The 72,089-nt window shown below is 42.7% G+C and overlaps 1 protein-coding gene across 1 annotated transcript; it reads left to right on the top strand.

The window, feature by feature from the left end:
* Positions 1-16,557: 16,557 nt before the first annotated feature.
* GJA1 (gap junction protein alpha 1) lies at positions 16,558-34,883 on the top strand. Its single transcript, XM_068231384.1, has 2 exons — positions 16,558-16,683; positions 24,106-34,883. The coding sequence occupies exon 2, from the start codon at positions 24,122-24,124 to the stop codon at positions 25,259-25,261; it is 1,140 nt and encodes a 379-aa protein (XP_068087485.1). The 5' UTR covers positions 16,558-16,683; positions 24,106-24,121; the 3' UTR covers positions 25,262-34,883.
* Positions 34,884-72,089: the final 37,206 nt, after the last annotated feature.

Consider the following 72,089-nt stretch of genomic DNA (forward strand, 5'->3'; position numbering starts at 1 on the left):
TCATTTTCCTCTGACCCCCCTACAGTATCCCTTTAACAGCTCTTTTGAGAGATAAAGTTTTCCAGATGTGTTTTTTTTGTGTGTGTGTGTTGCTCACTGACATTATACAGCCCTATCTGTTGCAGCTGGACCTTTGTAGTTGTTATTACAGTGCCAGCCAGGCCCTGCCTAACTATCTATACTGGGACACCTACCTATGCCTACCTAACTACTGGGGCACCTACTTACCTATACGGGGACACCTACCTACCTACACTAGGGGACCTACCTATGCCTACCTACCTATACTGGGTCTCCTACCTATGCCTAGCTAACTACTGGGACACCTACCTATGCCTACCTACCTATACTGGGACTCCTACCTATGCCTAACTAACTACTGGGACACCTACCTATGCCTACCTACCTATACTGGGACTCCTACCTATGCCTAGCTAACTACTGGGACACCTACCTATGCCTACCTACCTATACTGGGACTCCTACCTATGCCTACCTTCCTATACTGGGACTCCTACCTATGCCTAGCTAACTACTGGGACACCTACCTATGCCTACCTACCTATACTGGGACTCCTACCTATGCCTAGCTAACTACTGGGACACCTACCTATGCCTACCTACCTATACTGGGTCTCCTACCTATGCCTAGCTAACTACTGGGACACCTACCTATGCCTACCTACCTATACTGGGTCTCCTACCTATGCCTAGCTAACTACTGGGACACCTACCTATGCCTACCTACCTATACTGGGACTCCTACCTATGCCTAGCTAACTACTGGGACACCTACCTATGCCTACCTACATATAAGAAGATAATAAGGTCGTTGCTTCATTGTGGACAGACCAAATTTGATCAGCTGGACAGTCACTGTTGTTCTATCATTGAGCTACCACAGCCCGGCGACCATATGGGCTTGAAAACCGCCACGGCCTACACTCTCGCCACGGTGCGCACCAGTCCAGCATGGCCGTCACTACGCAAACAGCTGTTTGCGGTGCGTTACACAGTGAGTTTGGTGCATCAGTGTGAAGCAGAACTCTAATTACACTCCCTGATTGATGTATACACATGCAAGATGTTTGAAAGCACCTCTCCTCCTCGCGTACCGGGCATCTCTCTTGCTTCCATCTACTTCCTGTGACGTCAAAGGAAGCGGAGAAGAGATAGAGATGCCCGGTACGCGAGGAGGAATGGTAAGACTGCCCGCTCCGCTGCGCTGTTATCTCTGCATACAGGGGGACACTGGGGGGCACATTCGGAGGGAGGGAGGGACAATATTATCCCCAGACCCGCATCCCACACACCAAAGCCGCCGGCTGGGGCCTCGATCATTTTTGTCACCTCCACACCCATGGGCACCCTCACCCATCTCTTTAATAAATAATTGCATATATATATATATATATATATATATATATATATATATATATTATGATTGACTAGGGGTGTGTCAGGGGGTGTGGTTGGGGGGGTGGCTTAAGTGTCCCGGTTTCTCATCTCAAAAAGTTGGGAGGTATGTGTCAGGGTAGCCAGGAGTGTAGCCGGATGTATAGGTAGTCAGATGTCAGGGTAGCCAGGAGTGTAGCCAGATGTAAGGGTAGCCAGGAGTGTAGCCAGTTATGGGTAGCCAAGTGTGTAGCCAGGTATATAGGGTGCCAGGTGTAGCCAGTTATAGGGTGCCAGGTGTAGCCAGGTATATAGGGGAGCCAGGTATATAGGGTGCCAGGTGTAGCCAGGAGTATAGGGTGCCAGATGTCCCCTCCCTCCCGATCTCCCCCTCCTCGATCCTCACTTTTGGGATGGGGGATCCCCCTCTGTGGGCGGGGGGATCCCCCTTCTGTGCGGCGGTATTTTGGGATGGGGATCCCCTCTGCAGTTGAGGGGATCCCCCTTCTGTGCGGCGGTATTTTTGGCTGGGGGATACCCCTCTGCGGGAGGGGGAATCCCCCTTCTGTGCGGCGGTATTTTTGGCTGAGGGATCCCCCTCTGCAGGCGGGGGAATCCCCCTTCTGTGCGGTGGTATTTTGGGATAGGGATCCTCCTCTGCGGGCGGGGAATCCCCCTTCTGTGCGGCGGTATTTTGGGATGGGGATCCCCCTCTGCGGGCGGGGGGATCCTCCTTCTGTGCGGCGGTATTTTGGGATGGGGATCCTCCTCTGCGGGCGGGGGAATCCCCCTTCTGTGCGGCGGTATTTTGGGATGGGGATCCTCCTCTGCGGTCGGGGGGATCCCCCTTCTGTGCGGCGGTATTTTGGGATGGGGATCCTCCTCTGCGGGTGGGGGGATCCCCCTTCTGTGCGGCAGTATTTTGGGCTGGGGGATCCCCCTCTGCGGGCGGGGGAATCCCCCTTCTGTGCGGCGGTATTTTGTGATGAGGGATCCCCCTCTGCGGGCGGGGGGATCCCCCTTCTGTGCGGCGTGCGGGTGGCCTCTACCCCCCCCCCCCCCCCCATCCTTGCTTCCCCCCTCCTTCCCTGTCTAAGACCTTTGAGCAAATAGAACTACTCACCCAGGGGCCCTCTCCAGCGCAGCACTTCTTCCTCCATCGCAAAGTCCCATCTCTTTACAGTTACATTACGAGACTTGGTGACTTGGTGTGTTGCTTTACTGATGAGGTCATTTAAAGGGAAGCTGAAGTAAGAAGGATATGTAGCCTGCCATATTGATTTCCTTGTAAACTATACTAGTTGCCTGCCTGTCTTGTTGATCCTCTGCCTATAATACTTTTAGCCACAGATCCTGAACAAGCATATAGATCAGATGTTTTTGACAAAAATATGACCGGATTACCTTAGCTAAATGCTTGTTTCAGATGTGTGATTCAGACACTACTGCAGCCAAAGAGATCAGCAAGACTACAAGCCAACTGGTATTGTTTAAAAGGAAATAAGGATGGCAGCCTCCATGTACCTCTCTCACTGCAGGTTTATTTAAGTTATTTTAAGGCACCCTTAAGTATTAGCTCTATATAAGTTTGGAATGCTCAATGCTGAGCCTTATTTTAGTCTTATTTCAGTACTTTGCTCCCTCACTAATAGAGTGTACAGTGTCAATTTTACCATATATTGCCGACAATCTACTTTTATATGTGACAGTTTTGTGTTCCTGTTATCGATATTGACTCCAAGCAGCTAATAAGACCTCTCAGCATGAGTCTGTCACTGCCGAGTGTCCTCTGAGGCTGGGTTCACAGTGGTCAGTTGCATAACTCAGCCGTTATAATGACTGAGAACTGCAATGGAGACTGGCCATAGACTTTAATACAAAGCCTGCATGCAGCGAGTTAGAGTAACGCAATCTGTTATTGTGAACAGCCCCATAGGACTGTATAGGCAGTGAGTTGACATGCAGATTTTTTCTGCAACACAACTGACCACTGTGAATAGGGCCTCACAGTGTCAATGACCCAATGTATTCAGCACTGCCTAATTAAAAAGTATTTACCTTTATACAGTGTACAACTGTGGCATATTATGACACTTAGTGGGATGTGGGTGTCGCAAGCACACTCTGGTGAAAAAAATACAGGAGACAAAAGCGGGAAGGCAATATTGTAGTATGTCAAAAACAAATTGGGATAGTAGAAAGTAAGACACTACTCACAAAGGTGGGTTGCAGGGGGGCAACTGACCACAGGAAGCAGGTGGAGACAACAAACCCGACTCCACTCGGGGAGATCACTGGGGACCTGGATTCGGTCGCTCTCCTTGGTAAAAGAAAGGGGACAAAAGTCCACCGTGGTCGAAACCACGTGTGTTCTGTCTCCACCCCTCAAACGGGTGAGGTAAGGGGGTATGTTAGCACAATAAGGGAGCCTTTGCTGAATTTTCTAGTTAGTCTGGCACTTATTGGCCTGAGGAAGCGGGCTCTGACCCGCGAAACGCGTTGCCTGTGCTGCTAATAAAAACCTTTGTCATTACAAAGATTTTTTTCATTATTGAGGTAAGCTACCTCAAATTTATTTTTCGTTTTAAACTGTTTTTAGATGCTTTTATACTACACCAGGGCGCCTCTTATACCCTTATTATATTATGACACTGCTTTTAGACTGTTTGGTATTAAATTATACAACTGTCTCTTCTTGTACGTGTTTTATTTACATTATTTTTCTCTTATTGTTCATATGCTTTAAAATAATAAAGATCAATAAATATAATAAAAATAAATAGATAAGTAATATAAGTAAGAAATAAATATTATATTAAAGAAACAGATAAGTAAGTAATAATAATAATAATAATTCCTTTTTTTGTATAGCGCCTTTCTCCTGTCGGACTCAAAGCGCTTGCAAGGCAGCCACTAGAGCGCACTCAGTAGGCAGTAGCAGTGTTAGGGAGACTTGCCCAATGAACTCCTTACTGAATAGGTGCTGGCTTACCGAGTCGGAAGAGCCAGGATTTGAACCCAGGACTCCTACATCAGAGGCAGAGCACTTAACCATTACACTATCCAGCCACATCAAGTAATAAGATACGTAAATAGACTTAATAGATAAATAGACGTAAAGATAAATACTGTAAAGTGCAGTAGCACAAGTTAGTACCTGATTGTCATGCTTCAGTTCATAGTGAAGTATATCCATGTATACACATGGCATGAACACTCCCTACTGACCCAATATAACCATTTTGTCAAAATAAACTAAACTGAGCATGTGTGGTGGTGCATGGAGTGAGCTTGAACTGTTGTTTGTTTAACCACTTTACCCCCCGCGGTACGAATTTCACCGTCCCTTTTTTCCCCCCTAAAAAACCAAGGGACGGAGAAATCCGTACCTTCCGCGCTACCGCCGATGTCCGCGCTCCCGCCACTCGTGCGCGCGCTCCTGCCGCCCGTGCACGCCGCCGCCCGCTCGCCCGGAGATCAATGAACGGGAAAATCCATTCCCGTTCGTTGATCTAAGCCCCCGCAATGATCTGCTGCTTCTTTGAGAAACACCGCGATCATTGTGATTTGCCCAGCCTCGTAGTGCTTCCTGTAAGCGTCCTTCTGGACGCTTACAGGTCGCATGTAAACAAACTCACTGTAGTAAAACTACACACTAAAGCATTTTACATATACAAATACATTAGTTGTACACAATAAATTAACTCATTACCTTCCACACTCCCCAATTTTTTTTTTTCTAATTAAAAAAAAAAATACAATAAAAAAAAAACCCATAAATAGTTACCTTAGGGACTGAACTTTTTAAATATTTATGTCAAGAGGGTATAACACTGTTACTTTATAAACTACGGGCTTGTAATTAGGGATGGATGCAAAACTGAAAAAAATGCACCTTTATTTCCAAATAAAATATTGGCGCCAAACATTGTGATAGGGACATAATTTAAACGGTTTTATAACCGGGACAAATTGGCAAATACATTTCATGGGGTTTAATTACAGTAGCATGCATTATTTAAAAACTATAATGGACGAAAACTGACAAATAATAATTTTTTCCCACTTTTTTTCCTATTTTCCCATTAAAACACATTTAGAATAAAATAATTCTTGGCATAATGTCCCACCTAGAGAAAGCCTAATTGGTGGCGAAAAAAACAAGATATAGTTCATTTCATTGTGATAAGTAATAATAAAGTTATAGACGATTGAATGGAAGGAGCGCTGAAAGGTGAAAATTGCTCTGGTGTTCAAGGGGTAAAACCCCTCAGTGGTGAAGTTGTTACGTTTCAGATGCTTGCTAAGCTGAATTCAATTGCACTTACTGGCTTGCAAAATATAGGACAGAGTAAGGAAAGCTTAAAACCTTTAGGCCTCCTTCACACTGGAAATCGCAAATGTGCCACAATCGCTGCAGTGAGAGTAATTCCATTGGACTACTCATGCAGCAAGGATCTATCTTGCAAGGGTCACAAAACAAGTGTGGACAGCGTGATCTTCACACCCATAACAAGTATAGCCACAAAAATACCTGACCTGAAAGTTGGACCCCTTTATAAGAGGGGGAAAAGTAGTACAGTAGTTTGGGTCCCCTCACAGCTCTGGGCCCTGCTGTGGTCACAGGGGCTGCTCCCAGATCAACAAAGCACGAATTGCCAGCAAAAAGCACTCCAGTGTGAAGGAGGCCTTACCCAGTTCTTACTGCTGTCAGGGCCAGTGGTGAGACTTTTCCTACCTGTCTGCCACTCTGATTTACAAAGCACTAATGTGGCTTTCAAGTCAATTCAAAAGTGAAAAAGAGCCAGATTGACACTTACTATGACTGTTCCCCCTCTGTATTTACCCAATGCAGTAACAGCTGATTTCTGTATTAAGCAACAGAGAAGCACTGAGGTAGTTCTGCTTGTCCTCATACTGTGGCTGGCATTGTACTACCGTACTTCTCCACCTCTCCTCTAAGAGATATGCTGGGTCAGTGGCACAGGCAGAAACAGAGTACCTCTGCCACACTATAAGACTCCTATCCACACATTCTATAATGCTGGGCATACGCGGCTCGATTTTGCCACTCGATTCTCCCGCTCGATCGATTCCCCGCTCGATTCCGCAGCCGATTCTCTTATCTACCACTCGTTTTTCTTATCTTTTTGCATTGTCTTCAATGCGGAATCGAGTGGCTAAACAATCGGGCCGGAGATCGGACATGTCAGAAATTAGCTATCAAGCCATCTAAATGGCTCAGAATCGAGCCGTGTATTCCCAGCATAAAGCAGGCCATACACTGGCTCGATTCGCGGCCGTTTCGACAGCAGATTCGATCCTGGGATCGAATCTGCTGCCAATCGTTCGCGGTAAACGCAGCCGCCGATCCGATTTCCTCCCGAAATCGGATCGGTCCGTCGATCGCGCCGTGCGGGAAATTACCCTTGATCGCCCGCGGGTAAAGTGCGCGTCGCTAGCGGCGGCCGATCCGATCAAGTATACATTACCTGAGGCTGGCTCCCGGGCGTCTTCTCCGCGCTGCACGGCTCTGTTCCGGCTCCATCCATCCCGGCGCTTCCTGTGTCACTGCAGTGACCAGGAAGTTCAAATAGAGGGCGCTCTATTTGAACTTCCTGGTCACGGAGTAACACAGGAAGCGCCGTAATGGAGCTGGAACAGAGCCGTGCAATGCGGAGAAGACGCCCGGGAGCCAGCTTCAGGTAATGTATACGGGGGGGGGGGGGGGGACAGGCGGCAGGAGCAGCTCAGCAGATGGTGAATCGGTTTCAGGCTGAAATCGATTCACAATCTGTTTGCAGTAAAGGCAGCCATACGATCCTTCTCTGATCAGATTCGATCAGATAGGGATCTGTCAGCTGGTCGATCTAATGGCACATCGACCAGTGTATGGCCACCTTGGACTCCTTCTATCCACAGATGGCACAATCTCTTAGCAATTTTTGCAAAGGTCAGGAGGCAATTAAATCATCTCTTGATCAATGTATGGAACTCGTGCATGGGAGCCACCAGCATTAATTACACCACATTAGGCTTAGGCAGCCATAATTGATTTAACTTGTGGAGGCCCTGAAAAGGTTAAAGATGGTCAGGTCCTTTACCACTCTATTTAAAGTTGAAATAGAAAAAAAAATGTTTTGCTAGAGTTCATCCTTGAAGCCCAAACTGAGGAAACTAATGAATTTCTAGTATTGTGAAGCAATGCGTATCAGAGCTTGTTTGTACTATCTATATAGTATACCAGCAGTGTAACGTTAAAGATTTATTTATTTTGTCATTGTTCTTGTTTTTTTTTGTTTTTTTATTTAACAGCCCTTTAGTATTATTCTATATTTAAATTGGATTCTAGTCTGGCAAGAAAAAAACATTAAAAGTGAACCTGAAAAATGTGTACATTCCAATTACTGACTTAAAGGACACCTGAAGTGAGAGGGATATAGAGGCTGCCATATTTATTTCCTTTTAAACAATACCAGTTGCCTGGCATCCTGCTGATCTTTCAAGCATCAGTAGTGTCTGAACCATACACCTGAAACAAGCATGCAGCTAATCCAGTCAGACTTCAGACAGAAACATGTGATCTGCATGCTTGTTCAGGGTCTATGGCTAAAATTATTAGAGGATCTCCGTGTCCCAACAGGTAGGAGTGGCAGGCCCAGGCATGTACATGGCGGCAGTAAGGGAGAGTGACACATTAAAACATACTGGAGCCGTTAGGAGGCTCCAGCAGGACGTTTTAATGCTGCAGTTGGCTGCTAAGTGGTTAAAATATTATGTGGGTGCATTTGGGCTCATCACTAAAGGTTCCATTGCTGGACCTAGTTTGGCACAGTGTCACCCTATATGGATCAAAGTTTTGGACTAAGTCAGACACTTTGCTGCACCACCTAATCCCGCTGGCATGGATGTAATGGGGCGGAGCTGCAGCATGGGAGCTGGTGTTGACGCCCTTCCAGCGCTGATGCCAGGTCACCTTCTTGCTCTAGTGTGAAGAGGTAGACGCGCTTCTGGCTCTTAAGTGCAGGGGGGGGGGTGGGGGCAGACGTGGATGATAGCTAAATTAGATTGGAATGGGTTGCTTAGACACTTATGATTATTGATGGACTTTTTTTCTTTTAATTTTTTTTTTTTTATGCAGAATATGGAGTTACGTTTTCCAGTTACTTCTCTTATACAAATGAATTGATGAACTTTAAAATGATAATGATGTGTCCAGAAACTTTAATAGTTTTTGAAGTTGTGGAAGTTCAGGAATGTGCATGAGGGTTTTTTTGTGGGGCCCAGAGTTCCGCTTTCATGTTTTAAAATAGAGCAAAGAAGGTTTAGACTCTCAGGCAGTATTCTGTTGCTTTTCTCTGTAATCTTGTTATGTGCTGGCATAATCTGATCAAAATATTATTGAATAGAGCAGCTGTGCACAATACAATCACCTCACTGTGCAGAATTGTGCCAGTGGAGAGGTGTGGGGAGAGTCCATCCAGTCCTGGTAGCACTATAATTTCAAGCAAGTCATTTAAACTGAACACAAAAATACAATTAAGCCTAATAAAGTGCTTATTCCCCATCGGTCATAGGTATGTGGGTGCTGTGTTGGACAGTCCAAGCAGGTGGTGGCTGGTGTCACCTACAAACAACAGGACTATTTTAGCATATGTATAGGTACACTGCCGGTGAGTTGGGTGTAGGGTGAGCCATCATTCGTTGCCACTCAAATTCCCTGTGGCATTAAATACTATTCCCCCTCCAAGTCAAAGCAACTTGTGATCCAGTGATCGCCGGAACCCTAAATTACCTTTTCACCCCGCACAAACTATAGCATTACTGCTATAGCGGCACACAGCTTTGGCGCTCAGGGAGGTGTGCCAAAACCACCTGCATTGCTATTTTATTATAATCTACACCAGTGGAGGCTTCAGCATCAAATTTTGGGAGGGCACGGTGGCTGACTGGTGGAGCCTATCTGGGTGATCAAAATCGATGTTTGTATGGCGAGCTTTAGATGTTTTTTGCCTAACTCAAGTAACAAAATTAACTAATAACTATTAACTCATATTATTGCTAACTACTTCTTCAATGATAGGAACCAAATGTTAACATCACAAACAGAACTCAGAGGCTTTTGACCAGAGCAGATTGTCCAAATGATGGTGCTAATAAAAAAAAAAAGTTACCTACAGATGTACTTGGCTAGTTTGCAGGCATGCTTTAATCCTTTCTTGCTAGCAAGATGCTCCAGTGTGTACAGAACAAAGACAAATCATTCCAGCCCCAGTCTGTGTCTCATGACTCTACTAGCAAGGGGAGAGTGAATAGGCAGGAGGGAGAGAAACACAGTAGTGTGTGCAATTCCTTATCTTAGTAGCTAAGCATTGCTGGAGATTAGAGTTTGTATTTTACAGACAGGAAGTTTTGAATCAGGATTATTATCCTGATTCAAATCTTCCTGTCTGTAAAATACAAGCTCTTTTATTGGCTAATTAAAAAAAAAAAAAAAACAACAACAAAAAACACAGTAAACTTTCAGCTTTGTAAGCCTTTTTCACACTATTCTTGTGGACTGTCAATATTCGAATATTCAAGCAGAAGGAGGTAGAGAGACTTTTTTGAAATGTGTGTCATCCAAATACATTAAAAGCAAGGGATCTTGCAAGGATTGTGAGGTATTTATGACAAATAAATAAGGCCTTTGGTTTACTTAATGCCTATATAGACTTAGGCTGACATGGAGAGTTTGTTTACAGACTGTACGCTGCTGGAGCCTGGAAACATTTAACTGTTTGTTAGTGAGCAGGGGGGAATGTCACAGGGATTACCGGGGGGGGGGGGGGGGGGGGGGGGCAGTGCCCCAATGTAGCGCCTCCCATGATCTACACACAATATTTTTGTATTTTCCAATCACAAAACACAAGGGCATCAGAAAATAAATGTAACTCACAGGAACCCTTTTATACAAGTGCAAGCTGGTTTTTGCCAGTTTGCAAAAGTTCTGCATGCTGCATTTCTTTTGCCTTTTTCCATTTCTTGTATGGCTAGCATCCAGTAAAAATTGCAGCCGCAGAATGCCAAAAAATCGCAATGAACTGACATTGTAAAAATCGCCAAGGAAATGCATGTGTTTGCAATTGCGTTTTGCTATTTGTATTATAAAAGAGCCCTTAGGGCAGCGGTGGCGAACCTATGGCACGCGTGCCGGGCCCGGCACGCGTAGCCTAATCTGCTGGCACGCCACCGCTGCTTATGAACTGGCCGCAGCGTCTGCTAGACGCCGCCGCACCAGTTGATAGCCCGCAGCCCCGCAGTCTCCCGGGAGGCAGACCAGGGCTACGGCAAGATGGCTGCCGAAGCTCTGTACTGGAGACTATTTGTGTCTCCAGTACAGGGCTTCGGGCGCCATATTCCCGTTGCCCTGCACTCTGCCTGTCAGTGGCAGCGCGGGAGACCGCAGGAGGAACGTCCGGGGGAGATGCGCGCCAGAGCCCAGCCGAGAGAGAAGACTTCTGTCAGGTGAGTACATTACTTTTTTTGCAGGTGAAATGCGGCCCACTGTGTTATTTTCTGGTAAAATGTTTTGTCACATTGTGTTTATGTCCTGTGACATGCTGCCCACTGTGTTTGTTTTCTGGTGAAATGTGGCCCACTGCGTTTGTTTTCTGGTGAAATGTGGCCCACTGCGTTTGTTTTCTGGTGAAATGCTGCCTGCTGCGTTTGTTTTCTGGTGAAATGTGGCCCACTGCGTTTGTTTTTTTGGTGAAATGTGGCCCACTGCGTTTATTTTCTGGTGAAATGCTGCCCACTGCGTTTGTTTTCTGATGAAATGTGGCCCACTGTTTGTTTTCTGGTGAAATGCTGCCCGCTGCGTTTGTTTTCTGGTGAAATGTGGCCCACTGCGTTTATTTTCTGGTGAAATGCTGCCCACTGCGTTTGTTTTCTAGGTTAAATGTGGCCCACTGCATTTGTTTTTTGTGTGAAATGTGGCCCACTGCGCTTATTTTCTGGTGCAATGTGGCCCACTGCGTTTGTTTTCTGGTGAAATGTGGCCCACATAGCATGATTTTCTGCTGAAATGTTACCAACATTGCATTATTTTCTGCTGAAATGTTGCAAACATTGCGTTTATTTTCTGGTGTCTGGGGTAACTGTTGCTGCATTTATTATTAAGGGCTCATTCACACTACAGAACGTATGCACGAATGCGATTTCATGCATGCGCTGCCAACGCACAGTGATCGCACGGAATGCACGTTGTGGTGCGCTAAAGCGTGGACGTCGGCAGCTGTACCCGTCGGGGAAACGTATGCATTGTGCGTTAAAATGTTCCCAGATGCGTTACAATGTAACGCATGGGAACGCACATCTGTAGTGTGAATGGTAACATGAAAGTCTATTGACTTTCATGTTACCATATGAATCTTACATTATGTGCGTTGCGTCAAAACTGACAGCGCAGCACATAGTGTGAATGAGCCCTTAATGGTCATATTTGCTGCTTTGGGGTTACAGAGGGTTTAAATAGCATCATACAGTTTCTGCACACCCATGATGCGAATCCTCGTTTCACCACATCATGGCGGAAACACTGCTTTCTTATGCCTCGCTGTTACATCATTACGTTAGCTCGGCCCATACAATATCATGGCCACGCCCATTCCCCCCCACCCCCACCCCCCCATTGGCACTTGGAGATAAATAAGTCGATGTTAGGTCGCAGTTTGGGCTCTCGGCCTCTGAAAGGTTAGCCATCACTGCCTTAGGGTTTACTGAACCCTACAAGGCAGTCATTAGATTGTATTTGTAAGTGCAGGGGAAAGCAAGTGAAGAAGTCATGATATTACTCAACTGCTTTTCACTACAGTTGGAATCACTGGCCTTATGGCAGTCTTCTTGCAGGAATGCTTTTCTGTACCAGCCCAGAACCCTTGTCAGTGTCAAATGCAGCCCAAAGAAGAACCTTATCCACATCCTTAGAATGGTCATTGGTCTTCAGGTTAAGGGGTCTTAATTCAGCCTATGGTACTGGATAGGTAACAGATTATCTCAGTTCCCTACGTGATTATTTCCACTTCAAAGTGATGATTCCTAATTCCATCTGAGAAGAACAGGGGTGTAGCAATAGGGTTTGCAGAGGTTGCGACCGCATCGGGGCCCTTGGGCCAGAGGGGCCCCAAAGGGCCCTCCCTCAACTGCAGTGTTAGCTCTCTATTGGTCCTGTGCTCATAATAATCACTTGTATAGATGCTTTGAATAGCAGTAATCATTAACAAACTGTTCCCCACCCCTTCTTGCACCTCTGACACTGTAGTTGCCATTGGAAGGTTTTGGTGCGCCGTATCAATTGTTATGTATAGAGTGCTTGGGGGGCCCTATTGTAAAACTTGCATCGGGGCCCACAGCTCCTTAGCTACGCCCCTGGAGAAGAATGTTAACACAGTTTATCTGTCATACCATCAAGATCTGTATATTTTATAAGAGATACTTTGGTAGAATGCAGTGTAAATGAGCATGAGGCTTGTATGTCAGATTGTCCAATTTTACCGCATGCATATCTTATGGAGGGAACACACTTGCAGGGCTGTTTGTTGGCTTTTGCGATCGTGTTTTCCGCGAACGTTTACGGCAGCCTATACTGTAATTGTGAACAGGTGTGTCATTGCGTATATGGCGGCATATACTGTAACTGCAAACAGGTGCACAGGTGTGGTAAAAGTGGAAAGCTGTGCAATTTAAAAACGCGCAGAAAATCAAGCACGCGAAACGTGAATGAACAACAAGCATTTCTTGAGTGACGCTAACCCCAACCTGTGGGATCGTGCACACAGACGACACAATGCACACAATTGCAGCTATAGTGTTCCCTGTCTTCAGGGGACTCAGAGCTGAACATTTCAAAAGATTTTATACATACCTGTGGCTTCCTCCAGCCCCATCCACTCCGATCGCTCCCACGCTGCCGTCCTCCGCTGGCTGCAGCTTCGGGAACCAGGTCCCGTCACTGACGTCAGTCGCGGCCAGATACGCAGGAGAAGTGCGCCCTCTACGTATCATTCCAGCGACTGCTGGAGAGATACGCAAATAGCGCACTTCTCTTACGCCAGACTGGCTCCGACTGACGGAAGTGACCGGGTTCCCAAAGCTGCGGCAGCAGAGGACGGCGGCATGGGAGCGATCGGAGCGGATGGGGCTGGAGGAAGCCCCAGGTATGTATAAAATCTTTTTAAATATTCAGCTCTGGTACACTTTAAAGAGGTATGCCCACTCGCCGAATGGGTACCAGGGAAATATGGAATCAGGCACTGAAGGTCCAAAGACCAGCCCTATAGGTACAGTATTGAAAGAAGAATACTCTTTATTGTAGAAAAATCCAATGACTAAAAACAGAGGGGTGTTGCGTCAACACCAGCCTCTTAAGGTTATCAGTGCATGCCTGAGTGAGTATAAACTCAGAGAGTGCTGTGAAAGGACTGCTCGGGTGTCTTTGCTGATCCCCCTCCACTCTCACGAGTGGGGTGTAGCTAGCCCAAGAAAATCCAGTGGTACTGTATTTGGACTCAGAAACGTAAATACGTGGGAGGGCTGGTAATGTTTGCCAGCATATCCCGCAATTGCTATAGCAGTAACGCTCTGAGTTCAATCAGTCACCTCTCAGACATGCACATACAACATGAAGGGTAAGGGGAGAGCTCTATATACAACAGATGGTGCTATACATATATATACAGTGCTACTAAAGTATTGACCGGTTTCACCCAGATGGCTTCTTCAGAACGTGACATAGTGCACAGTGCTATTTACAACATAAATACATCCCACCACCCACTGTACATTTGGACAGAGTGTCCCCCTGCAGCCCTCAGATTAGCCCAAGTCAGAGCTAGCACACACTGAGAAAGCGTGGTTTAAATGAGGCAGTCAATTTCCATATGCCTATCCCTCAGGGAGGGGGTCACACCACACTACCTTTATCGTATACATGTTTCAGGTGCCCCATCTGGCTCAAGAGTACTGTCATGTGGGAACACGCACACCCGTTGCTATGTATAGATAGAGCGGCGTTCCTTGAGTCTGGTGGATAGACTTTTCCCCATAAGTAATGTTGCTCGCTAGCATATGGGGTCTAGACATATATGGCAGGCGGGCACATTGATGCGAGCGCTAATCGACTCAGCACTCCGCACACGGAGGCTGATTTGCATAGCATAGCAGGAGTTGCTATGTCAACCTAACAACAGTATTGGCTTTACTTTATGCGCCGATAATGACGCACGTTGCTATGGTGACGTTTCCCCTAATAGGAAGTGAGATCACAGGAAGTGATGTCACTCTGATGGGGAAATGTCTATCCACTGTAAAAACACAGTGCAACGCAGCTTCTTCTGCATCCCATAGACTAACATTGCTGCATAAAACGCAGCGTTTTACGCTACGCTAGCGTTTCTGCTATATGTGCACCCAGCCTTACTGATAACACAAAGCATGCATGAAGCAGTTTAGGCTCTGTCTATGAAAACACGGTGAAAGATTTTGTGTAACTAGATACCTACAGTACTACTTGGATGGATTCTGCCATTAATGGTGACCCACTTATCGTGCACTTTTGATTGTACAATCTTATCACTTCTATTTAATAAGGACTACCTAAATTATTGATTCAAAGTATATTTAGTCAGTTTACTACTACTACTACTACTACATAGATTTGGTAAGATTGAACAATCAAGATTGTATCAGTAATGGACACCTTAAAAATTGTACTCTCAATAAGCACTTTTAGTTGCAAGTGTCAGTGCGTGTCGGTGACAAGATTTATGCCTGGTACACACCATGCAATATCCCATCAGATTGGCAGGTCGAATTAATAACTTCCGACAGATCCGATCTGATTTCTGATCAATTTTCTGATTTATTTTCCATCCACTTCTATACAAAATTGATTGTAAAATCGATCCGAAACCTGATTGGACCAGTCGGAAATTATCGCTTCGACCCATCGATCTGACGGGAAATTGCATGTTGTGTACCAGGCTTAAAGAGACACTGAAGCAAAAAAATATTATGATATAAGGAATTGGTTGTGTAGTACGGATAATTACTAGAACATTAGTAGCAAAGAAAATATTCTCATATTTTTATTTTCAGTTATATAGTTTTTTTACAACATTGCATCATTCTCTAATATTTGCAGTTAACACACTACTCCGCATTCTAAATGATTTTACAGAGCAGGCTAGTGAACCTTTGAACCCTTCTCTGCAGAGAAAAAGAAAATACATTGACAGACACTTGAGACAATAAGCTTCAAAAGACAAAGCTCTCTGCGACTTCGAAAGTCATGGAGCTCAATGGCTCTTTTGCATAGATAACAACTGGAGTTTCTTAACTCTTCCTGTACTGGAAACAATATTAGACTTAGGTCTCTGCTCCTAATGTTTTATTTCTTAGCTGTACTAAACATGCAAATCATTATATCATAATTTTTTTTTCACTTTAGTGTCTCTTCAATGTACCAATGTACAGTTCATACTAGGTGAATCAATATTGTCCTCTATGTGCCAAAACCATACCGTAGCCCTGAAACACTTAAATGAGCATAATTTTTGTAAAAGATTGAAATGGTGTGATTTGTTGATTTTCCACTGCTGATACCTCAGGTCCTCAACGTTGGTAGTACTGATTTAAAAGCATAAGAACTATGTGCAACATTTTAAATTGTTTCTAAACATGACCTTGCCTAACGTGATGGATGCCAGACTCACTTTAAATGATCCACTGAATCCTATACACAGGAAGGATTGCTGTATATATGCACCTTTTATAACAACACAGGGCAATATTATTGTTTATTTTGTCTTAAAAACAAAAGAGAGAGAGAGAATGCATTGAGAATGTATTTTATTTTATTGTTGATCATTCCTTAACACTAGACTAATCCTCTACAAAAAGATGTTCCCTTTATGTCAACTGCTGCTTTTTCTAATGCCACTTGTCTTATTACACATCTAAAACTTTTATGTTTCTTGCTGAACTTTCATGCTTTCTTGATCATTTCTTTGCCTAGTCTCTCTCCTCCCTCTCCTATCCTGACTGTCCACCCTGTAGGTGGAGCTGAGGATTGCCAAATTTTTAAAAGCGCCTTGATAGAGTGTCTCAGCTGGGAAAAAAAGTTCAGTAACTTCTGTGTGAGAAGGAAGTCTGGAGTCAGCAACAGGCTTTTAAACTTTAAAAAGACACACTGTCACCCCTTCAACTAGGACTCCCTGGAGTTTGTTTTCAGCAGGTTGGATACAGAAGGTATTGTTTATTATCTTCTCTCTCCTATATTTATTTACTCCTTTTCTCTTACACAGAAAAATGAGGCTTTTACCTAACAAGAAACAAATTCTGCTGCTAAGGTGTTTGCTCAAGCTTGCTTTGCTGTGCTGTGGTTGATACTAATCATTTGCAGTTTGTTGTAGCACTGGGAACTGTGTAATTCATTGAAAATGGCTAAATAATTTCTCTGTATACTTGGATTAAAGGGATTTGTCAGTTCCCCTTACTGTAACTACTGACAGAATACTTTTCACTGATCAAGCTTATTCAATGTGATGTTCTGGTGAGAAAAAAAGAACAGCACATAACTATTTAATCAGTTCAAAACTATACAATAGCACCCTCTTGTTGACAAATAGATGATAATTAGGGACTGATGTTTGTGCCAGCAGGATTTTATTCCTGATGGCTTTGTATCTTGGCAGGGACCAACCACATCAGACACCGTGATGTGCCAACAACTGCAGATTCTGCAATCAGCTTGGACTAGTATAAAACTAGTATATGACATAGTTCTACCAGTTAACAACACATTTAAAAGCAAGAAGAAAACCAACATTTTAGTTGGCTGCCTTTTAAAAGACATTTACACATTCCCAAACATCTTCATAGTGATTCAACACCCTTGTATTGAATAGAACAATGTAACCTGTAGTAACCAGTTGCAAGTGAACTGTCATAGCATGGCTACTCTGTTCCCTTCTAAGCTGGCAACCCTCTTGGTTGTTATTAGTTACAGTACTAAAATCTGGCATCTGATTGGTTACTATTAGTTACAACACATCTTTGCTTTTCTGCAGCTTGTTGTGTATAAGTCTGTGTGAGTTCTATAATCTGCCTGTGTCTGTCAACTGTCACACAATCCATTGTTTTATATTACAAATCAATGCTACAGCGTGTTTTATCTTAGACAAATGTTGTATGCTTTGCCTACTCTGTGCAGTATTACCGGGTTGAATGAAAACTAGAACAAATTAAAAACAGAAGTATTCTTTTTTCCTCCCCTACTGAACAGCAGCTTTTTGACAAATCTGATCCAGGTTTATAGATGCCTGAAGTGAGAATTTGCATGACTTGGAATTTTTAGACTACTTGTTCAGGGACTAATTGTCAGTAATCCTGCTGAGTAAGGTTTAGCCATTATTAACTCTATTGTGCAGTGGCTGTCATGCCCACTTTCCCCGGCTCTCCTGTGTTGGGTAACGTGAGCGACTGTTCGGTATCCATTCCCCCTGCTTTTCATTTACACATCAGAACTTTTCTGTGTGCTTTGCCATTGCAACATCTGTTACGCATACTTGGAGTTGCAACTACCAAAAGCCTCCCAACTTCACTGTGTTTACTAAAGTTGTTTTTTTTATCCTTAAACAATTCAGAAATCTAAATATTGGCTTTCTTCCCACTGAACCCCTGAGTCTTAGTAACAGGCTGGTAGGGCTGATGCAGTATGAGAAATGTAACGTTTCTTGAGGAGATTGTGCTTACAATCTCATCTCTAGTGAATACGCTATTTCCGGATATAGGTGAAGATGTGTTTATCATTAGCTTGGTAAATTGTGTATTGTGTAACACTAGTGTCACTAGTGGGAAGATTATTTCTATGTACATTAACCTGTTCTGTGCATTTTCTTCCATTCGTCATCTTCACCATTTTCCTAATCATGCATACCGGTATCTTGAATTGATGAGCCTGGGTATGTGCATCCATCTATCTATCTATCTATCTATCTATCTATCTATCTATCTATCTATCAAGTTTATCTATCCTGCAATGTTGTACGTGGCAGTCTGGATATCAGCAGTGGAGTAATTAGTTCAGTGTGATTCTGCAAAGTGTTCCCCTGTGGAGGAACTTCATCATAGTACATACAATGTCATCTATATTTATCACATACAAAAAATAGTGCACACATTAAAGTATTTTAGTGGTAAACATAAAAGTGGATCTTCAGTGTCTTAATCATACTATTAATCATGTTAACGAGATACTCGTTTTGGCATACTAATGTCATGTTTGTGACTCATTTTGTACTATTTTTGTGGTTTCATCAATTTAGGAAGACAATGTTTCAGCTGTGAAATATGAGAAAAGAAAATGTTTATTCATATGTCATAAGCACAATAAACATGACATTATGCAAAAATTTACATAAACATGTCATGTAGTGGTGTGAATCCTGTCGCGTGAATAATAATATTGTGAGGGTTAATAATGCGATCCTGAAAATCTTGGGGCCTCTGTATTGGACCCACTTTTGTTCTTAACCGCTTTAAAACCCCGATGGTCCCTTTACGATTGCTCTATTTATGAAGGAACTGAATTCACTTTGCCTACTGTGGTAATCAGTTCTTTAATCAACTACCATTGTTACTCTAAAGTTCCGATCTGAAGCTTCATCATTCACTTGAACAGAGCCTCAGAATGGAAGTGGCGAATGGCCCTCCGCAAAGAAAAAGAGGCGCACACAACTTCAGTTGTGGCACTGGATCACCAAATTTTAAAGGGATCAGTGAGAAACAGGTGTTTGAAAAATATGCTTTGCCCCCCCCCACTGCTGTTTTTATGCTTGAAAGGTGTCTTAAAATTATCCATAATATAGTACACCGGATTCCCTTTTTTGTTATCTTAATACCTACTATGCTTTATGTCCTCCTCTTTCCACCTCTTTTATTTTATTTCACCCCGACTGCTTTTTGTTCTCTCTGATCCCTCTTCTTTCTTTCACCCATTTCCTGCTCTGTCGTACTCTTGACCATTTACTCTACCCCCCCCCCCCCCCTTCTATCTCTCTTCCCTCTTCCATTCCCTCTCTTTCCTAACCCCTCAGGCTCTCTCGCCCCTTCCACTCCCTCTCTTCCCTAACCCCTCAGGCTCGCTCTCTCTCGCCCCCTTCCACTCCCTCTCTTCCCTAACCACTCAGGCTCCCTCTCTTCCCCGTCCACTCCCTCTCTTCCCTAACCCCTCAGGCTCTCTCTCTCTCCTTTCCACTATCCTCTCTCCCCTAACCCCTCAGGCTCTCTCTCCTCCTTCCACTCCCTCTCTTCCCTAACCCCTCAGGCTCCCGCTCTCCCCCTTTGAGAGGGCTCTTCCCTAATGCCTCAGTTCCCCCCCCCCTCTCACTCTCTCTCCTCCTTCCACTCCCTCTCTTCCTTAACACCTCAGGCTCTCCCCCCACCCCTTCCACTCCCTCCCTTCTCTAACCCCTCAGGCTCTTGCTCTCTCTCACCTTCCATTCTCTCTCTTCCCTAACCCCACAGGCTCTCTCTTTCTCTCTCTTGCCTTCCATTCTATCTCTTCCCTAACCCCTCAGGCTCTCTTTCTCTCTCCACCCTTCCATTCCCTCTCTTCCCTAATCCACCAGGTTCTCTCTCTCTCACCTTCCATTCATGCTCTCTCTTACTCTCTCCATCCTATCTTTCCTTCTCTTTCCTTAACCCTCAGGTGTGCTCTCTCTCTTCCTCCACCACTTTCACTCCCTCTCTTCCCAAACCCCTCAGGCTCTCTCTCTCTCTCTCTCTCTCTCTCTCTCTCTCCCCCCCCCTTCCACTCCCTCTCTTCCCAAACTCCTCAGTCTCTCTCTCTCTTCCCCCCCCCCTTCCACTTCCTCTCTTCCCTAACCCATAGGGTGCTCTCTCTCCCCTTCCACAACTTATTTTCCCTAATCTCTCAGACTTGCTCTCCCCCCCCATCCACTCCCTCTCTTCCGTAAACCCTCAGTCCTCCCCCTTCCCCCCTTCCACTCCCTTTCTTCCCTAACCCCTAGTGCTCTCTCCTCCCCCACTCCTTTTCTTCCCTAGTCCCTAGTGCTCTCTCTCCCCTTTCACTCCCTCTCTTCCCTAACCCCTAGTGCTCTCTCTCCCCCCTTCTACTCCCTCTCTTCCCTAACCCCTCAGGCTCTCTCTCTCTTCCCCCTTCCACTCCCTCTCTTCCATAACCCTCAGGCTCTCTCTCGTCCCCCTTTCCACTCCTTCTCTTCCCTAGCCCCTCTCTCTCACCTTCCATTCCCTCTCTTCCCTAACCCCTCAGGCTCTCTCTTTCTCTCTCCACCCTTCCATTCCCTCTCTTTCCAAACCCCTCGGGTGTGCTCTCCCTTTCTTCCTCCACCACTTCCATTCCCTCTCTTCCCTAACCCCTCAGGCTCTCTCTCTCTCTTTCTCCCCCCTTCCACTCCTTCTCTTCCCTAACCCGTAGGGCTCTCTCTCTCTCTCTCTCTCCCTCCACTACTTCTCTTTCCTATCCCTTCAGACTCACTCTCTCTCTCTCCCCATCCACTCCCTCTCTTCCCTAACACCTAGGGCTCTCTCGCTTCCCTTCCACTTCCTCTCTTCCCTTAGCCCCTCAGTCCCTCTCTCCCCCCTGCTCCCTCTTTTCCCTAACCCCTGGGGCTCTCTCTCTCTCCCCCTTCCACTCCCTCCCTTCCCTAACCCCTCAGGCTCTATCTCTCTCTCTCTCTCCGTTTCCACTTCCTCTTCTCCTTAACCTTTTATGCGTTATAATGTATAATGTTGTCATCTGTTGCCCCCCCCCCACACACACTTTTATTTTCTTAGTCCTTTTACTGATATCTGTCTGTCTGTCTGTCTGTCACAGTATGGCTTACATGAGGTGAAGTGCAGTGAGATGCACCTGTGCTGACATGAGATATTCTACCGAATGTAGAGGAATCTTAAAGACACAAACCTCTTTGCCCAAAACTAATCTTTGGAAGTAAATGTGTTTGCCTCATTGCACTCCCCTTAAGCATATCTTTTTTTTATCCCCATGTCTTACTTCTCCACTTTTCATATTCCATTTCTTTTTTGCAAACTTAAAATTAGAAAGGATAGTTTTAGTATTAGTTTCATGTATGGGTTTGATTGTCAATTTACAAATATTGTAAAGTCATCAACTTTTTTTTTATTGTTTTACACTCTCTCTCTTCCCCCTTTCCACTTCCTCTCTTCCCTAAACCCTAGGCTCTCTCTCTCTCTCTTCCCTACTTCCACTACCTCTCTTCCATAACCCCTTAGTGTCTCTCTTTCTCTCTCTCCCTTTCCACTTCCTCTTCTCCCTAACCCATCATGCTCTATAATGTATAATGTTATTATCTGTTGCACCCCCCCCCCCCCCCCCTGCACTTTTCTTTCCCTGCACTTTTCTTAGTCCCTTTATTTATGTATGTCTGTCACAGTATGGCTTACATGAGGTAAAGTGCAGTAAGATGCACCTGTGCTGACATGAGATATCCCACTGAATGTAAAGGACACAAACGTCTTTGCACACAATTAATCCTTGGAAGTAAATGTGTTTGCTTCATTGCACTCCCCTTCAGCATATCTTTCTTTGTGATCTCCATGTCTTCCTTCCCCACTCTTCATATTCCATTTCTCTATTACAAACTGTGTTTCTTTCTGTTAATTTATTTGTTTCTGATGTGTCTCTTTCTCACCATCCTTTCATCCATGTCACTCCTTCCCAAAATGTATTTGATAACACATAGAACATTTTTTTTTCGAATTCTCTCTTTCCAAAGTCTCTATTTGCGTCTTTCTTTCTTACAGGTTTTTTTCTAGTGAGGTCCACCCCTATTTAACTTACTCAGATTACATTGCAGAATCAGTATCTTTCTCTCTCTCTCTCTCCCCCTTCCACTTCCCTAACCCCTCAGGCTCTCTCTCCCCCTTTGACTCCCTCTTTTCCCTAACTCCTCATTCTCTCTCTCTCTCTCCCCCTCTCTCTCTCTCTCTCTTCTCCTTCCACTCCCTCTCTTCTCTAACTCCTCAGACTCCCTCTCTACCCCCACCTATTCCATTCCCTCTCTTCCCTGACCCCTCAGGCTCTCTCTCTCCCCCCCCCACCCCTTCCACTCCATATATCCCCTAACCCCTCAGGCTCTCTCTCCCACCTTCCATTCCCTCTCTTCCTTAACCCCTTAGGCTCTCTCCCCCCCTTCCACTCCCTCTCTTCTCTAACCCCTCAGGCTCTCTCTCCTACCTTCCATTCCCTCTCTTCCTTAACCCCTTAGGCTCTCTCCCCCCCTTCCACTCCCTCTCTTCTGTAACCCTTCAGGCTCTCTCTCCCACCTTCCATTCCCTCTCTTCCCTAACCCCGCAGGCTCTCTCTTTCTCTCTCCACCCTTCCATTCCCTCTCTTCCCTAACCCCTCGGGCTCTCTCCCAACTTCCATTCCCTCTCTTCCCTAACCCCTCAGGCTCTCTCTCTCTCTCTCTCTCTCTCTCCACCCTTCCATTCCCTCTCTTTCCTAACCCCTCAGGCTCTCTCTCTCTCTCTCACCTTACATTCCCTCTCTTTCCTAACCCCTCAGGTGTGCTCTCCCTCTCTTCCTCCACTACTTCCACTCGCTCTCTTCCCTAACACCTCAGGCTCTCTCTCTCTCTCCCCCCTTCCACTCCCTCTCTTCCCTAACCCGTAGGGCTCTCTCCCCCTCCACTCCTTCTCTTCCCTAACCCTTCAGACTCACTCTCTCCCCATCCACTCCCTCTCTTCCCTACCCCTCAGTCTCTCCCTCCCTCCACTCCCTCTTCTCCCTAACGCCTAGGGCTTTCTTTCCCCTTCCACTCCCTCTCTTCCCTAACCCCTCAGTCTCTCTCTCTTCCCTTCCACTCCCTCTCTTCCCTTAGCCCCTCATTTCCTCTCTCCCCCGCACTCCCTCTCTTCCCTAACCCCTAGGGCTCTCTCTCCCCCCCCCTTCCACTCCCTCCCTTTCCTAACCCCTCAGGCTCTTTCTCCTTCTCCCCGTTTCCACGTCCTCTTCTCCCTAAACCTTTATGCGCTATGATGTATAATGGTATCATCTGTTGCACCCCCCACTTTTATTTTCTTAGTCCCTTTATTGATATCTGTCTGTCTGTCTGTCTGTCACAGTATGGCTTACATGAGGTGAAGTGCAGTGAGATGCACCTGTGCTGACATGAGATATCCTACTGAATGTAGAGGAATCTTAAACACACAAACCTCTTTGCATACAAATAATCTTTGGAAGTAAATGTGTTTGATTCATTGCAATCCCCTTAAAGAGGAACTCCAGTGAAAATAATGTAATAAAAAAAAGTGCTTCATTTTTACAATAATTTATAAATGATTTAGTCAGTGTTTGCCCATTGTAAAATATTTTAAATCCCTGATTTACATTCTGGCATTTATCACATGGTGACATTTTTACTGCTGGCAAGTGATGTAGATCAGCTACTGATTGGGATAAAGTTCAATTCTTGGTCGGAGTTCCCTTTTAAGCATATCTTTTTTATCTCCATGTCTTCCTTCCCCACTCTTCATATTACATTTCTCTGTTGCAAACTCTAAATTAGAAAGGATAGTTTTAGTATTAGTTTCATGTATGGTTTTGATTGTCAATTTACAATTATTGTAAATTCATTAACTTTTTTTATTGTTTTACATTAGGTAAAAACTTCTAAGGATGGGTGACTGGAGTGCCTTAGGAAGGCTCCTTGATAAGGTGCAGGCCTATTCCACTGCTGGGGGAAAAGTGTGGCTGTCAGTTCTGTTCATTTTCCGGATCCTTTTATTAGGTACAGCAGTGGAGTCTGCATGGAGTGATGAACAGTCAGCATTCCGCTGCAACACACAACAACCTGGTTGTGAGAATGTCTGCTATGACAAGTCATTTCCAATCTCTCATGTACGATTCTGGGTTCTCCAGATTATATTTGTCTCGACGCCCACGCTCCTATATTTAGCCCATGTGTTTTACTTGATGCGCAAAGAGGAGAAGCTAAATCGAAAAGAAGAAGAGCTTAAAATTGTGCAGAATGATGGAGGTAATGTGGACATGCATCTCAAGCAAATAGAAATAAAGAAATTCAAGTATGGTCTTGAAGAGCATGGAAAAGTCAAGATGCGTGGTGGTTTACTCCGTACATATGTGATTAGCATTCTGTTCAAATCATTTTTTGAAGTTGGGTTCATTGCTATTCAATGGTACATCTATGGGTTCACTTTGAGTGCTATATATACCTGCAAAAGAGATCCTTGTCCACACCAAGTTGACTGCTTCCTTTCCCGTCCTACTGAGAAAACCATTTTTATCTGGTTTATGCTGGTGGTGTCTTTAGTTTCCCTAGCTCTAAACATTATTGAGTTGTTCTACGTTACTTTTAAAAGCATCAAGGATGGCATCAAAGGAAAGAGAGATCCATATTCCGCCACAGCTGATACAGTGAATCCTGCTAAGGAATGTGGCTCCCCAAAATATGCTTATTTCAATGGCTGTTCTTCTCCAACCGCACCTATGTCACCACCAGGTTACAAGCTGGTTACTGCAGACAGAAACCCTTCTTCTTGCCGTAATTACAACAAACAAGCAAGTGAACAGAACTGGGCTAATTACAGCGCAGAGCAAAACAGGATGGGCCAGGCTGGAAGCACTATTTCAAACACTCATGCTCAGCCATTTGACTTTGCAGACGAGCACCAGAATGGCAAAAAAATGCCACCAGGACATGAAATGCAGCCTCTCAGTATAATGGACCACAGGCCATCAAGCAGAGCAAGCAGCCATGCAAGCAGCAGGCCTAGACCGGATGACTTGGAAATTTAGTTTATCTGAACAGATTATTAGAAGACAAACTCTGTTTAATGGTGGAGGTACTGCACAGTCTTGAAAAAGAGATTTCACAGACTGAAAGACTTTTGTCAAGGACTTTTTCATAATATGGGTGGTACATATTGATGTTTAAGTAGGTAGGTTGCATTCTTCATAGTACTAAAAGACTGCACAAAGAAGGGTAGAAAACATTTCTGTAGAATGCGAACATGGCTGTATTGCATCACTCTACCCGGGAGGAAAACCTGTTCCTGTGATCATTGGCGTTACATTCCTGTGTGGTGGTTACTGAACTAATTAGAACAAGAAGAGGGATTTCTTTTGAACTAGATAAATAATATTTTGTCTGCCTGGAACAGATGTACCCTGATTCTGGTTAATCTGGAGCTAAGGTCCACTATGAGAATTTTTAGTACTGAATTTTCAAAGGTGTTCTTTGCGAGTGATTCCTCTTTTACAAAGAAATTAACCAAAGCAACAGATTAACACATCAATTAGTTGGTTCTCAAAGGCATGCTCTGGGAGAAGCACCTTACTGAAATGCAGACATGTAAACCTGTAGATATTGCACAAATTGCCTTGATGACCACTATCTGGAATAATTATTAAAACATTTTTTTTATGGTTTTCAAAGAATTAACAATATGATTGCTTGAATTTAACTATCACATAGTCTCTCTGTTTTTTTATCTGCAACAGACACTTTAGATTTAGCCATCACTGTGAACATGTTATTCAGAACAGTTAGAACACCTATGTGTATGTGGCTATTATCGTGATCCTTATTTCCTTGAATGTGAACCCACTCCTTTTATGACATCAAAAAAAGTTATTTCCTTTTAAATTAAATCTGACTTTACCATAAGAATCATTTAAACTGCTTGTAGGATTACATCTCTGGTAATACTTACCTTATTGTTGGTGAGAGCAAACACCAGGGGGAGGATTTCAAAGTTGATAAACACGTTACTTTTATTGTATGTTTAAACCTTATGTAGGTATGAACCTCAAAGGAATACCAAAGGAGGGGGGGGGGGGGTGATCAGATTTACTTACCTGCAGCTTTTCCTGCCCCCAGAAGTCTATCAGTTCCCCCACTGTAGTTCTGATTTCTTCTGTTGTCCCCTCCAAAAACTTTTGGCTACTGTGCAAGTGCAGGCTAGTCCACACGCCTCCTCAACTGTGGGCCCGTGGCCAGGAGCTTTCTGTGCATGCGTAGTTTAATACTTTTGGAAACTATGCAAGTAAAGAATGCTCTCAGCCACAGGAGAACAATTGAGGTGCGTGCACAGGCCTATGGGTGACCAGCGGATCTTATGGAAAGGCCATCGGCACCCTTAAGTGGATCAATACTACAGCGAGGGCCATAATAAACTGGGAGGGGGCTGGATGAAGCCTTAAGTATGTAAATCTGAATCTCAGTAAACTACCTGTCACAGAAGTCCAGCCATGTCTCAAGCCCACATCATAGACTGGTGATATGGTGGTATCAGGTCAGAGGCCAAAGATGATAACATGGGAAGAGGAGGCTAACAAACAAAGCCAGTTGCATCTCTACTATTTGTAAGACTATTTCTCCATTATTGATAACAGAAATAATTATTGATCTGAAGAATCAAAAATACATTTGTTAAAAGCCAGAACAGACTCATTTTCATGCTCTCTGGGAAGCACTGGTAATGTCAAATGCATTGAGGCACTTCCTAGGTGTATGCATACTGGTCCCTCCATTACGTGATGAACAATACGCAAACAAATAGCTTAGCTTGAGTGTGGTTGCCTATGCAAATTCTGAAATCCAGGGGTTTCAAGATTTGCATCAAAAAGTCTCTGTACATGCTAGTGGTGTACAAGGATGGTTGGTTTTACACATTTTGTAGAAGTCATGCATGCAGTCATGCAGTATAGAAGGGGTTTTTGGTTAGTTTGTTTATTGTTTAGCTAGTTTGCATTTAGGCGCAAATTAGTCCCATAATTATAAAATCCAATCAGCATGTTTTCAGTCCATTAGACAAATGTCGTATATGCTCGAATATGTTCACCATGTGTAAAAGTCGACTCCAATATTTGACCCTCTTACACTGGAATTGTTTGCTTGGACTCAAGTATAAGTCTACCCAGCAAAGTTAATGGCTGCACTTGGAGACCAGGAAGAATTAACAGCTGCACTTGGGGACCAGGAGGAGTTAATGACTACACTCCATACAGTATTTCAGCCATTAACTCCCCCCGTCCCTTATGTGCAGCAATTATTTACTCCCCTTTCTGTAGCCCGGTATTTATCCCCTGCTCCTTTCCTTGTTAATTGTTGTGGCCAGGACTTTCAGACCTGTTTTCTTGGCCTTTCCTTTATCAAGAAAGTATCTCTTACCATAGGGTAAATTGCTGCAAATGGGAATGTCACTAATAGTACACACATTACTCAGTGTGCTCAGCGTTGCTTGTGACTCGTGTATAAGTCGACCCCTATACTTTTATTTAGAGAATCTGACCTAAATTTCTAGTCGAGTATATACAGTAAGTACATTTCATTCATGCTATAATTAGATCGTATGGTGCAGTGCTAACACTATTGTGGCATAATTTTTTAATCCTCCCCCACTAATTTGATTTTAATATCTTGAAGCAAACAGCCCTTTTCATTTCCTCCTTTTTGTTCCGAGATGATAACACTACTTTGACCGCAACAGAACAAAATGACTTTTTTCAAAATTATAATGTTATGCTAGTATTTTTTTTTAATGTGGTTTCCTGCAGTGCCTTTCTCTGATAAGTACAAATTCTTTGTATGTGTCTGGTTTTCCCTTATGTACACAACCTTTAGACATATCATAACCGACAGTGACCAATGCACATTATAGAGCTCATAGTCATAGACAAGTGCCTGCACTAATTGTAAATATTATCTGTTGTAAGATGTTTTCAGATGCAAGCAGGACAGAAATGAGGTACGATAGAAGATTGCATGATGTTGTATGAAATTTTCTTTTTCTTCTTATTTCCTTTATTTCTTAATATTGCTAGTAATTTCAGGATAAATGTAAAAATCTATTTTACAGGATGTCAAAGATCATCTATTCATTGCAAATTTTTGCAGTCTTTAGTACATGTGCCTTAATTTAACGCAAACCTGAAGCAAAAATAAACTTATGAGATAATGAATTGTATGTGTAGCATAGCTAAGAAACAGAACATTAGTAGCAAAGAAAATAAAGAAAAGAATCTCATATTGTTTTCCAGTACAGGAAGAGTTAAAAACCTCAGTTGTTATCTATGCAAAAGAGCTTCTCTGAGCTACAGTCCTGTTTTCTGAAGCATGTAAACAGCCAGAAACAGTGAGAGACAGCTTGAGATAAGGTTTTACTGCAGGAAAGTTCAAAGGGTCATTATTTCTGCTGTGTTTTATAGCTTAACTACTAGCCGACCGCATCACGCCGACGGGCGTGGCCGCGGCGGCAGCCCCAGGACCGCATAACACCGTTCGGCGTAAAGTCCTGGGGCTCTGTTCTGCAAGAGATCGCGCGCAAGGTGCGCGCGCATCTCCTGCTTGGTGGGCGGAGCGATTGCCGCTCGGAAGACTGTTAGACGGCGTAACCACCATCTAATTACATGTACAGCGCTGCAATCTGCAGCAGCGCTGCACTGGGGACAGCCGTGTGACACGGTTGTCCCCTCCTGAGACACAGAGGTGATCGACTGTCATAGGCTGAAGCCTATGACAGCTGATCACGGGGATTGGCTGGCGGGTGGAGGGAGGGAGAGGGGGTTACAGTAGAGAAAAAACAAAACACTTATTTTTATTAACACACACACACACACTCACACTCACACTCACACACACAAACAAACATTTGGGGGGCGATCAGACCCCACCAACTGCTCTGTTGGTGGGGTGAAAGGGAGGGGGGATCACTTGTGTGCTGTGTCGAGTGGCCCTGCAGCTTGGCCTTAAAGCCGCAGTGGCCAATTTAATGCAAAATGGCCTAGTCTTTAGGGGGTTTAACACTGAGGTCCTCAAGTGGTTAAAATACAGTGTGTGGTTTTAAAACTGCAACTGTGAAAGTATGATGCAATGTTGTAAAAAAAAAGCTATTTACAGTAACTGAAAAAAAAAATATGAGACTCTTTTCTTTGCTACTAATGTTCTATTAATTATCCGAACTACACATTCAATTCATTATCTCATGTTTTTTCCCTTCAGGTTTGCTTTAATACCATGCCACAAGCAGCAGTGTTGTTCAGTAATCTATTTTGGAACCAATCAGAGGTCAGCTTGCAACAGTTTCAATTACTGACAAGTGGAAAGTGATTTGTGATTGGTTACCATGGTTTGCTGGTGATGTTCTTTGCACTTCTAACATAAAGACCAACAACTTGATTGACTGAGCAAAACACATCTCTAGCTATAGGTTACAGTTCAGCTATTCTGCAATATAGATAGGTATGTCTTGGAGATATTTACATTGTAGATAAAGCAATGTAGTAGCTCTTAGATCAAGCAGTATATGAGAATTAACAATGTGCCTTTGTAGTACATGTTCATTCCTTGCTTAGTTTATTTTTTTTGTTTTGCAGAATCATATTTTGATGTATCCTATAAAGGGTACAGATGATCAACATGTTGTTTTAATTTTGATCTTTCGTGTGTCTTTTAAATGAGAGTAATAGATTTATAACAAAAATGTTTAAATTTTTAATGCGTAATCAAATGATGCTTGAATGTTAGATATAGTGTAGTAATGTACACATATTTGTTTGCTATGTGAGAAACTTTAATGGAAATTCTTAGAGCTGGAACATGATTTTATATACCTGCATGGGCTCTGTATTAGAAGGAATGGAAGACCTTCAAACTACTAACTCTATGGCTCATATCCTATTAACTTTCCTCAAGAGTTTTCTCCACGTAGACATATTCAAACTTTACCAATAAAATAACTTTAAGGCTTCTTTCACACAGGAAGCTAACTGGCAGTGAATTCACCGCCTGTTATCTGCTTTCCTGCACCGGCTAACCGCTTGCTAGCGATTGGTACTGGCTGTAGACAAGCACCCCCCTCTCCCCCCATGGAGTCACATCTGCTGCGGCCATATACAGACGTGACATGTTGCGGTCCTCTGCCACTGGGTAACACCACCGTGTGCCAGCGCTTGACATGTGTAGTGTTAAAGTCACTGCAATTCGGCTGCATTTAAATTGCACTCGAATTTCACTGGCAGGCAGCAGCAGACGGGACGCTGTCTAAAAGTCAAAAAAGTAGTCAAAATAAGTTTTTTTATCTGGTGAAAACTCAGGAGAAAAATGTAATTGGATAAGGGCCTATGTTTGTATAGATTCTGTTTAGTCAGAACATTATATTTCAGCAAATGTAGCTGTTCTTCCTGATTGCCACATAATATATTGCACAAGCACAAGAGATTTTACATTGTGTCCCATTCTGGTTAGCTGTGCGCAAACACATCCATTCCAATGTCTACATACCATTTTTATGCTAACATATTGTTAGAGACCTATCTGTAATCTTTAGATCCCTGTTTTACAGCTCAGACCACTTTACGGCAGAAAAGCACAAAAAAGAAACAACTGACTATTTATAAAAGGCAATGAAAGAATACTGATTTTACTCAGCAAAATATCTTCAGTGGCTGCCAACCCTCCTTTGGATAGACTGGGTCACATGACACTGTAAAACTCATAAGTGTTGGCTGATGTGAGAGTGGGAGAATATTTCATCTCATCAATGAAAACATCACTGTGATTGGCTAGTTTCCAGGCATTGGAGTAAATCAATGGCAGTGCCAAAACACTCAATCTACTGCTTCACGTCAGCATTAACCCTGAAATAATAGTGTAATTAAAAGCCCATTTTTTTAAGGGACGTTGGGCTATATTCACAAATGGACGATTTATACACTTTACATAGCAAGTTATGCAAATTACTTAACTTGCTTTATTCATGCATCATTTATGTTACCTTTTATACAAGCAGTGTAAGTAATGTACTGTATGCATAAAGCAAATTTGTGTACATCACAGTAAATATAACGTGCTCTGTCTGCGCACATTAACTTTACTAACCTTTTGTGAATATACCTCCTTCTGTCCTTTGGGCTAAAAATCTAACCTTGATGATTGTTTACCTGCAGTGTGTATGTATATAACCAGCTGTGCTGTATGTTCTGTGCATTGGGAACTGCACTTCCAACCCTCACTTTCATAGTAAACTGTTTCAGCTTCTGTCTGCAAACATATATAGAGGCCTGTATGCGCAGTCTCTAAGTCTAACATTATAAAGCATTCCACCACCCCTTGCAAGAAATAGACTGTCCATAAAGTTGGACTGGGGAATGGAAAGAAGCAGTTTAGGGTAATATGATGGAAAATCACAGTGTTTCTGCCACCACTTCCTTTTATACGGTACTTAAACTTGATAAAAGGCATACGAGGCCCAAAACCTTGAACACTCCACTATACTGTTCATTTAAAAATTAATTAACCTCCAGGTATTGAAAGTTCAACAGCCAAGCCCTTCTCCTGCAATGAATTTAGATGCGTACACAAGCACTATTAGTGGTGCCCATCACGATCAAACTTAGGACCACTGTTGGGAGAAAAATGTAAAATTTTAAATACATGTAAACAACTACAAATAAGAAGTACATTTTTTCTAGAGTAAAATGAGCCATAAATTACTTTTTTCCTATGTTGCTGTCACTTATAGTAGGTAGTAGAAATCTGACAGAACCAACAGGTTCTGGGCTAGTCCATCTCTTCATGGGGGATTCTCAGCATGGCCTTTATTCTTTATAAAGACATCCCCTGAAAAGGATTTATACAAAGACACTGGCCAGCCTCCCTGCTCGCTTCACACTTTTTTTTGGCATAGAGAACCTCCCATGAGGAGATGGACTACTCCAAAACCTGTCAGTTCTGTCAGATTTATGCTACCTAATATAAGTGACAGCAACATAGGAGAAAAGTAATTTATGACTCATTTTACTCTGGAAGAAATCTACTACTTATTTTGATGTTTTTACATGTAATGTAAATTTTACAATTTTCGCAATAGTGTTCCTTTAACCTTGCAGGTAACATTGTAGGGAATGAGTGTTGTACAGACATGTTGCCAGAGCTACACGCTGTCACTATGGAGATGTGTGGAGGGACAAGGGTGCAGCCTGTGATAGTGTAGCTTCCCACGAGCAGGGGAACAGTTTTCTGGTCATTAAGTTTTGTATAACGATTCGAAATGGCCCCAAACAGGCATTTGAACGGGGTTCAAGAATATCATTCACAACTGTACCTCTTTAACTTTCAAGAAAGTTTCCAATTCATGAGTGTAATATTAATCCAGTAGTAATGATACTTTCTCATTCAACCACTTAGAACTAGATCAGGCGTTTGACACTTTTTTCGCACTTCCAATTTGCATGTTCCTAGTGGGTGATCATAGCTAGAGGGTCAGCACCGCATCTTTAGGACATTCACAAAATCTATAGAACGCTGTTATCACAGAGGCACTTAAAAAATTATTGTAATGACTAATATTTTTCGGCATGCTTCAAATAATGAAATTCCTCTAAAACACACTGTAAAGTCCCGCAATCTCTGGTGTGCTGTCATTATTACAGTATGTGGTATTTACCAAGAGCCGGTTCTAGACTTTTTGCTGCCAGAGGCAAACTTGTGAGGATGCGTCCTCCCCATCTCCCAACTCCCCACCCACCCCACCCACACAGCACTCTGCAATTTACTCTGCTTCATTTAATATTCTCACATGAGATGCTGCATCTTATCATAATAGCACACTGGCTGGCTGTGAGTCTGTGGCACACAAACTGCTCACCCTTAGCCAGTCAGCCTTTCTCCATTCCTCCTCAGTCAGGACAGCGTGCCTCCTCCTCCCGTCTGCTGTGCAAGTCAAATGAAACACTGCTGCTTTCCTGCCAGCCCCCTCCTCACTCTCTGTCAGACTCCTCACACAGCACATCAAGTTGATTTTACCCAATGATAACCTCTTCACCTCACTCACTCTCCTCTCGCTACTCCTCCTACTCTGACTGCATGCTGTTAGTGTAAACACAGTACAAAAATGCTGCCCTTGTAATCTATGCGCCTGATGCAAATGGTTCACCTTGCTTCATGAGAGAACCAGTCCTGCCTTTCCACTGGAGCGGAGCAGTTTACTCTAGGGGAGATTTCAAGAAAAGTCATGTGGTCTGTTTGACAAGGTCAAGCCTTTAAGTGGCTGGTTGTGGCAAACAGAACTCTGATGAATGCTACTGCAATTTCTTATACAGGTTATGGTAAACAAACATAAGTATGAATATTGAAACAGTAGTTCGAAAGTTTTGCCTTTTCTCTTATAGAGCCCAGAATTGTGAATTATGATGTAATCATGTAATCGCGTACTGTAAACTAGAACTCCTTATTTTGAACAGCCTCGATTTGTACATTTAATTATGATCTGGCTGCTTCAACCATTGTAATATTTGCACTTGGATGTGTTCAGAATGCAAGAGAGTCTGGTATTATATTTGTTTATCAATACACCTAGAACTAATTTATTTTAAAGAGTGCATCTGCTACATTTCTTGTGTGAGTTAGGGCTTGTGCACACTCCACAATGTGATCGTTTTATCAAAACAGATGCCAGCAAAACTGGAGTAAAACTAATAGTGCAACAATTACTCTAGCTTCAGCTTTTAAACGAAGCAGTGATTTAAAGCAAATCTAAAGCGAAAATAAACTCATGAGATAATGATTTGTATGTGTAGTACAGCTAAGAAATAGAACATTAGTAGCAAAGACAAGAGTCTCATATTGTGTTCCAGTACATGAAGAGTTAAAAAAACGTCAGTTGTTATCTATGCAGAGCTTCTCTGAGCTATTGGACCAACTTGTGTTCAATACAGTCCTGTTTGCTGAAGCACGGAAACAGCCAAGAAACAGTGAGAGACAACTTGAGATAAGGTTTTACTGCAGGAAAGTTCAAAAGGTTAAAATGTGAGACTCTTTTCTCTGTTGCTAATGTTCTATTCATTATCAGTATTACACATACAATTCATTATATCATACGTTTTTTCTTTTTGCTTCAGCTGCTCTAATGTTGCTCAAGTTTTCTTTGCACCTGTCTTGATGACTCTGCCGCGGTGTGTGCAGTGGCCCATTATTACGTTTTACATTGCGGTCTCATTCAATTTAGTTGAAGCAGGCAGTATGTTACAAACCTCTTAAATACTGTACACAGTATTTCCTTTATTGCATCGCCCCATGGCAACCTTGGTGTGAGTGTGCTCATATCAATGACATCATGTGGGCAGTATTTTGGATCCATTGCCAGGTGCTGCACATACTGTAAGTCAGCAATGCGATCCGATCTGAGCAGGTTTCAAACATCTCTAACATTCGCAGGGCCATCAACCAGTAGTTCCAGATGTGTGTGACTTAATTAAGACAAAGATTACCTACCGACCGTACAAAAGAGTAACTGTATGTTATGTTTTTATGAACTAGTATTGATTTCAGCTTTATTACATGTATGACTCATGGTTCATTAGCACATGGTTTCCAAAGTTTTTAATTTAGACAATAAAGTTCTACTTTAGTAATAAATGCTGCTGAATGTGTATTTTTTTCAATGATGAATTAAAATAAAAAAAAAAACAAAAACTTTTAATCCTCTCTAAGCAATTTGCATGTGAGTTACAAGTAAATGTTATATGATTGATACAATATTTAGTAGATTTTTGTTTATGTCCTATAGTGTGTCCTTCTTGAAGGACAACTGTAATGATAGGGATATGGAGGCTGCCTCTAATACTTTCAGCCATAGATCCTGTACAAGCATTCAGCAGATCAGGTGTTTCTGACATTATTGTTAGATCTGACAAGATTAGCTGCATGCTTGTGTCTGGTGTGATTCAGACACTACTGCAGCCAAACAGATCAACAGGGCTGCCAGGCAATTGATATTGTTTAAAAGGAAAAAAAATATGGCAGCCCACATATCCTTCTCCCTTCAGTTGCCCTTTAAATTGCTTTACACAACTTGGTAACAAGTTAAGAAATCCCATAAAAAGGGGGGGGGGGGGGGGGGGCGAGAAGGTCAGCCTTGATGCATGGGTAAAAATGCATGCTTACAAAAACTTCCAGCTACAAGAAATCTAGCTGTCTATAAAATAACCCTTGGTGATGATCCCAAACTCTACCAAATACACACTATTCTGACTTCTCCCTAATGAGGTATTATGGGGATGCCTGTGTAAGCATCACAACATGGGCACAGGCATGTAACATATGTGCTCGCCCTTCTCACTAGCTCTCATAAAAGTGTCCTCCTCCTCACAGCGTCAGCTGCTCTGGTTCTTCCCCACCCTGCACAATGCCTAGAGCATAGCAGCTGACACTTGAGGTGGACATGGCCTGTGTTGTTTATCTGTTCTGTACAGCTTTCCCCCCCAAACAATCTGATGCACTTTGAGAAGTAGGGAATGGAATGTTCATTCCCTACCCAACTCCCCCCCCCCTCCCCCACTCTCCATTCACTTGGCACATTCAATCTTGCCACAGCATATGATCGAGTAGATAAATGGGTAAAACAACATAATTCCATTCTGACTGTTCACAACTTTTGTGGTCTGCTCTCAGGGTGATAGGACCCTGCATCTGCCCCCATGGATACTTCTGCATTGACCTTCAGCTTCTTCACCAACTGAGGTCCAACTTGCAGAAGCATCCTAAGAACCACCAGAGCTGTCCTCTGCAAATTTCTCATTGGCAAAGGATTCACAATGCTGTACAATCACCATCTGGTTAGAGAGTAAAGAAGGGCTAGACTGGAGAGCTCTGCATAACCATTCTTTCTTTTTTTATTTTGTGTTCTGGGACATTGTCCTTTGGATCCATCTGAAAATGGCGACTGTGAATAATGGTGCATGGTGTTGCCGCTAATTCGTTTGTCGCTTATCGCTATTTAACGTTAAAGCCTTATCATTATTTAACTCTGTTTACTTTATTTAAAATTAGCGTTAACACACAGAACCCTCTCTGTACCTATCCCTAACCCCTAGACCCCCCCTGGTGGTGCCTAACCCTAACCACTTCCTGGTGGTGCCTAACACTAAGACCCCCCTGGTGGTGCCTAACCCTAACCACCCCCCTGGAGGTGCCTAACCCTAAGCACCCCCCTGGTGGTGCCTAACCCTAAAACCTCCCTGGTGGTGCCTAACCCTAAATCTCCCCTGGTGGTGCCTAACCCTAACCTTGACAGTGTTACATTAAATCCATTCACTGTTTTGCTGTTAAATAACATCAGCAGTTTGGCTTATGTAGGGCGCTATTGATAAATAACGTTACTGTGCATAATAACATCTGCTGTCTGGCATATGAACGGCGCTATTGATAAATAACATTACTGTGTGCAGTTTTTCTTCTTTTTTCCCTGTGCGCCATTACTATGCAGTGCTAACGATAAATAGCGATAAGCATATCTTTTTAATGCGGCGCCATTTTTATGCATAGACGCTGTGCGTCATTATTCACTGATCCGTGTCCTCTGCATCCCTGACTGATGCTTAATGCAAAGTGCCCATGCTTGCACTCATACCTCTGCCCCATTGTCTTGATCATTATCATTTCTACCATCTCATCATAACTAGCAACTGCTGCAAACTCATCTAGTGCTCTTCTAACCTCCATTAAGTCCCAAAGGATCATTCTCCGCCTCTTGAGCTGAGTTTTGACAGATAAATCTTCTGGTTTATAAAATAGTCCAGGGGAATTAGTATGAGGTAAAGCCATATGTGGTATGACAGTTGTACAGATGGTAACTCCTCACACTTCCTTGCTAGTGCTTGCAGAAGAGCATGCTAATGGTGATGTTGATGTACCCTAAGAGACTTATTCCTCAACTGTCAAAATTATTTTGCTGAATGGCCATGCTACGCCTGCCAAATATATGTTGCTAGGTTATGAGGCTCTGTAGAGATCTCTACCCTTTTTCTGCTGTGGGACTGCCTTCAAGTTGTTGTTGCTGTTGGCCGACATTGGTGGATTCTGTGGAACTACGGCCCTTCCAAGACATGCCAGCTTGAACAGCACAACATTTCACCTTGGATCTACCTTTCATTTTAAGCTTTTTTACAGCTGTCAAACACAGATGACTGACATCAGTAGCATAGTGATCATCAAAGCAGCCATAGCAGCTGCTATTGGGCCAGCCAGCCAGGGCCCTGATGGTCTTTTTCCAGCGATAAAGGGGTCCACTGCAGGCCTAATAGTGACCAGCATTTGGCCCCCTAAAGTGCAGAGTAACCAAAGCAGGGACTTCCCCCCTCCCCAGGCCTCATTCTCCTACAAAATCATAGCCCGCTGCGCTGGTGTAATGGAAAATGCAGCTATAGGTGCAAAAACTGACAGCACTGTGGCCACTTGATTAGCCCCACCTCCACCCTCATATAATTCCTTGTTTGTCATTCCTCCTGGTCAGCTCTGTATCCTCGTGTTTGGTGCCAGTAACATGCAGTGCAGGGAATTGGCTGAATGCTCCTGCTCCTTCTGTCATGCTTGCTCTTCAGTATTGGCTGCTGTGATAGTATACTCTGCCCCGACCTGAAACTTTCGAACAGGAAACGGCAGAATTGGTGCAGCAGGTAACGTGTGCTGCATTTAATATATGGGCTAACATGGGCTGCATTTAATATATGGGCTAACGTGTGCAGCATTTCATATATGGGCTAACGTGTACTGCATTTCATATATGGGCTAATGTGTGCTGCATTTCATATATGGGCTAGCATGTGCTGCATTTCATATATGGGCTAATGTGTGCTGCATTTCATAAATTTCATATATTGGCTAATGTGTGTGGCATTTCATATGTGGGCTAACATGTGCTGCATCTCATTTATGGGCTAATGTGTACTGCATTTTATATATGGGCTAATGTGCGCTGCATTTCATATATGGGCTAATGTGCTGCTCTTTGTATATGGGCTAATATGTGCTGTACCTTGTATGTAAGTGTGAGGCCTGCCAGATTCTCCACTTTCTTATAAGTCTCTATGCCCCAATCTAACACCACAGATTTCACCCAGTGTGGTGCGTCCCCGCTTGAACAGGAGACAGAGTGACGACTGCCTGACTTCAGTTACACCCAGGCCTTAATGTGCAAAGAATAAAGACTGACGTAGGGAAGGCAGAGATACACACAATAATATCTAAAACAAGCCAGAGGTCATACACAGGCAATCCAATACAATACAACGGGAAAACGAAGTACAGAGCCAGGAACAGGAGAAGGTCGGTCCAGGCAGAAAACAAGAGTGGTTGATTTCCAAGCAAAGGTCAGTCCAGGCAGCAAATGTGAGTGGTCGATTTCCAAGCAAGGGTCAGTCCAGGCAGCAAACGAGAATAGTCAGTAATAGGCAAGGGTCAAATCCAGGTGATGAATAACAATACACAAAGTATCTCACTAGGGAGCCACCAGCAGCCAGCAAACTAATGCTATAATGGGCAATGAAGTAATGACACAGAAGTCTATTTAAACTAGTAATCATCCAATCAGTGGCTGGCCACACACTCCACAACCAATCACACACTGCTCACCAGCTACATTCACAGGCGTCTAAGCTAGTATGACAGGAGCATGACAACGTGCCTCTGCCCCCTTCCTGACTCATTCATGCTCAGGCAGTGCAGACCCGGAAGTTCCAGGAGCCGAGACAGCAACAGCAAGGAGGGCTCGAAGGACCCTGAGGTTGAGTTTGTGACAGTGGGCTAATGTATGCTGCAACTTATATGAGGGGTTATGTGTGCTGCACGTTATAATTGGGCTGTGGTGTAGTGGATAGCGCTGGGTCCCCAGTTCTAATTCCAGCCAGGGCTCTATCTGCACAACGTTTGTATGTTCTGAGGGTTACCTCCAGGCACTTAATTCTCCTTCCACATCCCAAAAGCATATAGATAAATTAATTGGCTACCTCCTAAAATTGTCCCTACAATGCATACACTACACAACATCTTGGTGGAGGGCTGATTCACTTCACTGCTGGGAATTGTGAGCACTGATGATATTACATTGCTGTTGTTTGTAAATTGTGTTTTGCTGCTGTGATATCTGGTGGCTTGTGCATTGCGGTTCATCTGATATCTAGCAGCAAGTGTCAGTTTTTAAAAGTACATTTTTTTTCTTTTTCCCTCTAGTTTGCTTAGCAGCAGGCAGGCAATTAGCTAGGGGGAGGGATTAACTGTATTAGGAGGTATTTGGACAGCTTCAGGACTAAGTACCTGAGCTTGCTCAGTCTGTGGCTTGCTCACTAAGTGGCTTTGACACAAGTGGCATAGGCGTAAAAAACAGGCGTTACAACACAGACAGGCATTACAACGCAAGAGGAAGCAGGTAAGGACTAAAAAACAAAACAAAAAAAAAAACCTTCAACCAACCAATATTGCGATTTTTTGCATTGGTTAGAATGGGCTAGGCACGTTGTGGTGTAGTCTTTAAGTTTTGAGGACTCCACCCCAGCTTCACTCACTCCCCAGCTTTACTCACTCCCCCGCTTCACTCACTTTCCCCCTCCTCCACTCCAGGTTCACTCACTCTCCCTCTCCTCCCCAGCTTCACTCACTCCCCCAGCTTCACTCACTCTCCCCCTCCTCCACTCCAGCTTCACTCACTCTCCCTCTCCTCCTCCCCAGCTTCACTCACTCCCCCAGCTTCACTCACTCTCCCCCTCTTCCACCCCAGCTTCACTCACTCTCCTTCTCCTCCTCCCCAGCTTCACTCACTCCCCCAGCTTCACTCACTCCCCAGCTGCACTCACTCCCCAGCTTCACTCACTCACTCTCCCGTTTCATCTTTTACCACCACAGTTTACTTTAAATAACTTTTCCCCACACAATAGTCATCATGTTGGACTATGCAGTACAGTGTACATCCTGCAGCATGTATGCATGCCTTGATCAGTGAATTGAGGGTATTTACTGTTGCCCTGGGTGTGTGCGTGTTGCTCAATAAGAGGCAGAAGTTGCAGAGCTAAATTAGCATCTCGCAACACTGAGACGCATACACAACATGGAGAAGAGCTTGGATCTCACGATCCAGATGCTGGATGGAACCGTTGAAGATGAGGTGGGTGGAGTACAGTTGGAGCAAGGGGTAGGGGAAAAAGTGGCAGGGAGGCTAGTCCCGAGTTGTCCCTCCCTAATAAGTAAGCTTGTTTGCGTAATATTCGGGAGGATGATTCTGGAGTAGCAATGCTACAGCAGGTTGTGCCCCTTAGCAACCAAGGGGCAGACTGCTGTAACGAGAAAGGGAATAGGAGTGCAGCTAAGGCTAGACAGGTACTGGTGGTAGGGGATTCAATTATTAGGCACACAGATAGGGTAATCTGTCGAAGAAACCGTGAATGCCGTACAGTCTGTTGTATCCCAGGTGCTCGGGTTCGGCATGTAGCGGAAAGAATTGACAGATTATTGGGTGGGGCTGGGGAAGACCCGGCTGTCATGGTACACATTGGCACCAATGACAAAGTTAGTGGAAGATGGAAAGTCCTCAAAAATGATTTTCAGGTACTTGGAGATAAATTTAAAGCAAGGACCTCCAAGGTGGTGTTTTCTGAAATACTGCCAGTGCCACATGCTACATCTGAGAGACAGAGGGAGCTTAGGGATTCAGTAAGTGGCTGAGAAATTGGTGTAGGAAGGAAGGGTTTGGGTTCCTGGAGAACTGGGCAGACTTTGCAGTCGGCTACAGGTTCTACAGCAGGGATGGGCTGCACCTTAATGGGGAGGGTGCAGCTGCATTGGGGGAGAAGATGGCTAAACGGTTGGAGGAGATTTTAAACAAGGATCTGGGTGGAGGCGGGAGGAGAAAGTCTCAATACGTAGACAAGATAAGGTAAAAAAACAGTGGGAGCCTACCTTTATGGGGGGTGGAGAGGGGATGGGGACAGTGTAAAGATTAAGGAGGTTGGTAAAACTTCAAGTAGCCCATTTCATGTAAACAAAATTGGTAAATGTGGTAAAAATATAAATTGCATGGTAACCAATGCTCGGAGCCTTGCAAATAAAATAGACGAACTAGAGTTCATTCTGAATGACAAAGGCTATGACATTGTGGGAATAACCGAGACATGGATGGATGAAAGCCATGACTGGATAGCTAATTTAGAGGGATACAATGTGTTTAGGAAGGATAGAACAGGGAAAAAAGGTGGAGGGGTTTCTCTCTTTGTTAAGAATTCTTTTACAGCTGTCCTCAACGATGAGATGGAGGAAGATTGCGAAGATGTGGAGTCCGTTTGGGTAAATATTCATGGTGGAAATAACAGTTGCCAATTGCTTATTGGGGTATGCTACAGGCCACCTCATATTAATGAAGCTGCAGAACTGCGATTACTACAGCAGATTGAAAAAAAAAATCTGCAAGTAAAAATGAGGTCATATTTATGGGCGACTTCAACTTTCCAGACATTGACTGGGGTATTGAGGCTACCCATTCTGGTAAAAGCAGCAGATTTCTGGCAGCACTACAGGACAATTACTTGTCTCAAATGGTAACGGAACCAACTATTGGGAATGCGTTACTGGATCTGATAATTTCTAATAGACCAGATAATGTATCAAATGTGCAGGTTCAAGAACATTTGGGAAATAGTGATCACAACATGATAACGTTTGATCTGGTGACTGATAGGCCACTACTGGAATATGGAATTCAGTTCTGGGCACCACATTACAAAAAAGATATTGCAGTTTTAGAGCAGGTGCAGAGACGAGCAACAAAATTGATGCGTGGGATGGAAGGTCTCGCTTACCAAGAAAGGTTAGATAAACTGGGTTTATTTAGTCTAGAGAAAAGTGGCCTTGGGGCTCTAATTAACATGTATAAATACATCAGAGGGCAATATAATAGCTTGGCGGATGAGCTTTTTGTCCCTAGGCCTTCTCAAAGGACTAGAGGACATGATCTGCGCATGGAGGAAAAACGTTTTAGCCATTTATTTAGGAAAGGGTTCTTTACAGTAAGAGTGATTAAGATGTGAAATGCATTGCCCCAGGAAGTCGTTATGGCAAACTCTATACCTGCATTTAAAGAGGGCTTAGATGCTTTCCTTGCGTTGAAAGACATCCATGGCTACAAATACTCGGTAATGTTTAGTGTTGTTGATCCAGGGATTTTATCTGATTTTATCTGATTGCCATCTGGAGTCGGGAGGGAATTTTTTTCCCTTTTGGGGCTGATTGGACCGTGCCTTGTGAGGATTTTTTCGCCTTCCTCTGGGTCAACGGGGATGTGTGGGGGAGCGGGCTGGTGTTGTGTTTTGTTCTCTGGTTGAACTCGATGGATGGATGTCTTTTTTCGGCCAAAATAACTATGTAACTATGTAACAATACATACATAGACATATGACTATGGTAGGGATTAGACTGTGAGCCCCTCTAAGGGACAGTTACATGACAAGACAATATACTCTGTACAACGCGGTGGAAGATGTCATCGTTATATAAATACTAAATAATAATAAAGTGTGCCTTACCTTATATGTTAGCTAATGTGTGCTGCATTTCATATATTGGCTAACATATGCTGCATTTCATATATGGGATAACATTTCATTCATATGGAGTAACTGTGCTGCATTTCATATGTGGAGTAATGTTCATTGCATTTCATACGCAGGGTAATGATTGCTACATTTCATATATGGGGTAACGTTTGCTGCATTTTATATGTGGGGTAAATTTTACTACAGTGCTGACTAATGGGCTGGTGCTGTCATAAAAGGACAGTGTCCCTCCCCCACCCCTCGTCCAAAAGGTCACAGTCCTTCCCTGGAGCTTAGTGCTGGAGGTAAGTTCCCTCTCGTCATGTGGGTTACATGATGAAAGAGAGGTGCTGTGAGACTCAGACACTAGGAGGAAATTAGATAACCTCCTAATACTATCTACTACTACTACTAATAATAATACTACTACTAAGTCTATTGAGATTATTTTATTTAACCTTAATCTTGTGTATAATCATTAATGTATGCATACAATTAGGCACAAAATGAATGTAAGTGTTTTCTTATGTCTATGTAATGTCAGTGGCTGAAACTCTGGTGGCTTTGAGTCTGCCTGGAGAAAAGCGCAATATAAATGTTATTTGTCTTGTCTTAGCAAGCATGTTACTGCTAGGCTATGTTCATCTGGTCAGGATCTTCGATGATAGGTGAATGTAGCATGTTACTGCTAGGCTATGTTCATCTGGCCAGGACCTTCCATGATAGGTGAATGTAGCATGTTACTGCTAGTCTCTGTTCATCTGGCCAGGGCCTTCCATGATAAGTGAATGTAGCATGTTACTGCTAAGTTATGTTCATCTGGCCAGGACCTTCCATGATAGGTGAGTGTAGTATGTTACTGTTAATCTTTGTTCATCTGGCCAGGACCTTCCATGATGAATAAATGTAGCTCGTTATTGTTAGGCTATGTTCCTCTGTACAGGATCTTCCATGATAGTTGAATGTAGCATGTTACACGTAAGCTACAGTATGTCACAAAAGTGAGTATACCTTATTATATATTTTCATGGGGTAACACTGAGGAGATGACACTTTGATATAATTTAGTCTGTTTACAGCTTGTACATGGCGTATTATTCATTAGTAGTACAAGGTTTCAGGTGTAAATTGAGAGCAGGTGTGTTAAATGTGGTGTTATCACTCTCATACTCTCTCATACTGGTCAGTGGACGTTCAACATGGTACCTCTCTTAAAAAAATCTTATAAAGGATCTTAAAAAAAAAATTGGCCAAGGCTAGCACATTGGCCAGCACGTGGCGTAGTGGTTAGCACTCTCGCCTTGCAGTGCTGTGTCCCCGGTTAAAATCCCAGCCAGGTCAACATCTGCAAGGAACTTGTATGTTCTCCCCATGTCTGCGTGAGTTTCCTCCAGGCACCCAGATTTCCTCCCACATCCCAAAAACACACAAATAAGTTAAGTGGCTACCCCTAAATTGGTCCTAGACTATGATACATGCACTACACGATACATACATAGACATATGACTATGGTAGGGACTAAATTGTGAGCCCTTCTTAGGGACAGTTAGTGACAAGACAATATACTCTGTACAACGCTGCGTACAGATATATACAGCTATATATATATATATATATATATATATATATATACACACACACATATATATATATATATATATATATATATAATATATATATATATATATATATATATATATATATAGTGGCTGGATAGTGTAATGGTTAAGGGCTCTGCCTCTGACACAGGAGACCTGGGTTCAAATCTCTGCTCTGCCTGTTCAGTAAGCCAGCACCTATTTTAGTAAGGAGTTTCTTGGGCAAGTCTCCTTAACACTGCTACTGCCTACTGAGTGCGCTCTAGTGGCTGCCTCGCAAGCGCTTTGAGTCCGACAGGAGAAAGGCGCTATACAAATACTGCCATTATATATATATATATACATATATATATATCACGGTCGCTATATAAATACTTGAAATAAATATATAATAAATAAATAAGATTAGTAACACTCTAACACTCTGAAACTGAGGTGTAGTATAGTAGGCAGTGATTTAACAGGACTGGTTCCATTCACATTCCAACAGGCCTGGCCATGGTTGACCAAAGGCATTGAGTGGACGTGCTCAGTGTCATATTCAGAAGTTGTCTTTTGTAAATAGACATATAAATGCTGGCAGCTTAGCTGCAGAGGTTGAATTCTAACATGATAAAGACCCCAAACACATGTCCAAGTTGACCACTGCCTTGCTGTTGCTAAAGAAACTGAATGTAAAGGTGTCGGACTGGCCAAGCATGTCTCCAGATCTCAACCCTATTGAATATATTTGTGGCATACTCATACGGAATGGTGGAGGAGAGCAAGATCTAACATCCACCAGCTTCGTCATGGAGATATGGAAGATCATTCCGGTGGCAACCTGTGAAGCTCTAGTGAATTCCATGCCTCAGTTAGAGTTCAGGCAGTGTTGGGAACTATTTTGACATTCTTCACTTATGGGTTGTACTCGCTTTTGTTGCTAGCGGTTTAGTCATTGATGGCTCTGTGTTGTGTTATTTTGATGGGATAGTAAATTTGCACTGTTATACAAGCTGTACACTGACTACTTTACAGTGTATCAAAGCGTCATAGTTTCAGTGTTGTCCCGTGAAAAGATATAATACAATATTCACAAAAATGTGAGAGGTGTATGCAATTTTGTGTGATCTGGTCAGGAACTTCCATGATTGGTAATTGTAGCATGTTACCACTAAGCCATGTTCACCTGTTCAGGGTCTTCTGTGATCGGTGAATGCAGCATGCTACTGCTAAGCCATGTTCACCTGTTCAGAATCTCCTATGATCGGTGAATGCAGAATGCTACTGCTAAGCCATGTTCACCTGTTTAGGGTCTTCTGTGATCGGTGAATGCAGCATGCTACTGCTAAGCCATGTTCACCTGTTCAGGATCTCCTATGATCGGTGAATGCAGCATGCTACTGCTAAGCCATGTTTACCTGTTTAGGGTCTTCTGTGATCGGTGAATGCAGCATGCTACTGCTAAGCCATGTTCACCTGTTTAGGGTCTTCTGTGATCGGTGAATGCAGCATGCTACTGCTAAGCCATGTTCACCTGTTTAGGGTCTTCTGTGATCGGTGAATGCAGCATGCTACTGCTAAGCCATGTTCACCTGTTTAGGATCTCCTATGATCGATGAATGCAGCATGCTACTGCTAAGCCATGTTCACCTGTTCTGGGTCTTTTGTGATTGGTGAATGCAGCATGCTTCTCTTAAGATATGTTCACCTGTTCCAGATCTTCTATAATACTGTAAGTAGGGCAATCGTGATCATTGATGCTGTTTTAGAAATATATGTTAACCAGTGCATACCAAATTGTACGTCTGATGACTGAAAAGTTGCACAATTACAAAATGAACTTTGTATTTATTGGCCAAATGAATTGTTTCCTTTTGGGACATCAGCTTAAATCGTTTCTGCTATACGTCACACTTTAATAAACATGTCCTAGCTGAAATGGGGGGAAAAAGCAGTCACCACAGGGTTATGCACAGTAATCCAGCACTCATATGACAGAGAGGTGACATTCCTCAGGTCAGCTTCTCTGCTCCTCGCCACCTTCACTCACCCACTGTGACTCATTACTTGTTTCAAGAGAAGAGCCAAATTCTGCATCACTAAGCCTTTTCCTCTGTGTAATGAACTAGCTGCAGCTGATCATGCTAGAATGGAAATTACACTGTAGCTGAAGTTTCTATCTTGTAAAAAAAGATCTATTAAAGGAAAACTGACCTGAGAAGGATATGGAAGCTGCCATATTTATTTCATTTTAAAGAGTAACTGTTAGCCCCAAAACTGAAAATTAAATCTCTCTTGCAATGTTTTATTTACTATTTAAATGAGCCAAAAACGCATTGTAGAAGTTAAAAATCAATATAATTTTTTTACTATGTATCGTCTTACCCCAGCTCCGGACGCAAAGCCGCATATCAGATACTGCTGAGCATGCTAGCTCGGCGGCGGCTGCTCTGCGGTGGCGGCGCTGGAAGTGCTCCCGCTCTCTCTCCGTGTCAGAGCGGTCAGCTGTTTGGGGTGAGCATATATCGGCACCTGGTCCTGGGGGGAAGAGGGGGGTCGGGCAGAGCTAGGCATGCTATGCATGCTCAGCAGTATCTGATATGCGGCTTTGCGTCCGGAGCTGGGGTAAAAGGATACATAGTAAAAAAATTATATTGATTTTTAACTTCTACAATGCCTTTTTGGCTCATTTAAATAGTAAATAAAACATTGCAAGAGAGATTTAATTTTCAGTTTTGGGGCTAACAGTTACTCTTTAAACAATACCAGTTACACAGCATCCCATAGTATGTCTTTGTAAAAAGCTTTTATAATTTTTCACAGAATTAACTGTGCTGATATCTCTTCTTATCCATATTTTATGATATAGGGATTGAAGCAGTTAACGTTTTTACTGCTTGTAACACCAATTTTTTTCCTTGGTTGTTTTTGTTGATTTTGCTGACATTACCTTACTATACACTAAGTTAAATCCATAAAAAAAAACTCGGTGTATTAATTCATAGCATTCAATTAATCTCATTCAGATTTACCAAACGGTCAAAATTGCTGATTCCAAATCCAACAAAAGTTAAAAATATTGCAAATAATTTTGAAAGAATTACACATTTTGTGGATTCTGAGGTTGCATTGTGAAGTCCTAAAATAATTGTTATTTATTGCAAATATATTTTTGGACTACAGTATATACTGAACATAAGCCAAGTTTTTGGGGCCATAAAATTGGCCCAAAAGTGGGGGTCTCGGCTGATTGGCTGATACTCAAATCATTACCCCTGAAGTGCCCCCACCATATGTACAACACAGCAGTGACATTTGTGTGTCTTTGTCCCACTCTGAGTGCTTCCTCCGCAATATGGTGTGGGTGGAATTTCAGTAAGCAGTGCAGTGGCATGTGCCCCCCAAGTCTTCCCCTCCACCAGAGTCAAGCAGTAAATGTATTTTTTGACTGTGTACCCCCCTCTGGAACATGCAGAGGGGTACACAGCAGGAACAACCACCCACCGGTCCTCGCCATCACTATTCCTCTGTTTGCCTGTTGCAGTCCCATTTTCATGATGCCCTAGCGACACCTCTTATTATGTGTGCCCACTGTGCACTGTTCTGCATGTGCCGGGGGGGGGGGGAGCTGAAAAATACTGGCATATGGTGGATGGGACACAGACGTCACTACTGGGGGGGGGGATACTTTGTAATACTAGCAGAATGAAGTGGGGGACATTGGAAGGTAGCAGTGACACCAGTGGAAGTATGTAGTATGTACCACAAAAAAGAGCCCCACACACCTGCCCAAAAGTTTTACACAAAGAGATGCATACAGCGTTGCAGCAATGGCTTATACTCTGGTCAATCATTGTTTTCCTGTTTTTTAAGGTAAAAGTAGGGAGGTTGACCTATACGTGGGTTGGCTTATACTTGCATATATATGGTAACCCTAATTAAGATTAATGATGGTTAGTGCAAAAGTATGTTCACAATAGGTTACAGTTTTGCTTTAGTTTAAGTTTAATGCAAAACTTGGAATGTGTACCGAGTTTTGCATGCCCTTGAATGGAAGAAGTTGGAATAATGCCATGGAATAATGCCATATACCTAACACTAATGGGCGCCACCATAGGCGCACATGTAAAACGCAGCTAATAGCGGCTATAGCAGTAAATTTAGGTGCCGGATCAGCAATCCATCTTCACTATTGTGGTGATCATTAAAACAACTGCGGCAAAATGATCACAGCGGGCAATGGGGATCTGTGAGATTAATTGCTCAGTGATGCGCCAGGACAGTCGCAATCACCGTACATCCTCTGCAAAATAAGTCACATTGTGTTGTGGGTACGGACTTTCAGGCATACTGATTGGCTCAGGGACCTCATTATCCCTTGCACCAATCATTGCCTTAGGGAAACATGAACACTTTTTAAAAAATATTTTTAATTTTAAAATTTAAGCACTCCATTTTTTATTTGTTTTTACTATATATATTTTTTTCAGCAATGATCACTATTACTATGTAATGTGATGTAATAGTGATCATTGAGGGACTGGGGACACTGATTGGCCAAGGGATCACATGATTCCTTGGACCAATTTCTCCAGTCACAGGAGTGAAGGGATCACATGATCCCTTTGAGCAATCAGTGGTGCAGAATTGGGGTCACGTGCATAAACATTACAGGAAGTTATGTACTTCCTGTGCATATTTTATAATGATCGCTGTTAATCATTGAAGCTTAACCAGACTCCGATCGGGTAGAGGGACCACATGGTCTCTTGCACCAATTGGTAATGCTGCAAAGTACATGTGCATGCGAGTGCATGTGATCTTCTATGGCAGGGGTTTTCTCTGGGACTGAGCTCCTATGTCCAGGAGGTATGAGTGACCTCTTTTTCCGACGTAGGTGCTATATACAAAAGGCATTAGTGGGTTTAAAGGTCTTTACCTGTCTCATAACTTTGCATTTTTCAGCTACAGGTCTGGATCTAATGCTGCTGCTGAAAATACCTTTTTCTTTTGTCTGCTGTCTGAAAAACGATAGCAATGTTGGTGTCAACGTAGGTTTCTCAGTAAAGTCATTCACTCTATTGTGTTTTATATTCTTGCCATCACTAATTAAGGCTATACATATAGAAATAACATCTACATTTTCTTTAACTCTAAGCTTCATTTATTCCAAGAATTAAATTACCCATAAATAAAGCAGACCACCTCTATGCAAACAACGCACAAATTCAGCAAACACATGTTAGACTGTGCTATTTCAAGAATTCACAAACATATTAGTCAATGTTAATTACATTTTCCAGGGTGTATAGGCCAGTTGTGTTTGGAAGAAGGATTATTAGAACTACAGTTTACTATGCATATTTACTATGCTCTTTCCTTTATTAGCAGCTACTAAAGCAAATCACTTTTTCTAAGATAATTCCATTTCTTAATTTAGGTTCAGACTACGCCAGTGCGTTGGCAGCATATCCTGAGAGGATACACTGTGTCCTGCTGTTGCTGTCACCATTTGGATCCACCACTGTCACTAGTTGAGTCCTCTGCTGCTACTGGCACTGCTGTTAGCCTTGGGGGCCAAGGGCCGGTATATAGGTCAAAGCCATGGCAGAAGCAGGCTCTTATTGGATTGCAAAAGACCAATAGGAATCCTCCCCAGCAACAGAGAGGATTCTCATTGGTCTACCACTTAGTGAACCAATTAGAATTCTCCTTGGCTCTAAGGAGCATTCCCTTTGGTCTTTTGCCATCCAATGGGAGCCCTATGTTTCTGTTAAGACTCTCATAGATATATACCAGCACTTGTTCCCTGAGTCCATCGGTGGTGCTAGAATTAGCGGAGGACTGAAATGGTGGTGGAAGACGCAGAAGACAGGTTGGTAGAGCCAGATTAGATGGGGAGACCAGCTTAGCAAGAACGGACACTGTCTGTTCCCATAGGCTTTCAATGACTCAATTGGCATCAGCAGCATTTGTGGTGTCACAAAAAATTGTACCGGGAATATGTATGTGAATGGATTCTATGCTTAAGATAAGATCCATTTACACATGCGATTACACCCTGCTAAAATCATACCGTTTAGTGTGACCCAGCCCTGTTCATATGTTATACCCAACCATGAGCCTGAAAATTACCCAGTCACATCAGCTGAGAATTTTATCCTGTATAAAGAATCAGTAATAATAAATAGGAACTAGGGTTACTGACCGAAAGACTATAATATCCTCAAAACAAGAAAAAGTAGTTCCTCTAGCTGATATGATAAGCTGGTGCAAATCAAAGTCTAACACTACAGCAGTGCCTTAGAAAAGTCTTTGTTAACCAACAACACTGAATTAAAAACAATTAAAACCAAAACTGTATATCTAAGCCCATAGATCCCATAATTAATCGAATAGTATAGTGGGCCCCACCCTCCGTTCTCTTAAGCAGCAGTGCAATGTCCCAAGGATAAATATATGTGGCTCACCCGCAATATCTGAACAAATTTTGTAATAGGATGAGACAGCCCTATTTATATTCCTTAATCTGTACTTTTTACAGTGCTTGGCAATATAGATTCAACAAATGATTATGATGATATATGCAAATTATCTTTCCATTGTCTTGGACTATGCTTGGTTACACCTTATCCATCTCCCAAGCCTTCTTATTGGTTCTGACCTTCAAAAAAATCTTACAGATCTAAAGTGTGAACTAATCCATCTCCCCAAAGGGGGTTCTCAGGTTTTCTTTATTTTCAAAAGCACTTGCTGAATGTAAATTGCTCAATCCAACTGCCAAAATAGTGTGCAAGAGAGCAGACAGGCTGGCATTCTTGTATAGGTAAAGGTAAAAACCCTTTTAGAAAAATGTCATTGAAAAACAATAAAACTCACAGTACAAATAATTGTCCACTATTGTGGAAAAAGTGCTGAATCAGTGCAAAAATTAACACAATATGAGTATATATATATATATATATATATATATATATACAGTATATATACTGTATATATATATATATATATATATATATATATATATATATATATATATATATATGTATATATCTAGTGAAATATGAATAGTGTAGCAGCCCACAGATAGAGTGCATATAAGAAGAGTAAAGGTGGCCATACACTGGTCGATGTGCCATTAGATCGACCAGCTGACAGATCCCTATCTGATCGAATCTGATCAGATAGGGATCGTATGGCTGCCTTTACTGCAAACAGATTGTGAATCGATTTCAGCCTGAAACCGATCACAATCTGTTCAGCTGCTCCTGCCGCCTGTCCCCCCCCCCCCCCCCCCCCGTATACATTACCTGAGGCTGGCTCCCGGGCGTCTTCTCCGCACTGCACCGCACCGCTGTTCTTGCTCCATCCCGGCGCTTCCTGTGTTACTCCGTGACCAGGAAGTTCAAATAGAGCGCCCTCTATTTCAACTTCCTGGTCACCGGAGTGACACAGGAAGTATAAGCGTACACTGGGACATGCGGAAATGCGGTGCAGCGAGGAGAAGAGGACCCCGGAGCCAGCTTCAGGTAATGTATACATGCTCGGATCGGGCCCGAATCGTACGCCGCAAGCGACGCGCTCCTACCGCCGGGCGATCGAGGGTAATTTCCCGCACGGCGCGATCGACGGTCCGATCCGATTTCGGGAGGGAATCGGATCGGCGGGTGCGTTTAGCGCAAGCGATTGGCAGCAGATCCGATCCCAGGATCGGATCTGCTGTCGAAACGGCCGTGAATCGAGCCAGTGTATGGCCTGCTTAAGTATACTTATACTTAGCCCAGGAGAAACAGATAAGCAGGCAACAGGTGAGCAGGAGAGACGGAAGATCCGCTCTGGCAACCCCACTAGTTACACAGGCGCAACCCCGCTTTATCAAGGGGAGGAGAGATTGTGTTAGTTTATTGTTTTTCAATGACATTTTTCTAAAAAGGTTTTTCACCTGATTTTTTTGACTAAGCTATTAGCACTGCACTCTATTTACAGTGGCTTGCAAAAGTATTCGGCCCCCTTGAAGTTTTCCACATTTTGTCATATTACTTCCACAAATATGAATCAATTTTATTGAAATTCCACGTGAAAGACCAATACAAATTGGTGTACACGTGAGAAGTGGAACGAAAATCATACATGATTCCAAACATCTTTTACAAATAAATAACTGCAAAGTGGGGTGTGCATAATTATTCAGCCCCTTTGGTCTGAGTGCAGTCAGTTGCCCATAGACATTGCCTGATGAGTGCTAATGACTAACTAGAGTGCACCTGTGTGTAATCTAATGTCAGTACAAATACAGCTGCTCTGTGACGGCCTCAGAGGTTGTCTAAGAGAATCTTGGGAGCAACAACACCATGAAGTCCAAAGAACACACCAGACAGGTCAGGGATAAAGTTATTGAGAAATTTAAAGCAGGCTTAGGCTACAAAAAGATTTCCAAAGCCTTGAACATCCCACGGAGCACTGTTCAAGCAATCATTCAGAAATGGAAGGAGTATGGCACAACTGTAAACCTACCAAGACAAGGCCGTCCACCTAAACTCACAGGCCGAACAAGGAGAGCGCTAATCAGAAATGCAGTCAAGAGGCCCATGGTGACTCTGGACGAGCTGCAGAGATCTACAGCTCAGGTGGCGGAATCTGTCCATAGGACAACTATTCATCGTGCACTGCACAAAGTTGGCTCTTATCGAAGAGTGACAAGAAGAAAGCCATTGTTAACAGAAAAGCATAAGAAGTCCCGTTTGCAGTTTGCCACAAGCCATGTGAGGGACACAGCAAACATGTGGAAGAAGGTGCTCTGGTCGGATGAGACCAAAATTTAACTTTTTGTCCAAAATGCAAAATGCTATGTGTGGCAGAAAACTAACACTGGACACAGTGGCGTATCTGGGTAAAATAGCGCCTATGGCAAACACTACAATTGCGCCCCACCCCCCCATACCCAGCCACGCCCCCAAGCAGAGTCTCATTCCCCCATAATAAAAGCAACCAGGTGCCTCAAGATAAGGAAATTAAATAGCCAGGAGCGCCAAGATGATTAAGTAGCAAAGTGCCGTGTATATACATAATTTGAGTAGATATGTTCCCCAGACAACCCAATTAGGCAGACACATGCTTCTAGATATTAGTATAAGGTAGTCATTTGTGCACCTCACATTTTGAAAAATACTCCTCAGTCAGTGGACAGTCAGTGACATGACTATGTAATTTGTAAAGTACTGCAGAAGATGTCAGTGCTATATAAATACATAATAATACGGTAGGACATTTGACTATGACCATGGCAGATATTAGATTTTATGCTTCTCTGAGGACAGTCAGTGACATGACTATGTATTCTGTAAAGTACTGCAGAAGATGTCACTGCTATATAAATACATAATAATAATAATACGGTAGGACATTAGACTATGACTATGGTAGGATTAGAGTGTGAGCTCCTCTGAGGACAGTCAGTGACATGACTATGCACTCTGTAATGTGCTGCAGAAGATGTCAGTGCTATATAAATACATAATAATAATAATAATAATAATATGGTAGGATATTAGATTATGACTATGGTAGGATAAGAGTGTGAGCTCCTCTGAGGACAGTCGGTGACATGACTATGTACTCTGTAATGTGCTATATAAATACATAATAATAATAATAATATGGTAGGACATTAGACTATGACTATGGTAGGATTAAAGTGTGAGCTCCTCTGAGGACAATCAGTGGCATGACTATGTACTCTGTAAAGTGCTGCAGAAGATGTCAGTGCTATATAAATACATAATAATAAAAATAATAATAATAATAATAATAATAATATGGTAGGTCATTAGACTATGACTATGGTAGGATTAGAGTGTGAGCTCCTCTGAGGATAATCAGTGACATAACTATGTAATCTGTAAACAGCTGCAGGAGATGTCAGTGCTATATAAATACATAATAATAATATGGTAGGACATTAGGCTATGACTATGGTAGGATTAGAGTGTGAGCTCCTCTGAGGACAACCAGTGACATGGCTATGTACTCTGTAATGTGCTGCAGAAGGTGTCAGTGCTGTATAAATACATAATAATAATATGGTAGGACATTAGGCTAGGACTATGGTAGGATTCGAGTGTGAGCTCCTCTGAGGACAATCAGTGACATGCCTATGCTCTGTAAAGTGTTGCAAAAGACGTAGCTACTTGGATGCGAAATGTAAATTATACAGCGGTGACCGTGGGAGAAGGGGGTTAACTTGTCCATAAGTCTGTAGGATCCTATGCATTCCATTTGCGTCACACGCAACATGTGATGCGTTCCCCACGCCACTATCGCGCTTTCTCCTTCAAGCCAGAAGAAGGACATGCGGTAGTGACATGGAATGTGTCACACACATTGCGTGTGATGTGAATGGAACGCATATGATCCCACGGACTTATGGGTAAGGTAACCCCCATCTCCCGCAGTCACTGCTGTATAATTAACATTTTAAATCCAGGTAGCTACTCAAATGCCCATCCCTGCTTAAAAGTACCTTTTAAGGGAAGTACAATAGATGGAGGGGAGGGGGGGGGAGACAAGCAGGGAGAATGAAGATTGTGATGGGGAAATGGAGGACAGTAAGGAGTGTGGGAAAGGCAGGGGGTGGACACAAGAGAGGGGAAAAAAGTAGGAGTAGGAAGGGTGGGAAATAAAGAGATAGAATAACAGACTTTGTGGAAAGGGAGAAATCTCACCAGGGCAATATTCACCAGTCCCGTTTGGAGGAACATCACACCACAATTATGCTGCACTTTATAGGAGAGAGAGGGCAGAGAAAGGAGACGAGCACATGCTGGGAGCAGAAGAGAGGACAGGAAGTATTCAGCAGTAATCATCTTATCTATATTGTCAGGAGCTGCCTCTCTCTGCTCGGGTAACCTGATACACATGACATATGCTACCAGATTCCTCATCCTCACCGCTGCGCTCATCTCCTGCCTCTCCTGCAGTAAGAACACACTCACTGTCTGTGTCACTTGGCTCCAGCTACGCAGACTCTTGTTCTCCTCCATGCTCCATCCCCCATCAGCCCCAGTGGCAGCAGCAGGGCTCCATGCAGCCAATCAGGAGAGAGATGTGAGCAGTGCCGACGTTGCCTGGGCGACTAAGCAGCAGAGGTGAATGGGACACGGAAATGTTACCTACTGCTGTACGCTGCTCTAGGCGCTGGCAGCCGGCTAGATCATCTCCATGGGAAGGAGCCAGGAGGTGCTCAGACCTGGCTGGGAGGGAGAGGGGATTTTCTAATTTATGCGCCCCCTGGGAGGTGAGTGACAAGGGCGCCCATAGCAGCTGCCCTATGTGCACGCCTGCAGATCCGCCCCTGACTGGACATCACTCAGAACACACCATCCCGACTGTCAAATATGGTGGTGGCAGCATCATGCTCTGGGGTTGCTTCTTTTCAGCAGGGACAGGGAAGCTGGTCAGAGTTGATAGGAAGATGGATGGAGCCAAATACAGGGTAATCTTGGAAGAAAACCTCTTGGAGTCTGCAAAAGACTTGAGACTGGGGCGGAGGTTCACCTTCCAGCAGGACACTGACCCTAAACATAAAGCCAGGGCAACAATGGAATGGTTTAAAACAAAACATATCCATGTGTTAGAATCGCCCAGTCAAAGTCCAGATCTAAATCCAATCGAGAATTTGTGGCAAGATCGGAAAACTGCTGTTCACAAACGCTGTCCATCTAATCTGACAGAGCTGGAGCTGTTTTGAAAAGAAGAATGAGCAAGGATTTCAGTCTCTAGATGTGCAAAGCTGGTAGAGACATACACTAAAAGACTGGCAGCTGTAATTGCAGCAAAATGCGGTTCTACAAAGTATTGACTCAGGGGGCTGAATAATTATGCACACACCACTTTGCAGTTATTGATTTGTAAAAAATGTTTGGAATAATGTATGATTTTCGTTCCACTTCTCACGTGTACACCACTTTGTGTTGGTCTTTCACGTGGAATTCCAATAAAATTGTATTGTGGCAGTAATGTGACAAAATGTGGAAAACTTCAAGGGGGCCGGATACTTTTGCAAGCCACTGTATATACTGAACCCAGGTTCATACAGGCTGAGGGCTCCATTGAGAGCCTGCAGCACTGCATTCTAGATATATATGTGATCCTATATGATAGCAACAGTCATTTATAGCATGGACTACAGTCCTCAGCAGCGAGATCTGAGAGTCGGTAACAGGATAGGGCGTATCACCCGGCATCAATGACACCCGGTGGATAAGACGACCCCTGACTTTTCAGATGATTTTCAAGGTTTAAAAAGTAGTCTTATAGGCCAGAATATACAATAGTGTGTGTGTGTGTGTGTGTGTGTGTGTGTATATATATATATATATATATATATATATATATATATATATATATATATATATATATATATATATATATATATATATATATATATATATATACATATATATATATATATATATATATATATATATATATATATATATATATATATATATATATATATATATATATATATATATATATATATATATATATATATATATATATATATATATACATATATACAGTGGTGTGAAAAACTATTTGCCCCCTTCCTGATTTCTTATTCTTTTGCATGTTTGTCACACTTAAATCTTTCTGCTCATCAAAAAACCTTAACTATTAGTCAATGATAACATAATTGAACACAAAATACAGTTTTAAATGATGGTTTTTATTATTTAGTGAGAAAAAAAAACTCCAAATCTACATGGCCCTGTGTGAAAAAGTGATTGCCCCCCTTGTTAAAAAAAATAACTTAACTGTGGTTTATCACACCTGAGTTCAATTTCTGTAGTCACCCCCAGGCCTGATTACTGCCACACCTGTTTCAATCAAGAAATCACTTAAATAGGAGCTATCTGACACAGAGAAGTAGACCAAAAGCACCTCAAAAGATAGACATCATGCCAAGATCCAAAGAAATTCAGGAACAAATGAGAACAAAGTACTGTAATTGAAATCTATCAGTCTGGTAAAGGTTCTAAAGCCATTTCTAAAGCTTTGGGACTCTAGCGAACCACAGTGAGAGCCATTATCCACAAATGGCAAAAACATGGAACAGTGATGAACCTTCCCAGGAGTGGCTGTGGCCGACCAAAATTACCCCAAGAGCGCAGAGAAAACTCATCTGAGAGGCCACAAAAGACCTCAAGACAACATCTAAAGAACTGCAGGCCTCACTTGCCTCAATTAAGGTCATTGTTCATGACTCCACCATAAGAAAGAGACTGGGCAAAAATGGTCTGCATGGCAGATATCCAAGGCGCAAACCACTTTTAAGCAAAAAGAACATTAAGGTTCGTCTCAATTTTGCTAAAAAAACATCTCAATGATTGGCAAGACTTTTGGGAAAATACCTTGTGGACCGACGAGACAAAAGTTGAACTTTTTGGAAGGTGCGTGTCCTGTTACATCTGGCGTAGAAGTAACACAGCATTTCAGCAAAAGAACATCATACCAACAGTAAAATATGGTGGTGGTAGTGTGATGGTCTGGGGTTGTTTTGCTGCTTCAGGACCTGGAAGGCTTGCTGTGATAGATGGAACCATGAATTCTACTGTCTACCAAAAAATCCTGAATGAGAATGTCCAGCCATCTGTTTATCAACTCAAGCTGAAGCGATCGTGGGTGCTGCAGCAGGACAATGACCCAAAACACCAGAAAATCCACCTCTGAATGGCTGAAAAAAAAACAAAATGAAGACTTTGGAGTGGCCTAGTCCAAGTCCTGACCTGAATCCTATTGAGATGTTGTGGCATGACCTTAAAAAGGCGGTTCATGCTAGAAAACCCTCAAATAAAGCTGAATTACAACAATTCTGCAAAGATGAGTGGGCCAAAATTCCTCCAGAGCGCTGTAAAAGACTCATTGCAAGTTATCGCAAACGCTTGATTGCAGTTATTGCTGCTAAGCGTGGCCCAACCAGTTGTTAGGTTCAGGGGGCAATTTCTTTTTCACACAGGGCCATGTAGGTTTTGAGTGATTTTTCTCACTAAATAATAAAAACCATCATTTAAAACTGCATATTGTGTTCAATTAGGTTATCTTTGACTAATAGTTAACGGTTTTTGATGAGCAGAAACATTTAAGTGTGACAAACATGCAAAAGAATAAGAAATCAGGAAGGGGGCAAATAGTTTTTCACACCACTGTATATATATATATATATATATATATATATATATATATATATATATATATATATATACATACATACATACATTTCATGTGTGCATTCATTTGTGCACATATCTAGGCTGTAAAACACTTGTGGGTGTTTAATAAAGAGGAGTTCATGCCATGGAACACGTAACAAGAAACCCAGATGTCAAATAAGTAACACTATAGTAGCTGCATGTATTTAACTACCTTTACATTTTATAAATATAGTGTCAAAATTGACATTGAGATTTAAGAAAAGTTATTCACCCAGCAGTGATAATGTGCTAATAAGGTTTAAAAGAATGCAGAACCAGTGTATGAAATATCTTTCTGAGTTGTTATTGACTTTACAGATTGAAGCACCTCACACGGAGGGCAATGCAGCCATCACATCACTTGTGTTTGCCTAGGAATAACTACTTCCTGTGAAAACAAACAAAATAAAACTTTTCTCCAACCCACAGACTGTCATTCATATTTGTATTTTTAGCTTTCCTAGCCAGACATAATAGCACACTAGATTCCACATGAAACGCTGTATGATCCAGCACATCATGCTGGAAAGGGCTGAGAGTATTTGACCTACAGTTTAACTAAAATGCATCAATGACAAATGTACATTCATTTTTCAATTCTTCTGACATACTGTACCTAAAAAGCTTATAACTTAGGTCTGTGAGCACGATAACTGCATCATGCGAAAAGCCAGTGTATTCCTATTCTTTCTAAAGAGACCTAGGGTTGGATAACTAAGGCTGGGGAGCAGTGCATCTAAATGGTATGATGTCATATGATATGACTAAATGATCCAGCAGAGAGTGCAGTGCATTTTCACCATTACTTACAGAAACAACAAAGCCCTTAACACAACCAATGTTACTAGGGTACTACATGCTACACGAGTAGCATAATACACATCACTCAAGCAACACTTGCATTAACTAGTGACATTGGTTGTGCTAATTGTGCAATGCACGCTGCAAAGTCGATGTAAGAAATTGTGTAATTTTTTTGTGCGCTCCTTTCTGATTATTTATTAACATCAAAAATGGTGTTTCCCACTGACTCTACACTCCTGGGTGGGAGGATGCATGCTCTGATATGGATTCAGAGGACCAAAATAATTGTTTGGTGATCCTAAGCAAACATCTATTCCACTAGCAGAAAGAGCCATACAACTATATATTACCCACCAAGCCTGTCTACTTACTTTAAAAAGGAACTTTAACCCAGGATTGAACTTTATCCCAAGCTGCTGCCTAATCCCCCTTCCCCATGTGAAATCTTATTTTTTTCTTAAATAGATCATCAGGAACATTTATATGGTTGTATTGTGGTGAAACGTGTGATATCAGGGCCATGACCCTGACAGTTTGCTGTCTGTGAACCTCATTGCATTGTGGGAAATAATGACTGTTTCCAGCTGCCAACCAAGCAGTATCTCCTTCTGTACGTAGAACTCTGAGTAAATGGAGATTCCAGAGAGATCACCTGGTAGGACTAAAGATGTCACCAGCTTTTAAAAAATTCAGAATGTAAATCGGGTGAGGAAAGATTTTACAATGTGCAAACACTAACTAAATAATTTCTAAATAATTATTGTTAAAAATAAGCAGTTTTAGCCATGGCATTATTTTCACTACACTTTCTCTTAAAGGATTGCCAAGTACATAATGAATGCAGTGGGTGTAAGCACTTAATGTTCTGGCAACAAACTCAAATTCTTGCCCCAACTTGCCCTAAGATCTCAATGTTTTGCCAAATGTAATTATGCTTGCATGGGCTGTCCACTACCCTTGAATCCCACAGTTGGCAAAATTGGGCATTGGCATTTGACCAATTTAATCTTTCCATTTAAAATATACTAATTAATACTGATCCATGAATTGAATGAATAGAACCCAGATATGTCCTCTTTGGAGACTTAGAAACAAGTATAGTTACTGCTACATTATTTTCTGAACAACTACACCAACAACAAAACTTTTGTAAAGCGCTTTTTCCCCCCCAGGACTGGTGTTGGCAATTCACAAGTGTCCACTTAAGTGTAGTCAAATAAGGTGTTCATGGCTGGGACATCTTAGCATGAGTATGAGGATAAAAGAGACAACCATAAGTTACAATATAGTTGGCTTCAACCTACAGTAGCCATCTAATGATACAATCTTGATTGTACAATCTTACCACTTTTATTTAATATGAGGGATTACCTAATGTAACATATCCAAAGCATATGCACACAGTTTACCCTTGTATTACATTGATTTGATAAGATTGTATAGCCAAGATTGTGCCATTTGTGGGCATGTTTACACTGAATAGTTCAAGAGCAAGAGTTGTGGGGGGCCCCAACTACTAAGCATATGCACACAGTTTACCCTTGTATTACATTGATTTGATAAGATTGTATAGCCAAGATTGTGCCATTTGTGGGCATGTTTACACTGAATAGTTCAAGAGCAAGAGTTGTGGGGGGCCCCAACTACTAAGCTTTTTCCAATAAAGGGGTCCATCTTTCAGATCAGGTGGTTTTGTGGCTACACTTGTTATGGGTGTGAAGATAATTATGGCCACACTGACTCTTGCAAGATTGCCCCACAGGCTATGAGGGTCAGCAAAGGTAGGTAAAGGAAAGGGGTATAAATGTTGGGCGTCCCTTCAAAGTTTTGCTGGGGGGCCCCATGAGTAGTAGTAGTAGTAGCAGTAGTAGTAGTAGTAGTAGTAGTAGTAGTAGTAGTAGTAGTGGTAGTGGTGGTAGTAGTAGTAGTAGTAGTAGTAGTCCTTATGTACTTCCAGCTATTAACTCTTTGGGGTAGCAGTTCCGTGAGCAGCTATTAACTCTTTGGGGTAGCAGTTCCGTGAGCAGCTATTAACTCTTTGGGGTAGCAGTTCCGTGAGCAGCTGCACGCATTCCTCACTGCAGTGGATTACTGGCACTATCGGCACTGAAATTCACTTTTATTTGTCTCATGAATTTATTGTTTTCTGTTACATTTTACTACTACCTTCAGTCACATTTATTTATTGTGTGAGGACAGGGATCACTAGATCTGTATTATTATTTGTATATATTTTGACATCAATAAATTATTTTATGTTGCAGATAGGGTGATCCACTAGTGGCCACGTGCATGTCTGTGTACATTTTCTTTTAACTATGTTGACGACACCCAACTATGCCTTTCCTTCAAGCCTGGTGTGTCACACCCAACTCGAAGTCCTCCGGATCGGAGGGCAGCGCATGACAACAAAACAACTTCTGTATGTGCGTAGCCTGTGAGTTCTAATTGATGGGGATTTAAACTTCAGAACCCACATCTCTGCTGTGGTGAAATCATCCTATTTTCACCTGAAGAACATCGCCAAAATAAAGCACCTTATCCCCCCCCCGAAGAACCTTAGTTCATGCCTTCATTACATCCCGACTGGACTATTGTAATGCTCTCTACATCGGCTTTCCAAAAAAGGATTTGTACTGCCTATATCTGATACAGAATACTGCTGCCAGACTGTTAAGCAACCAACCCCGTCACTACCATATAACACCAGTCCTGCACTCCCTTCACTGGCTACCTATAAAATGGAGGATCCTATTCAAGATCAGCATACTGATATTTAAGTCACTACATAATCTGGGCCCTGTATACATGAAAGACATGTTGCAGCTCCGTACCAATCCCTGCAATCTCAGATCCACAGGTTCTAATAATCTAGTCATACACAGATAAGAAAAGGTGGGGGAAAGGCTGCGCGTCCCTAAACACATGCTGCAATTGAATGGTTAATCGCACAGGCATACATTGCCTCTGCTAGACTGAAAAATGCATGTCCTGCATCCAAGACAAGTGCTAACATTTATTAAACTAGGAGGAACTTTAGCTTCCAATATGGTTTGCATGCAAAGTATATTATACTAAACACTTGCGCCACGGTGAGGCAAATCTCCGGGCAAGTGACCTAACCTAAATTTAAAACCTTGGGAGCAGCTAAGCAAAAAAATGTGTAACTTACATTTGGTTGAATAGCGAGGAGAACGCCAGCGCATACCACAAAGGCTGCATCTGAAATGACCACCAGCTCAGTGTGCAGCACCTAAATAGATTTTCTGCACACTTTGCATTCAATTCAGATGCAAATCATATGCAAATCTGCTACTACTTATTATGCAAACAGGAAACTCGGGAGGAGGGGGCTAGGAGCAGCTAACCTGACAGTTACATAGTTACAAAGTTAAGAAAAGGTGGGGGAAAGGCTGCGCGTCCCTAAACACATGCTGCAATTGGATGGTTAATCGCACAGGCATACACCGCCTCTGCTAGACTGAAAAATGCATGCCCCGCAGGTTTGCCTCACCGTGGCGCAAGTGTCTAGTATAATATACTTTGCATGCAAACCATATTGGAAGCTAAAGTTCCTCCTAGTTTAATAAATGTTAGCACTTGTCTTGGATGCAGGGCATGCATTTTTCAGTCTAGCAGAGGCGGTGTATGCCTGTGCGATTAACCATTCAATTGCAGCATGTGTTTAGGGACGCGCAGCCTTTCCCCCACCTTTTCTTAACTTTGTAACTATGTAACTGTCAGGTTAGCTGCTCCCAGCCCCTCCTCCTGAGTTTCCTGTTTGCATAATAAGTAGTAGCAGATTTGCATATGATTTGCATCTGAATTGAATGCAAAGTGTGCAGAAAATCTATTTAGGTGCTGCACACTGAGCTGGTGGTCATTTCAGATGCAGCCTTAGTGGTATGCGCTGGCGTTCTCCTCTCTAGTCATACACAGAGTCAACCTGAAATCTTTTGTTCTCACAGCCTTCTATCATGCTGCTCCTACATTATGGAACTCCTTACCTCAGCAGATCAGGACAGCTCCATCTCTGGACGTGTTTAAATCCAGACTGAAAACCAGTGGCGTAGCTAAGGAGCTGTGGGCCCTGATGCAAGTTTTACAATGGGGCCCCCTAAACACTCTATACATAACAATTGATACGCGCACCAAAACCTGCCAATGGCAACTACAGTGTCAGAGGTGCAAGAAGGGGATGTGGAACAGCTTGTTAATGATTACCATTATGCAAAGCATCTATAGAAGTTATTATTATGAGCATAGGACCAATGGAGAGCTAATACTGCAGTTGAGGGAGGGCCCTTCGGGGCCCCTCTGGCCCAAGGGCCCCGATGCGGTCGCAACCTCTGCAACCCCTATTGCTACGCCCCTGCTGAAAACCCACCTGTTCAGTTTGGTACTAATTACTGAATCTGAGAGAGCCTAAGCGCTTTGAGTCCTATGAGTGAAAAGTGCTATGGAAATGTTATTGTTATTGTTGTTGTTAAATAAGTTCTACTGACAGCCACGAAAAGTAACATGCATATATAGCTCTTTGTGTTTGCTTGGATTAATGGGGAAATATAAATAAACATATGCATATTATTCTCCGGCTCTAAAAACGTGAATACTTATGTGTATTGTTTTGAACTGAACAAGTTGCTTGCTTATACTTTGAAAGCAAATAATTTGACATAATGGTCACAGTTTGTGGTAGTTGAACTCTTTCAACAAAAGTCAGGTGTACTCCATTTTATTTTCGGATGACAGCCCATTAAAAATGTTTGAAATTTTGTTGATGTTGGACAGGAATCAAAAACCTGCTCATGCCAAAGTTGTGAAGGCAGTGCCCAACCAGAGGACAGCTCCAACCAAAGAAACAAATCATAAAAGGAAGGGGAACATAAATCCAAGTTATGCTAGTTATAAAGCAACTGATAAATGACACATTTAGTATACATCTAAACAGTCACTTTTTATCTTGTTATGGTAGACGGTTTGATTCACCAGTTCATGGCTGCCTATAAGAGTGAATCATTAACACTTCAGAGAATGAGCCTACTTTTCAGAAGAGTGAAACAAGCAGGGTTCTTCTGAACTAGAGGTGTAGGGACAACATTCCATTCCAGACCTAATAGGACCTTGATCCTAAAATATACCACATATTTAAGGTGCGTACACACGCGCACTACTGTAACGAACGACGGGTCCCTCAGACCCTCCCGCTGGGCGGGCATTCTGCCGACAGTAGAGCGTGTGTACAGGCTGTCAGCAGACTGATAAGGCTGTTTCTGAACGATCCACTCAGCGGATCGTTCAGAAACAGCCTTATCAGTCTGCCGACAGACTGTACACACGCTCTACTGTCCGCAGAACACCTGCCCAGCGGGAGGGTCTGACGAACCCGTCCTTCGTTACAGTAGTGCATGTGGATGCACCTTTACTGTAAGACCATTTCCTGCAGCCACAAGAGCATAATCCTCTGTGTACGTATACACAGTATATGCCAGTGAGTTGGGCGTAGGGGGAACTGAATGATGGTTCGCCCTTCGGCCACTCAAATTTCCAGTGGCATTACACACTATTTCCCTCCGACTCATAGAAACTCAGAGGGAGAAGTAATTCAGCATCACTGCTGTGCTGTAGCGGCGCCAAGGTTCGGCCCTCTCAGCACCAAGCGACAAAACCACCTGCTTTGAATCCTCTTCCTTTTGGTGGTCTGCTTACTGAGCTATAAGGCTTGACTTAATAAAATGTCTTCAGTGGGGCATCATAAGTGATTCATCAAACCTGAATTGGATGAATTAATCATTGTCTGTTATTAAAGAGAATCTGAAGTAAAAATAAAAAACAGATACTCACCTCAAGGTGCATACACACGCACTATTGTAACAAATGACAGGTCCGTCAGACCCTCCCGCTGGGCGGACGTTCGGCCGACAGTAGGACATGTGCACAGTCTGTCGGCAGAGTGATAAGACTGTTTTTCACAGATCTGCTCAGAGGACCCGTCGTTTGTTACAATAGTGCAGGTGTATGCACCTTTAAGGCCCATACACACGTCGGGCTTTTGCGAACGACGGGTCGTTTGAACGTCCCGTCGTTCAGTCGTCCGCACGCCAGATTGGGCGTGTGTACAGACTGTCGTTCGGGTGATAAGACTGGTCTTGAGCGATCTGCCCGGCGGATTGCTCAAAACCAGTCTTATCACCCTAACGACAGTCTGTACACACTCCCGATTTGGCGTGCGGACGACTGAACGACGGGACGTTCAAACGACCCGTCGTTCGCAAAAGTCCGACGTGTGTATGGGCCTTAAGGATTATCTGAAACAAAAAAGCTGTTTGCTATTGTTTAAACAACTGATAAGTCAATCCACGTTGGATAGACTTGAGCTGCGTCTTATCAGTTGTTTGAACAATAGCAAACAACTTTTTTTGGTTTGTTTCAACAACAAAAGTTGTTTGATAATTGTGCATTTAAAAGACTTTAGTTGAGCGTGTGCAGGAGCCTTTAGTGTTTGTGTGACTGTATTTGTATGCTTTGTTTGTTGAGGGAAACTGTTATAGCTTCTGCTGTGTACCTCAAAGGAAAATATCTCTTGATTGTGGAGAGCTGCCTGCTGTGCAGCTTCCTGTCAGCACAATCACTTCATAAGACGACAGCAGATCAATAAAGTCAGATGTATTAACCATTTCAGACACTTTTTTCTTAAAGAGGAACTTTAGCGAAAAGGGGGAAAAAATAAATCAACAGATTGCAAAGTGGGAAAAAATGATTGATATTCGCCAAGTAATTTGCTCATATTGTTTGATCCCCAATCAGCCTGCATGTTATAATCTTTACTACTGGCAGACATAAAAAAAACAGCACAAACTGCCATTATCTATAACCACACCCTCTAACAATGTCATGGGCTAAAAAATGATTTTTTTTTGTTTATAGGTATTCATATGCACAGAGAGAGATATTGATTGCTTGGCAGTTGGAAAAATATGTTATTTCCCACAATGCAATGAGGTTCACAGACAGGAGGTCCTGACATCACACTGTGAGAGGGATTTCACCACAATATCAACCATACAGACCCCCCTGCTGATCTATTCTACAAAAGTTAGACATTTCTCACGGAAAAGGGGGTATCAGCTACTGATTCGGATGAAGTTCAATACTTGGTTACAGTTCCTCTTTAACACAAGATCATTTTCAGCAGTTATGAGTGTGTGATTTATTGGAGCAGATGGAGAAGGACTGCAATTCTGCTTTAAAGGAAATGTCCGAGAAAAAAAAAAGGTCTACTTACCTGTGGCTTCCTCCAGCTGTCCTATGCCCTTGCAGCAGCTCTAGTGTCCTGGGATCTCCTCCGTCTACTGTGACTGCGTGAGCCCCGCTAGTGACCGCACTCCGTTCTGCACAGGCGCAGAGGTACTGCGCCTGTAAACAGGACTGGTTGAAATGAAGTTGGCACTTTGAAAGATCCCATAATCTTAAGTCAGCATTACTAAGGCTACCAAAAGTGCAAAGAAGTGAAACTTGGCACACTTACACCATCTGGACAACCAACAGAATTGGACTGGGGAGATGACACGCCTTGATGTGCAGGTTGTGGCTAGCAAAACCTTAACTACCTGCTCAGCCACAAGTAACATTTATAAGTATGATTCCAAGCAAAATAATTGGAGGCAATACTGCAGCAACTCAAACAATATTGCAAACTTTTAATTCCACCTCAATGGTACAGGAAAAATGAAGTGTGGGTGGGAACAAGGTGGGTGCCTGGATACAAGCAGAGCAGCTTCAGTTACAGCCACTCTGTTCTAATGTTCCTAACGCAGCACATAAAGGCCTCAATTCACTAAGCTTTATCAAACACTTTACCTCATGGGTAAAATCTCAAATTTTGAATTCACTAAGGTATTATAGATTTATTGAACGTTTTATCGATAAAACATTCGATAAATCTATAACACCTTAGTGAATTCAAAATTAGAGATTTTACTCATGTGGTAAATTATCAAACGTTTGATAAAGTGTTTGAAAAAGCTTAGTGAATTGAGGCCAAAGACTTATATGTTAAGTGAGCAGTTGTATGGAAATAGATGCAAATTGTTTATCCTCCATAGGTCCCTCGCATTTTCTTGTTTGTTTCATGACTTTATCGTTGATCACGGTAACCAGTCAAACTCTGAAAATCTTGCCATTCTGAATTGATAATAAGCAGCAGGTCACATTCCTGACAAATGAGCAGCAAACTTTCTAAGATTAGTTAAACATATTGGGACCAGTGTAGCTTATTTTTGTCTTCTATGATCACTCACCTTGACAGTTATTTGTATAGAAACTCTTTCCTTCTTGTAGTGCCAGATCATAGCATAGTTTAGACTGCTGAGAGGCTATAACCTTCTGTGTATGAAAGAATAATTAGTTCCCATAGTGTCACTTGTCACAGCTCTTAACTTAAAAGCATGGATCTGTTTGCAAATCACAGTAAATGTCACATGTAAAGTTTCCTTCTTCATTTACACCATTTTGATTAACTGAAGTGAAACAAATAAATGTATTTATATATCCGAAATAGCACAAAAAGTACAAAAATGGTCTTATAAAAATTATTCTCATACCCTGAAACTTTCCTGTGTTTTTTTGTTTGTTTGTTTCTTGTTGTGGAATATATATCTTCCTTCATTTTCCCTTTCGTATAGTTCCTGTGATTTATTTATGTCACATTATGGCCCTGATGTAGTATGATGGAAAAAAGACTTTGATGAATAATATATTTTTCAATACATCAATCAAAATTAAGCACGCATTTCTTAAAGATCTTTTTGCTCATGTGAGATTGCATAAATATTTGACCATGTACAAAGAAACATTTTAGTTAATCATAATTGTAAAAGAACTAGCAGCTTTTAAGGTACATTTTTACTAAAGGTGGCCATACACTTAGGGCCTGTTTCCATTACACGCAGATTGGATGGAGAATGGATGCAGAAAAACTGACTCCAATGAGTGTCTATGGGCCTGTTTCCACTAAACGCGATTTTTCTGATGCAGATTTTCCCATAGGAATTCATTGGAGTCAGTTTTTCTGCATCCATTCTGCGTGTAGTGGAAACAGGCCCTTATAGATTTGTAGCAGATTCAACCATCAGATAGATTTCTGTTAGATGCCTGTCAGGTCGAATCTGACAGGAATCTATCTGATGTGTGCCACACACTAGGAACAGTTTTCCAATGAAAATCTATTGAAAATCCATCTACATGCATTATTGCACCATTAGATCCAATGCAACTCTATGGGCCATCGATCTGCTGCCAGCAGCAGATTGACCTAGATTTTCCATCCAATCAGATAGATCAAATCAATTGAAATTGATCGCTCGTGCATCAATTTGCAGCCGATCAGAACGATTGATGGCTGAAATCGACCAGTGTATGGGCCCCTGAAAGGGAACCAGAGCTGAAATGAAAAAGAAGTTATACATACCTGGGGCTTCCTCCAGCCCCGTACGGGCTGATCGATCCCACGCCGCCATCCTCCTCTACGAGAACCGGCTCCGCGCTGATCCGTCAGTCGGAGCCAGTCTAAGCATAGCAGAAGTGCGCTCTTTGCGTATCTCTGCAGTAGTGTATGGAGAGATACGTAGAGGGCGCACTTCTCCTGCGTAGGCCAGCTCTGATGATGTCAGCGATGGGAGCCGGTTATCGTAGATGCGGGCAGCGGTGGATGGCGGCGTGGGATCAATCAGCGCGTATGGGGCTGGAGGAAGCCCCAGGTATGTATAACTTCTTTTTCATTTTTTTAGCTAGGGTACATCTCTGGTAACCTTTAACCAGTTCGGCCTTTCTGGACGAGCTTTCTCGTCCAGAAAGGCACTGCTGCTTTCAATGCGTGGTGCGCGCGATAGGGCGCGCCCACCCACCGCCCGCCGCTAGCCCCCGATCAGTGAATGGGAATATAATTCCCATTCACCGATCTAACTTCCCCGCAGAAATACCAATGCTTTCTCTCCAGAGAGCGTGGTATTTATGCTCCCAGGAAACAACTCCTCTGAATTTTGGTTCCTGGATGCGAGATCGTTCGCATCCAGGACTTTTCTCACTGTGGCCATCTTGTGGCCAAATAGTAAACTGCACCCACATACATTTTTAATTAAAGAATTTGCTTATTTTACATGTAAAATAAGCAGTTTCCCTCCCACACCAAAAATTACCCACATACATTTTTTATTAAAAAAAAAAAAAAATACAATTAAAAAAAAAAAACAACATAAATAGTTACCCAAGGGTCTAAACTTTTTAAATATACATGTCAAGAGAGTATGTTATTATATTATTTAAAATTATAAGCTTATAAATAGTGATGGACGCAAATTGAAAAAATGCACCTTTATTTCTAAATGAAATACCGGCACCATAAATTGTGATAGGGACATCGTTTAAATGGTGTAATTAACGGGACAGATGGGCAAATAAAATACATGGGTTTTAATTATGGTAGCGTATATTAATTTCAAACTATAATGGCCAAAAACTGAGAAATAATGAATTTTTTTCATTTCTTTCTTAATCTTCCTGTTAAAATGGATTTAGAAAAAAAGAATTCTTAGCAAAATGTAGTACCTAAAGAAAGCCTAATTAGTGGCGGAAAAAACAAGATATAGATCAATTCATTGTGATAAGTAGCAATAAAGTTATAGGCGAATGAATGGGAGGTGAACGTTGCTCGGATGCATTAGATTTTCGACACTGCGGCGCTGAACCGGTTAACTTATCTAAATAGGTGATAGCTTAAAGGAAACCAATGCAAAGCCTGTCACAGAATCTCTGGTTTAATTAATGACATTTCTCATGAGGTTTCTTATATTATTTACAGAGTACTTATTCAGCACCTAGTAAGAGAAAAAGTAATACAAAGTAGATAGTTACAGTAAGTGCAAACTAAAGAAAACTAGCAAAAAACTATTTTGAGTACTTTTTTGCTGGTGGCTGAAAAGGTATGAATTATCATTCCACTACCCAGTACCTGGAAATAAGACAGTGTCATATTAATTTTTGCTCCAAAAGGTGAGTTAGGGCTTATTTTCAGGGGATGTATCATATTTTTATGAACACACAAGTTCCTGTGCTGTGTCCTCCTGCCTTCCCCACTGTGCCACCTCTTCCTTTGCTGGATCCACCTCTTTTGTGCCCCTGTGTACCCCTTGTACCTTTAGTGTCCACCTGGTGTCCCCCTTTGTCCCCGTGTCCACCTATATCCACTGTCCTTCTGTGTCCCATGTCTTCCTATTTCCTCCATGTCCTCTGCTGTGTCTTCTGCTTTCCCCTTATGTCCTCCAGGTGTCCCCCGTGTTCTCCTATGTCCCCCTGCAACTTCCTCTTATCCCCAGCACCATTCTGCATTGTCCCTCTGTGACCTCCGAAGTCCCCCTGCTTCTTCTACTTTCCCCCAGCTCCATGCCGCTATGTCCACAAGCTTCAGCCTATGGGGAAGAAGTACAGCAGCTTGTGTTTCTACTGGTGCTGATGGTCCTGCAGGCGGGACCATGGCTCCTTTATTGGGCCAATTGCCGAACTTACTGAGTAGCAGTGAGTGCAGTGATTGTCTAAATAACTGAACCATGGTCCTGCCCATGAGACCATTGGCTCCAGTAATAACACAACTTGCCATACTTTTTCCTCTTACTGCCACTAGGGCTTACTTTCGGAGTAGGGCTTATATTTCAAGCCTGTTTGAAATTAATGCTAGGTCTTTCTGGGAATGTCTTAATTCCGGGGAAACACAGTATATAATAATTAAGGGGGTCAAAATAAACACCTAGCGCCCCATTACGGCAAATATTCATTATGGACTAGTGCGGTGTCTACAACAGACGACAGGCAGCATGCCATATTCAACTTTTCCGTTCTTTCTGACCTCAGAAGATAAGCTGAGGAGTTTAGCCTTTCTGGTGCCTCAGTACATTTACTCCAAACGTCAGTGATTTTAGCAGACATTCTTTATTTTTGTATACTATTTTCATCATGGATGTAGCCTAATTGATTAGTTATTTTCAAAGATGAAGAGTAGGAGAAGAAGGGTCCATCCATCTAATTTGGGCCACTAATGATCCAATCTTTTTTGTCCAATCTTACAAAACCTATGTAGTAGAAGGGTAAACTGAGTGACTATATTGATTTGATACTTTAGGCAGATCATTAAATCACATAGAAATGGAAAAATTGGACAAAAAAGATTGCACCATTAGTGGACAACTTAAGGGAGATTGCTTTTCCAGCCATAAACAATGATTCCTTGAGCAAAGTCCTATAGGGGGTGTTCATGATTCCCCATCCAATATTCCAAAAACACATACTGGCAGTCTTGGTCTATGGAAGATTTAGGGCCATATCCTATTCAAGGTGATAAGTAGCTTGCAGATGCCAGCTAATTATCACCTTGCCATTGCGCGAGGATTACCGGCAAATCCTATTGCCCATATCCTTCGCACGATGGCCGACTGTTAAAGAGCATTACTCAGGCGAAAGCCTGAGCGATGCTCCCTATTACCGGGTGATGGGAAGTGAGGTTTACGCTGTGGTGCTGTCCATCAGTACCACGGCCTCACTCCCCACACATGCGCACTCGCCCGCCGAACATCGCAGACATC

This window comes from Hyperolius riggenbachi, chromosome 4 (genome assembly GCF_040937935.1).
Source record: "Hyperolius riggenbachi isolate aHypRig1 chromosome 4, aHypRig1.pri, whole genome shotgun sequence".
Taxonomy (NCBI): domain Eukaryota; kingdom Metazoa; phylum Chordata; class Amphibia; order Anura; family Hyperoliidae; genus Hyperolius; species Hyperolius riggenbachi.

Excerpts from the sequence above, each read along its gene's own strand:
- GJA1 (XM_068231384.1), top strand. The coding sequence starts at position 24,122 with ATGGGTGACTGGAGTGCCTTAGGAAGGCTCCTTGATAAGGTGCAGGCC.